This window comes from Aegilops tauschii, chromosome 6 (genome assembly GCF_002575655.3).
Source record: "Aegilops tauschii subsp. strangulata cultivar AL8/78 chromosome 6, Aet v6.0, whole genome shotgun sequence".
Taxonomy (NCBI): Eukaryota; Viridiplantae; Streptophyta; class Magnoliopsida; order Poales; family Poaceae; genus Aegilops; species Aegilops tauschii.
In genome coordinates this window covers 65,318,593-65,390,681 of record NC_053040.3, presented here as the reverse complement: position 1 = coordinate 65,390,681, position 72,089 = coordinate 65,318,593, and positions in this window count along the sequence as shown.

The window sequence follows — 72,089 nt, the reverse complement described above, 5'->3', positions numbered from 1 at the left end:
CGGGCGCCGGCGAGCTTTCAAACCTGACATGCGGGCCCCGCGTGTCAGCCTCTGTTTTATTTCCCCGAACTGTTTTCTGTTGGCGCCTTCGGGCAAAATACGTTTTCTCCTTGCGCTTGCGCATTCCCAGCCGAAGCGTTTTCTGTTTTCTCAGTTAAAACCCTGGAACTTTTCTGTTTCATTACAGATAAGTTCCTGGACAGAAACCTTTATAACTTTTTAATGAAAAGGTATTTTTGAGTGATTCTTTTTCTGTCAATCTCCAAATTTTGTCTAGTTTTTTATGGGATTTATTTGAAAAAATATTTGGCAAAGTTTCTGTGCATGTGTTGGTTTTCACGTTAGTACCCCGTTTCGTGATTGCCGTAGGTTCCGGGAGAGGGGACGGAGCCGCGAACTTCGCCGAGCTAGACTCCGACTTCTCCGAACCAGGCAAGCATGTTTGAACATTTGATATGGCAGATGTTTTGCATGTTCATGTGAAAGTTTGTGCGTGGCATGTGAGTGTCGATAAATATCTCGTTGCTCGTAAGGCAACGACCCGGTTGTTCCGAAGTTGCGATGACCTCTGATGAGAGGTGGCCTAATCATGTAGTGACATGAAGGGCAGCAAGGTGGTACTGTTGTAGCATGCCAGCCTTGCGTCATCCGACTCTTTTCGACGTTAACGTGGTTGGAGCCACGTTATCGATCTTTTCCCGCATGTTCCAAAGTTGCGATGACCTCTGATGGGAGGTGGCCTAATCATGTGGTGACATGAAGGGCAGCAAGGTGGTACTGTTGTAGCATGCCAGCCTTGTGTCATCCGACTTTTCCGACGTTAACATGGTTGGAGCCGTGTTATCGTCCCTTCCCCTTTCCGTGCTACCACATGTCTCATTGCCAGGATACGGTTTAGTAAGTTGGTAACCTCTTTCCGTGTACACACCAAGCAGAGAGGCCGGGATGATGGTACCTTGGCCCAGGATTAAAGCCAGTCATTCGGTCAGGGGGCATGGGTGTTTCCGGTTGGGACCGAGAGGGGGGGCACCCCCTTATAGCGCGCGTATAGAAATTTGATCCCATGCTACGCGAGGTTGTAGCCTCCCCGACTCAGGGTTTTTCCTGAATGTTGCCGAGGGTGATCCCTGGCTTCGGATGGTTAAATTGGGTGTGTACTGGTTCGACGTGTTCCTTCCAGAACACCGTAGACGGAACTAGTCCCCGTGACTACTGAAATCCATTGGCTGTGGTTAAGTACAAACTCTGTAGAGTCAATTCCTTCCAAATCATCGTATCCATGATCAGTAATGTAGACTTTACATCCAAATCTATCCGTGTGAAAACTTGCCCCCGGTGAACAAGCTCAAGTGGTAAATTCAATTTCATTGTTATCCCTGTGGATGGACTAACATTATATTTGTCTCGTGCTTGTGATAAATTATATTCCCGAACTATTGTATTGTTACAATATAAGCCCTTTATGAGACGTCGCGCAGACGTCCGACTGTGGCGTGTACTCGTTTCTCACTTTCGATATAAGCCCTTTATGTGATGTCGCTCAGACGTCCGACTGCGGCATGCACTATCTTTACTTTCTGTCATAAGCCCTTTATGTGGTGTCGCCCCGACGCCCGACTGTGGCATTATTATTCCGCATTTTCCGCTCGAGGAGTCTTTCAGACACTCGTTTGGCACCTGTATTATTATTCCGCATTTTCCTCTCGAGGAGTCTTTCAGACACTCGTTTGGCACCAGTATTACTATTCTGCTGTTTCCGCTCGAGGCGTCATTCAGACCCTCGCTTGGCACCCAGTATTTATTATCTCTGTCTGATCGCACTGGTTAACTTATTCATGTGCTTCATGTTTGCATTTGTTATACCTTATGTCCGAACTGTCTTGCGAGTACTTTCATAGTACTCACCTGGCTTGTTGATTTGGCCAGATGTTGACGAAGGCGATCTCTTGGATGAAGAGTTTGATAGCGCGTCCGACGCCTAGAGGAGTCCCAGTCAGTCCTGCGCGATCCCGGATATTGGTCACTTGTATCGTTTACGCTTCCGCCACCCGCAATAAGTCTCCTCGAGCCTCCCTCCGACGCTCGAAGAGTTGTAGTATTCTGGAATCAAGTCACTCGCTTCGCGATGATATTTCCACCACCGTTTTTATCGTGAGTTAGTAGTTTGCCACCCTATCCGCCGTATTGTTTTATCGGCGTGCATGTAATAAATTGTTGGGCCGTCTCTGCTCAACTTTGTATTATATTTAGTACTCCTGGTATTTTTCTTCTGTGACCAATGTATTGTCTATCAGTGAGAAGGAATTCTTCCTCGCTGGTCCGTAACAGGGATTGGTTTCTCAATAATTATTTTACTGAAAAACCGGTCGTGACAAGCTTGGTATCAGAGCCAGGCTGACTGTAGGAAGCCACTAGGTGCGATCGCTAATCGGTTATTAGCGTCTTTAATGCTTCTTCAGCATTTTGCAATTGTAGCTATTTTCTGTTGGTCATCATAAAATTTATGACATGGCTACTCAGAATTTTTGCCTACTTTTGTAGATGGCTGGCAGCGGCTGTGAGAATCGAGTGTTCGCCAACGTGCCCGAGGGGTTTGTCAAGCTCCTCGTCTCCATCACCAAGCTCGCGATCGGGCCAGCAGCTCGCCCGGAGTTCACACTCTATCAGCACAAGCTCAGTGACGACGTGTCTATGCACCAGGCTGTGGTGCAATTCAGGGGAGGACGATCTGCTGCTCGCCATTTCCGTTTTACGGGAAGGGCCATGCCTACGGAGAGGCATGCCATGCAGATGGCTGCCCGTGAGGCGATAGCTCGCCTTCGGGACATCCTTCCTACGATGAAGACTCGTCGCTACCGCTACCTCCCATGCCATGTGCCTTACACCAGCCACTATGCGTTCGCCTGCCATCGGGGAGAGCGAGATGAAGCCACCGAGATGGTTGTGGAGTATCTCAAGGCTCTGGAGGAGTCTTTCGACAACCTCATAGATGATCTTGTGGCTGCCCGCATGGACTTAGTCCGGGGCGGTCCTGCCAGCAGGAAGGAGCTTCTCCACACGGTGCCGCCTCTGACATTCGTCTCGTCTTCAGCCTCGTATGCACCGGCCATTTTGGCCACTGCTCGCCGTCTGCCTACCACTGAGGAGTTCAACCGAGTCATCGCTCCTACTCCAGTCAGAGCCGCACCGCCTGTCGCACGCGCTCTACCGCCAGTCGCCCCCGCACCATCACCGCAGCGCAGCGTCGCACCCCAGGAGCCAGCTAGAGAGGAGGAGGTTGATTCTCCTGGACCGCTGAGCCTTGCCCTCGGCAAGGGGAAGGAGATCTTCACCATCTCCGACTGAGAGCACCGAGTAGCCGCGTGTTATGCCTGCTTGTATGATGTGTTGTTTCTATCTGCACGCTAGTTTGTATTGGTGTGTTTGCTGCCTTCCGGAGTAGTACGCTAGTTTTTAATAACATGTCAGGATTGAGTACGCACAACCTGAGTGCTGTATCTTGTGTTTGCTTTCGCATGTAAGATTTGTGTTAAGCACTTCTTCTCCGTGAAAATCATTTGTGTTTCTTGAAAACCTTGAAGCCTTTTTGGATTATTGCCTTTGCAAGGGTTTTCCTGCGCCACACGGTTTTTCTCATGGGTTTTGCAAATGATACCCCAGACTGGAAAAATGTCTCGCCCTTGGACTCGCTCTATGCCCAATCAGCCAGAAGAGGTTTACGGAACACAGACCAGCAACAATTTCACTCGGGGTCAGTCCAGCCAACAGGACAGCGAAGCGGCACTATCTCAAGTATGCCGTCTCTTCGAGCAAAGCCAGCAACAGCACCAGGAGATGATGAACCATGTCATCAATATGGGAAACCACCGTGAACCCTATCAACCACATTCCAAGTTATCTGAGTTACAGAAGACTCGCCCCTCAACTTTTGCTCACACCGACAGGCCACTGGAAGCCGATGATTGGCTTCGCGAGATTGAAAGGAAACTGATTATCACTCAATGCTCAGATGATGAGAAGGTGCTTTATGCACCACACTACCTTACTGGAGCAGCCGCAGCATGGTGGGAGAACTTCCTACACATGCACCCCAGGGAACACAACATCACCTGGGAAGAATTCAAGGAAGGCTTCCGTGGGGCACACATTCCCAGGAGCATCCTAACGATCAAGAAGAGAGAGTTTGATGACCTGAAGCAAAGAGGCATGACCGTCACAGAATACAACGGCCAGTTTACCCAACTGTCTCGTTATGCCTACGACGAGCACATGACAGAAAACAAGAAGATAGAAAAATTCCTGGACGGCCTGGCACCAGCATTAAGATGCCAACTGATTGTACACACCTTTCCGGATTTTAAGACGCTGGTGGACAAGGCCATCACCCTGGAGAATGAGCGCCGTAGTCTGGAAGATATCCGCAAGCGGAAGAGGGACAAGACGACTCTTGCCCGCAGCAACCGAGGCAAGACTGAGGTCCCAAGGACAGACACGAGGAGATCCACGGCTATTGAGCCAAGACCCGTCGGACAATTTCATGCCAAAGACAAGGAGTTCACATACCGTCCAGGGGTCACCTGCTATGCTTGTGGTCAACAAGGGCATTATGCTAAACAGTGCCCGAAGCCAAGAGACTCGGCACCCAAGCCGAACAATGGTGGAAACAATCCAGCCCCCAAGCGCAACAACTTCAAATCCAGCAACAACCACAGGAAGGGTCACTTGAACCATGTGACCAGGGAAGAAGCGCAGAATGCCCCAGACATCGTGCTCGGTACGTTCCCTGTCAACACAGTACCTGCCACGGTTTTGTTTGATTCTGGAGCTTCCCATTCGTTCGTTTCGAAGAGTTTTGTTTCACAACATGGTTTTCCGATACTCCCCTTGGAAAAATCTATGATCATCAAGTCCCCCGGAAATAAGCAAATTGCTCAGGGTTACTGCCAGGGAGTGGTCATTGAGTTCGAAGGACTACCATTCCACGCGAATCTCATCGTGTTGGAAAGTAAAGGACTGGATGTCATTTTAGGAATGGACTGGTTGACCACCAACAAAGGATTCATCGACTGTTTCAATCGGACAGTGATTCTCACTCACCATCACGGCAAGACTATAAGAGTTTCCGCTCAGGAAAGGCCCCGATCACAGAAACCAAAACTGAACAAGATGGACATCGCAGAATTAAGAAAGGTGCCAGTGGTATGCGAGTTCCCTGATGTGTTCCCAGAAGAACTACCAGGTATGCCACCAGACCGAGAGATCGAATTCAGCATTGAATTAGCACCTGGCACCGCTCCCATTTATAAGAAGCCGTATAGAATGGCACCCTCAGAACTGGTGGAGTTGAAGAAACAGATAAAGGAATTACTGGACAAGGGGTTTATACGAGCCAGCTCCTCACCATGGGGTTCGCCCGTATTGTTCGCCAAGAAGAAGGATGGGACACTGAGACTATGCATAGACTATCGAGCCCTCAATATGGTCACCATCAAAAACAAATACCCGATGCCACGGATAAATGATTTGTTTGACCAGCTCGCACAAGCTAAAGTATTTTCAAAGATTGATTTGAGATCGGGATATCACCAATTGAAGGTACGGACGGAAGATATTCCCAAGACAGCTTTCACTTCCAGATATGGATTATACGAGTTTATGGTGATGCCGTTTGGACTAACAAACGCCCCCGCATACTTCGTCCACCTCATGAACAAAGTATTCATGAAATTCATGGACAAATTTGTGGTGGTATTCATTGACGATATTCTGGTTTACTCGAGGACACACGAAGAGCATGCTGAGCACCTCAGGATGGTTTTGGGAGAACTGAGGAAACATCAGTTGTACGCCAAATTTAGCAAATGCGAATTTTGGCTAAGACAAGTTGGTTTCTTGGGCCATATTTTGAACCAAGAAGGCGTAGCCGTAGACCCAGAACAGGTCAAGGCCATACTGGGCTGGAAACCGCCCGCCAATGTTACAGATGTGCGGAGTTTCCTAGGAATGGCCGGATATTACAGGAGATTTATTGAAGGATTATCCACTGTGGCAAAGCCTATGACCCAACTACTCAAGAAAGACAAGAAATTCGTATGGACGGAAGCATGTGAGCAGAGCTTCCAAGAACTCAAGAAAAAGCTGACAACCGCACCAGTCTTAACCGTACCAGACATACACAAGAGCTTTGAGGTGTTTTGTGACGCGTCCCGAAAAGGTCTCAGATGTGTACTAATGCAGGATGGCAAAGTTGTCGCATATGCCTCCAGGCAACTGCGAAAGCATGAGGAAAATTACCCAACACATGACTTGGAGCTAGCAGCAGTCATACATGCACTCAAGGAGTGGAGGCACTTTCTGTTGGGAAATCGTTGTGAAATATATACGGACCATAAGAGCCTCAAATATATTTTCACACAGCCAGAGCTGAATTTACGCCAACGACGCTGGTTGGAACTGGTCAAGGACTATGACGTCGGTATTCACTACCACCCAGGGAAAGCAAATGTAGTGGCCGATGCCCTTAGTCGAAACCCCAGCCCGGACAGTGACGGTCAGCAAAACTTGAGGCCTGAGTTTCAGCGAGAGTTCACTCGGCTCAACATGATGTTAGTCTCTGAGGGCACCATATCGAACCTGGAGATACAACCCACCCTAGTGGAACAAATCAAGAAGGCCCAACAGGGACATCCCAGTATCGAAGGCATAAAGAAGAAAATGAACCGTAGTAAGACTTCAGAATTCGTCACAGACAGTGAAGGAACATTATGGTACCGGGACAGACTTTGCGTACCTAACATTGAGGAACTCAAGCAACAGATCTTGACGGAGAGCCACACCGCTCCATATTCGATCCATCCTGGAGGAACCAAAATGTACAAGGACATTCAGGAAAGATTTTGGTGGCACGGTATGAAAAGAGATATAGCCACATTCGTTGCTTGTTGCGATTCATGTCAGCGCATCAAGGCCGAGCACCAAAAGCCAGCAGGGCTACTCCAGCCTAACAGTATACCGGAGTGGAAATGGGATGAAATCGGAATGGACTTCATTGTCGGATTACCCCGATCACAGCGTGGAAATGACGCCATCCGGGTCATCACAGACCGACTAACCAAGGTTGCTCACTTCATTCCCGTGAAGACTACCTACTCCACACAAAGACTGGCAAAACTCTATCTCTCCCGTATAGTTTGCTTGCACGGAGTCCCAAAGCCTATAATATCAGACCGAGGCACCCAATTCGTCTCCAAATTTTGGGATCACCTACAACAAGCTCTAGGCACGCAACTAGCTTTCAGTACAGCATACCACCCTCAGACAGATGGACAAACAGAACATGTAAACCAAATCCTAGAGGATATGCTAAGAGCCTGTGTGCTCACCTATGGATCCAGTTGGGAAGAGAGTTTGCCGTATGCCGAATTTGCGTACAACAACAGTTACCAAACCAGTTTGCAAATGGCACCCTTTGAAGCATTGTACGGACGGAGGTGTCGTACCCCATTGAATTGGTCAGAAACAGGTGACAGCCGTATCTTTGGCCCAGATATGCTTAAGGAGGCCGAGGAAAAAGTTAAACAAATCAGGGACAGACTCAAGACAGCACAATGCCAACAAAAGAGCTACTATGATCAGAAGCATCGTGAGGTCAGCTTTGAACCTGGTGATTCCGTATACCTCCGAGTATCTCCTATGAGGGGTTTGCAACGGTTCAAAATTAAGGGGAAGCTAGCCCCAAGATTTATTGGACCATTTTGTGTGAAGGCACGAAGAGGCACGGTAGCCTACCAGCTAGACCTACCCAAGGAGCTGTCAGACGTCCATGACGTATTCCACGTCTCGCAGTTGAGGAAATGTGTGAGTAACCCGGAGAAACATGTACCTCATGAGGACATTGATATGCAACCAGATCTCACTTACAGAGAAAGGTCAGTAAAGATTTTAGAAGAGTCTGAACGGAGGACCCATCAGAAAACGACGAAGTTTTTCAGGGTCCAGTGGAGCAACCACACTGAGGATGAAGCCACATGGGAAAGGGAAGATTTCCTCCGAGCAGAGTATCCATATCTATTTGAGGATCAGCAGAAATCTCGAGGACGAGATTTTTCCTAAGGGGGTAGGTGTTGTGACACCCAAGTTTCTTTTGGATTTTTCAAAAAAATTTATTTGACTTGAAGGGAGTGATTTAAATTTTTTTCTTGAAGAGAACTCTCACTCTCAAATATTTTTCTTTATGGCAAAAATTTTATTTGAATTCACCCAAGATCCTCCTTTGGTCTTAGAGGTTCTTGCTCTTCATTTGGGCTCAAGACAAAATGTTTTTCATTTGAGAGAATAACTTTTGAAAACCTTTTCTTGAATTTGCACTATGGCTTTTGGAAAGTACTTTGCCACTTTCAACTATTCCTTCTTGCCATGGCATTAGTGCAAATCCTCTCTCCTAACCCTTCACTCACCTTTGGATCATGATTTGCATCAAATCCAGCAAGTTGAACCTCCTCATGTGATCATTTCCATTCAAATTCTATTCAAAAAAATTTCTGTCTTCTCTTATAGCACTTGGAGATTTACAAAGGAACTCCATTTTCTGTTTGGACTTTTACCACCAAACTTCTTTCCCCTCCTAGTCCTTTGAACCCTCAACCTAGAACCATGAAGATCCACTGGTCTCCAGTTCAAAATTTTCAAACTACATCAGCTGCAAGTTTGGACCAGATTTGGCAAATTTGGTGAAATTCATTCAAAACTTTCTCCAAAAATTCCAAGTAAATTCATGCAGCCCCTGGGTGCTTTGAGTGATCATCTCACCAAGTTACAGCCCCAAAAAAATTTATCTCTTTACCAAAACCTACTGTCGAACACCTGTAGTGCATGGTCACTGTCAAGTTCAGTTAACTTCAGAGTTCAGTCAGTGCTCACTGTCGTTTTCTTCAGAGACGGGCATCGATCTCGCCAGTACCCTCGCGTCGCCTTGCACCTCGTCCTCGCCCTCTCGTTCCTGCACCGCACGAGTGCCTGGCATCTTGCGGGCGTCGGCGACGAGCAGCAGAAGGTGCGCCGCCCCGTGACCGACGCCGGCGGCGGCTTTGCGGACGCCAGCGGGAGACACGGCGCCGCCGACTCCACCCAGCGCCGCCCAAACCACCGGAGCCCGCCGCGTGGCCGTCCACTCCCCCGAATGCGCTGCCGCTCTCGTCGTGAACCCCAGGGCGCGGAGCGCGCTCTCTGCCGCCGTTGAGCCCGTGCGGTCACCTCACCGTGGGCAGACGCCATTACGCCAGGGCCAGCTCCGTTTAGCTGCAAAACGAGTCCCGTAACATCCACTGATGCTGCTCGACCGCTCAAACCCCCTGCCGACCCACTGCTCCGCCGTAATCGCTCGCCGGAGATTCTCCGTTCACGGCCACCCCGTCGATCTGCCTATAAATAGGGGCCCCGAGCTTCAACTCGAGCACACACCAGCCCTACACTTCCCCTAGAGCACGCCCAGCCACTGGAAGAGCCGCGAGGAGGTCTCCTTCCTCGACTCCGGCCACCGCGACCAGCCACGGGATCCAGCCCGATTCGCCCCCGTGTGTGCTCCACAGCCCCCATTCTCTTGCCAGCAGCTTCACCTTGCATCACCCGTTCTGACCCGCGCCTCAATTCGTACTTTGCAGCCCTCCACCGGAGTTCCCCAACCTCACCCGAACCGCCGTCCGCCGGAGATAGTGTCGCCGTCGACGTGGTGCTCCCCGTTGGACGAGTCCACCACCCACCGACGCGGAAGAAGACACTAAAGCTCTTGGTACCCTCCGTTTCTCCTAACTCGCCGTGGTTCGACGCCGGCGTCCATAGCCGTCTTCGGGCGCCGGCGAGCTTTCAAACCTGACATGCGGGCCCCGCGTGTCAGCCTCTGTTTTATTTCCCCGAACCGTTTTCTGTTGGCGCCTTCGGGCAAAATACGTTTTCTCCTTGCGCTTGCGCATTCCCAGCCGAAGCGTTTTCTGTTTTCTCAGTTAAAACCCTGGAACTTTTCTGTTTCATTACAGATAAGTCCCTGGACAGAAACCTTTATAACTTTTTAATGAAAAGGTATTTTTGAGTGATTCGTTTTCTGTCAATCTCCAAATTTTGTCTAGTTTTTTATGGGATTTATTTGAAAAAATATTTGGCAAAGTTTCTGTGCATGTGTTGGTTTTCACGTTAGTACCCCGTTTCGTGATTGCCGTAGGTTCCGGGAGAGGGGACGGAGCCGCGAACTTCGCCGAGCTAGACTCCGACTTCTCCGAACCAGGCAAGCATGTTTGAAAATTTGATATGGCAGATGTTTTGCATGTTCATGTGAAAGTTTGTGCGTGGCATGTGAGTGTCGATAAATATCTCGTTGCTCGTAAGGCAACGACCCGGTTGTTCCGAAGTTGCGATGACCTCTGATGAGAGGTGGCCTAATCATGTAGTGACATGAAGGGCAGCAAGGTGGTACTGTTGTAGCATGCCAGCCTTGCGTCATCCGACTCTTTTCGACGTTAACGTGGTTGGAGCCACGTTATCGATCTTTTCCCGCATGTTCCAAAGTTGCGATGACCTCTGATGGGAGGTGGCCTAATCATGTGGTGACATGAAGGGCAGCAAGGTGGTACTGTTGTAGCATGCCAGCCTTGTGTCATCCGACTTTTCCGACGTTAACATGGTTGGAGCCGTGTTATCGTCCCTTCCCCTTTCCGTGCTACCACATGTCTCATTGCCAGGATACGGTTTAGTAAGTTGGTAACCTCTTTCCGTGTACACACCAAGCAGAGAGGTCGGGATGATGGTACCTTGGCCCAGGATTAAAGCCACTCATTCGGTCAGGGGGCATGGGTGTTTCCGGTTGGGACCGAGAGGGGGGGCACCCCCTTATAGCGCGCGTATAGAAATTTGATCCCATGCTACGCGAGGTTGTAGCCTCCCCGACTCAGGGTTTTTCCTGAATGTTGCCGAGGGTGATCCCTGGCTTCGGATGGTTAAATTGGGTGTGTACTAGTTCGACGTGTTCCTTCCAGAACACCGTAGACGGAACTAGTCCCCGTGACTACTGAAATCCGTTGGCTGTGGTTAAGTACAAACTCTGCAGAGTCAATTCCTTCCAAATCATCGTATCCATGATCAGTAATGTAGACTTTACATCCAAATCTATCCGTGTGAAAACTTGCCCCCGGTGAACAAGCTCAAGTGGTAAATTCAATTTCATTGTTATCCCTGTGGATGGACTAACATTATATTTGTCTCGTGCTTGTGATAAATTATATTCCCGAACTATTGTATTGTTACAATATAAGCCCTTTATGAGACGTCGCGCAGACGTCTGACTGTGGCGTGTACTCGTTTCTCACTTTCGATATAAGCCCTTTATGTGATGTCGCTCAGACGTCCGACTGCGGCATGCACTATCTTTACTTTCTGTCATAAGCCCTTTATGTGGTGTCGCCCCGACGCCCGACTGTGGCATTATTATTCCGCATTTTCCGCTCGAGGAGTCTTTCAGACACTCGTTTGGCACCTGTATTATTATTCCGCATTTTCCTCTCGAGGAGTCTTTCAGACACTCGTTTGGCACCAGTATTACTATTCTGCAGTTTCCGCTCGAGGCGTCATTCAGACCCTCGCTTGGCACCCAGTATTTATTATCTCTGTCTGATCGCACTGGTTAACTTATTCATGTGCTTCATGTTTGCATTTGTTATACCTTATGTCCGAACTGTCTTGCGAGTACTTTCATAGTACTCACCTGGCTTGTTGATTTGGCCAGATGTTGACGAAGGCGATCTCTTGGATGAAGAGTTTGATAGCGCGTCCGACGCCTAGAGGAGTCCCAGTCAGTCCTGCGCGATCCCGGATATTGGTCACTTGTATCGTTTACGCTTCCGCCACCCGCAATAAGTCTCCTCGAGCCTCCCTCCGACGCTCGAAGAGTTGTAGTATTCTGGAATCAAGTCACTCGCTTCGCGATGATATTTCCACCACCGTTTTTATCGTGAGTTAGTAGTTTGCCACCCTATCCGCCATATTGTTTTATCGGCGTGCATGTAATAAATTGTTGGGCAGTCTCTGCTCAACTTTGTATTATATTTAGTACTCCTGGTATTTTTCTTCTGTGACCAATGTATTGTCTATCAGTGAGAAGGAATTCTTCCTCGCTGGTCCGTAACAGGGATTGGTTTCTCAATAATTATTTTATTGAAAAACCGGTCGTGACGCTCCCTCCGGCGGTCCCACCACTCCACCCCGTGTGAAAAAATCTGCATGCATGACTCTCCTCCTCCCACGCTCGTCCAATCCGTTGTGACCAGCAATATTTCCACCCCTTCGCTCCCCCGTAATTTACTCCAACAAATATGCCCACGTAGCTGTTACTTAACTGCAGGTGCATTAGGTCACTGACATATGGGCCCAACAGGAGTCTGGCCCACATGTCAGTGACGCAAGTGGACCTACAGTTAAGCCAGTGCAGCTCAGTCCATATCTTACGTAGGTGTGCCATTGCTCGCTATAAATACCGCGCCTCCCACGACATCGCTATCTCCTCCCCCTCACGTTCACGTTCTATCTCCTCCCCATCCCTCTCACGTCGACCACCATGGCATCGCCCTCCCAAGCCCTAGGAGCCCCTCGCTGCACCGCGCGGACGGTCACGCGTTGTCGTTCCGTTCCTCGCCGCCACTAGTCGAGGAGGACGCGTCGGTGTTCCGCTCCTCGCCGCTACGCGACGGGTCGCCGTTCCGTTCCGCACTGCCACTAGTCGAGGAGGACGCGTCGGTGTTCCGCTCCTCGCCGCGACGTGATGCGTCGCCGTTCTGTTCCTCGCCGCCACTAGTCGAGGAAGACGCGTCGGCATTCCGCTCCTCGCCGTGACGCGACGCGTCGCCGTTCCGTTCCTCGCCGCCACTAGTCGAGGAGGACGCGTCGGCGTTCCGCTCCTCGCCGCGACTCGGCGAGGTGGACGCGTCGGCGTTCCCAATCTCGCCAGCACGCGCGCTGGAGGACGCGTCGGCTCCCCGCTACGAGGAGAACGCCACGCCGCCCGCCGAGCCCCCCAGCCTTGAGGAACTTTGGAAAGAAATGGATGTCGCCTTGTGGGAGGCTTTGCCTCCAGCAGAGCGCGCCAAAATAGAGGCAGAGAAGAAGGACGAGGAAGAGAAGCGCACCACGGAACAAGCTGCCTGGGAGGCCTATGTCGCGTCCGAGAGAGTCAGGCAATTGGCTCTTTAGCAGAAGGATCGTGCGAGGGCCATGAGGGTGGTGGAGGACGCCCGTGCCGACGCCCTAAGTGCAGTCGGGCCCAAGCGCCTCATCTATGCTTGGCGGTACATGGACCGGGTGCACGCTTCCAGCGAGGAGGAGTACCTATTGGCGCCGGATCACCACACCGGTGAGATCGCGCTCGCCCGCCAGCAAGCCGCCAATCAGCACCTCGCGAGTTGCGAGGCTGAGGAAGAGGCGTTGTGTCGGCGCGCTGGGAAATGGCCGCGCACCAGGGCACTCGTGGCGCGCCGCAAGCGCTCCTGCGAGCGCCGTGGATTTTAGGAGGAGTATAATTTTTGTTTCGTAAGGCGATCTTATTAGTTTTGGGACGCAAATGATAAATCCCGAACGTTCAGGAAATTTTAGCGTCCTTAATTAAGTATGTAAAAGGGAAAGTTTAGAAACGTTGTGTATTCGTACGCATTTTGCAAGCACGTGCATATAACACAAACTTTACTATATACTATCGCACTACACGTCTTTCTCGATATATACTTGCAGACTGTGCTACTCCCTCCATCCAGGTCAATAAGTCATCTTTGGTTGTGCACCGTGACCAAGAAGGAGGGAAGATTATACACCTAGACGGAGGGAGTACTACTATTACTTATGTACGTGCAAATGCACGTTTTAACATTACGATGCGGTTTTTGTAAAAGTAGAAAAACAGCACTAGTCAAGCTTGGGAAATGATTCAATGCAAAACAAATGCAAAAATGCTCGTTTGATTGTTTACTTTTAGCTTCCTTCTCTGTGGTTATTTCTCTGTCGTACATTGTACGGAGTATCTCACTGGTTGGAAAGGCATGCAAATTCCCAAACCACTTCCTACAACCTGTATCGAATTTTTTGCCTAACAAGTTGTGCCGTGCAATTGGAATTCCAACTTGAGTACTACTACTAGTAGGAGTACCAGGGGCCAGTTCTTCTAGGCTTCTAGATTAGTAATCCCATAACTACTACCTCCATCCAGGTTTATTGGTCCCCATTGTAATCTGTGTCAAATTTTGGTCATAAATTTAACTAATGAAATGTTAGTGCATGTCACATGCACTAACATTTTATCAGTTAAATCTTTGGTCAAATTTTAGCACAAATTACAATGGTGAGGAATAAACCAGGACGGAGGTACTACTAGTAGTAGTTTAGAACCCCAAATAAATGGGTGAGGCACCTTAATGTTACTCTCCACTGTGACTAGTCTTATGGGAAAAGTTGGGGAAGCCGCCAAAAGAACTGGCCCTAGGAGTACTAGCTAGGGATACTAGGAGTAGTAGCTAGGGATCGAGTGTGTGAGATGAACCGGAGAAAGTAAATGCAGAGAGATGAAATGCAAAAAGACGGAGGGATGTGATGGTTGCTTCTCCGTTTATTTTACCAGGCCACTTATTACTGGCAGTGGTTGGGTTTTGTGATATGACGGCTTTACTGCCGCGCCACGAGCGGGGTGAGAGGTGAGACTCCCGTGCAGCGCCGCCCTCTACACTAGTACTACTACATCGGTCGTGGTTTATCCCCCATTGAATTTTGACAAAGGATGTGGGGGTCATCTCATGTGCAACGGGAATCGATAGGTTTGTTCCGATATTATTTCATCTCTAGAGCTCACAAACATCCGGGTGAAATAGATAAAAAAGTATCTTTTGCAAACAAAAGCGTTCAACTGTTCAACCTGCATCCAAAACTTGTGAAGAAATAACTCTTATTGTGCTTTGCAGGAAATGATCTTCAAGAATTAGTTTTTGAGTATCCATTGTTATACATGTTGGCTACAGATGACATGGCACTTTCTTATAGTCAACAGTTGGCTATACTATTTAAGTATTAACCATGACCTTATACACCTAGACGGAGGGATTAAATCAGGATGACTTGGAAGGGGGCAGAGGATATGTAAGAAATGGTTCATCATAAGTCTTTCACCAGTACTGTAGTAAAAATTCATACATGGAAGATTCTAGACTAAACCATAAATAGATACACTTTTATTCATGCGCGATACTCCAATAGAGCAAGATAATGCATGGAAGTCTCCACATGCTTAGACAGTGGATTACATTGAGCGAAGACTAATGATCAAGATTTAACTCGAATATGCAGATGTCCAGGTGAACCTCCTTGGAGTCCCCGTGCACATTGTTGGGGGTGATCAAATAACACCGTGCGTCTTCCATGTCCACATCGGCTGGAAAGTCCCAGCTCGGCAGAGTCCAAGTATGATTGGCGTAGCCAGTGTCGCCGCCCACGGACCTCCGAGGGGTAGTAATAGTGAGCACGCACCCGTACATCGGCCTCGTGTCAGTGTCAGCGTCAGCGGCGTCGCCCCTGACGCACACTACAGAGATGTGGCGGCGGCCTATGCGGGCCTCGCCGGTGGCCACGATCAAGAGGAAGACGCTGCCGTCCTCCTCCGAGACTAGCAGGCGGCGCTGATCCTCCAGCGACTCCGGCACGGTGAACGGGTAGCACGTCTCATACTTGATGTTCTTCGCCAAGGGCCAGTAGTGATTGTCGCACGCCTGCGTCAGGTGACGCACGATGTCCGCCGGCGAGCCCCAAAACGGCATGGGGCACTCATAGCAGTAGACGAAGGGCTCCTTGGAGGCATCGACCAGGCCGTCCATGAAGCGGGAGTGGCTGTAGGGGATGTTCTACCAGTTGAATATATGAGCAAGTTACTACGAGATTTAGTCCGAATGAGCACAAAATAAATCATGACGGCTATAACAGAGATTAAACTAATCATGTGGACTAGCGTAGTAGATGAACAGATCGAATCTAGGACACAGACTAGAAACATAAATTCTACCATGATTTCTAACAGGAAGGCAGAAACACATACGGTGCAACGGGAGCAGCACCATTGGCGTTGAGGTTGTCGCCCATGTCGTTGAGGAAGAGGTTGCTGAGGTCAGGGAAGAAGTCGCCGTCGGTGATGTTGTCGCTGCTAGCAGTCGCGAGAGTGCGCTCCCCAAATTTCAACAGCGCCCGCCAAATGGAGCGCAGGAGGGAGTGGCTGTAGGGGACGTTGCGGCCGCCGAATGGAGCGCAGGAGTAGCCCACGAAGCAGTAGATGGTGCTCCTCCCTAGTCTCTATTCTTATCTCTATCTCTACTACTCTTCTTTGTTTTTCATAATATACTAGTTGTAGTTGTCAAATCGAATAGTACTGCACCGTCCACTCCACGCCCGGCTGAACACGCCTCCTCGCCTCCATCAAACCCCTCCGTTAAACCCGCATGCAAACCGAGAAACCTACTCCGGCCCGCGGGAGGAAATTTGCCGGTTGCCGTTGGAGAATAATAGAGTCACGTCCAATCCATTTGAGTTAATTGCGTGTATGATTCTCCCTCTATAAAAAGTTAATTGCATCCTTAATCTTGTATTCTAAGTACTCTGTGGGTTCCACTGTCAGTACAGTGTACATGACTTGCAGGCTGGCTACAGATTCGTATAGAAAGTTAAAAAGAAACAAATGCATGACTTGCAGGATTGGAGTTAGCACCGACGGCGGTTCGTAGTCGTTCCATGCTCGGGCATTGAAGTTTGTAACTATTTTAGATTAGAACATACTACTCCTCCGGTGCTAGTAGTAGAGCAGAGTCCTACTCCACTACTACTCTACTCAAGCAAGCTAGGGCACAGTAGAAGGTACTGTAGGGAGTACCAGTACTGTGATCACTCAAGCAAGATGTCTGACTTCGATATGACCCTACACTTCTGGTATGTGTCTCGTAAGTCAAGCGGCGTGCTGTAGTCATCATCACCTGTCCACTTGCCGCAGCACATATTCGCTTCTCCATCTTTGTCCGCTCTTCCATCCCCGCTAAGACGCCTCCCCCCCCTCGTCCGAAACCCAAGAACTAACAATGGCGGAACCGAGCAGCGTCCGCCGAAAGAGTGGCTGGAATTCGCTCCCCACAGAGGTAATCAAGCTCGTTGTTTCGCATGTGGACAATCTCAGTACCATGCCGCTCGCCGCGTGCTCATCGGGGCTGTACCGTTTACTCTCAAAGCCCTTAGGCCGGAGCTTTTTAAGCCAGCTCCTTGCTTGCTGATGCCGCCTGATCTTCATAAACGGCATGTCACACAGCATAACGATCGTAGGGTGGCGAGCATCAACCCCCTTCACTGCGATCCGATCACCGTCACCCTCAACTACATTAACGGTATGTACTAGGTCGGCATGAACACGTCTTGGATGGTTCTCGTCAACGGTCGCGGCAGCTGGATGCTCGTGGAGGTCTACAGCCGGCGATTGATCCCCCTTCCTTCGATTAACACTGCACTGCTTTGGCACCGCGGCCCAGAATACTCGGAATCTTACAGTAGCCAACATGATACCAAGTTTGATTTGCTCAAGGTTGTAATCTGCCAAGTGCCCACAAGATCTGCGAATTATAAAGACTTCAGGCTAATTGCGTTCTTCAACCGTGGTCTCGCCTATCTGACAGGTCACTGCGGTAAGTGGATAAATCTGCACGTCCATCGCAGGATCATACATCCTCCATGGTTCTCTGATGCCATTGAACACAAGGGCTTCATTTACGCTGTCAACTCCTTCTATGGCTGGACGTATTGCTGGCCTACTCCAGTCATCGCTACAAACGGCTGTTACAGCAGTATGTTACTTTCCTATAATATCATGATGGCTTGCTTATATTACTGTCAACATTTGCCGAAAAAATATTCATGCTCATAACATGCTGTTCTTAAGATTGACTAAATGAAGAGCCCTTTTTTATTTGACTCAAACTTGATATGATGTTGTAGGCCGCCTGGTGTCCCTACCATTGCTAATCCCAGAACCTTTCAAAGAAAATCGGCATGGCAGTTGCAGGTGGTTCCTGGCTGGATCAGACGACGGCGAAAGATTGATGATCGGTCGCACGTACCGGACGTGTTGTTTCGTGGAATACAATCACAGTCACTGCAAGGTCTTTGAGCAGGATCCCAGCTTCTCTGGGCCTTCAGGAATTTTTGACTGGAGGCTGGTAAGTAGCCTTGGTACACGCTCTCTGTTTATCAGACTGAATTATCCGATTAACCAGGAGATGACCGACGGCAAGGATCATGATGGCAGCGCGGTTTCGTTCATCAGGCAAAACTGTGTGTACACAGCGTACCATGCATCTCTGCATGCACCATACCCTAATATGTGCCGCCACGCTCTGCAGCCCAAAGTAGGAGAGAGGGTCGCAAGTATCAGACTTCGACCTGCTGGCTGGAGTTTGCCCCGTCAGGCACCCATCTGGTTCAAGCCGTCAGCCAATCTCCATAGCTTAATAAATAGTAACGTCTAACTGAGCCAGTTAGTTAGATGCTTACACTTGGTGTAGTAGGATCTTTATTTAGTTTCATGCATACACTTGTTCTTTTTTGGTAGCCCTTTTGTAATGATGGCTGATGTTTGGTTTGGAAGAGAGAGCTGCGTCTTCACTCTTCTGGCCTGCTTACTGCTTCTGTTGCACCCCCAGCCCTGGTTGTTGCTGCTGCTGTTTTCAATGTACAATCAGTAGTATATTTCATCTGTTGGTTGAATAAATGTGTTGTTAGAACGACAAACACAATGTTTTGGAAGTGGTTGCACGGTTCAATCCTTTAGTGCCCCGTACCGTACGTAGCGCATACTATTTTTCATACGGAACACATTTTCCACTTGTTGATAACATGCAGCCCACTGATGAAGGCCCAATAGAGAAGCTGTAACACCCACGACGCGGCTATATCTCCCACATGTCGAGGCACGACTTAGAGGCATAACCGCATTGTGGTTTTGTCGCAAGAAGGGTCATCTTCACACAATCCCATGTAATGAACAAGAAAGGGATAAAGAGTTGGCTTACAATCGCCACATCACACAATACATAATTAAATCATACATCAATCAGAGTACACACATAGGTCCGACTACGGAACCAAAATAAAAGAAGAGGCAGCTCGTTCTCAGGGCACACCGGATGAGCAGTCCGTACAACTAAAACCAGACCTCAAGTTTCCCCGAGGTGGCGCTGCAAAGGGCTCTAGTTTGGACCAGCACTCAGAGGAACACTGGCCCGGGGGTTTAAATAAAGATGACCCTTGAGTCTGCAGAACCCAAGGGAAAAAGGCTTAGGTGGAAAATGTTAAAACCAAGGTTGGGCCTTGCTGGAGGAGTTTTATTCAAAGCGAACTGTCAAGGGGGTCCCATAAGTCACCCAACCGCGTAGGGAACACAAAATCAAGGAACATAACACCGGTATGACGGAAACTAGGGCGGCAAGAGTGGAACAAAACACCAGGCATAAGGCCGAGTCTTCCACCCTTTACCAAGTATATAGATGCATTAAATAAATAAGAGATATTGTGATATCCCAATATATCCATGTTCCAACATGGAACAAACTTCATCTTCACCTGCAACTAGCAACGCTATAAGAGGGGCTGAGCAAAAGCGGTAACATAGCCAAACAACGGTTTGCTAGGAAGGGTGACAAAGGTTAGAGGTTCATGGCAATTTGGGAGGCTTGATAAGCAAGTGGTAGGTAGCGCAGCATAGCAATAGAACGAACAACTAGCAAGCAAAGATAGAAGTGATTTCGAGGGTATGGTCATCTTGCCTGAAATCCCGCAAGGAAAAAGAACGAGTCCATGAAGAAGACAAACGGATGTAGTCGAACGAATCCTCACGACTCCGGAACGAAACCGAAGGTAACGAGAGAAGCAACCCGGAAAGAAACAAACAACATAGTAAACAACCACCACATACACATGGCACAATGCACAAACAAGTATGATGCATGTCCGGTTTAATGAGGCATGGCATGGCAAAATGCAACAAACAATACTACAAATTCAGTGGAGCTCAATATGCAACGAGTAGCATATTGACAAAACACCACATCAATTATTTAGTTCTCTCTCATTTATGTACCCAACAATATTAAAAGTAATTAAACATGGCAAAAGGTGAAGCATAAGTAAACTAACTATTTAGGCAAGTTTAAATGAGGCCGGAACAACAAATAACAATTCCGAAAAACCCCATGTCATTTAGCAATTTTAATGCAAACATCAATTTTAGACATTTTAAATGTTGTTATCATGATGCGGATGACATATACAAGTTTATGGAATTTTATGAAAATGTTGACATGAGCATGTTATGAAGCATTTGGTCACCATGGCGGAACGAAACGTGTGCCACGGCAACGAATCCGAAAATGATGTCACAGCAACATATCGGTTCCGATAGCTCACGGAGATACCGGCGCAAAAGAAGTAGGCGTGAGCGTGTCATGCCAGGATGGTGGGGTGCTTCCGGATTCTGGGTTCCCACGGGTTGACGCAAGGCAAATGAGGAGGACCGTGCAAGTGACAAATTCGAACACGGTGCAAATGTGGGCATCTCATGCATCGCAAACATTCGTTCTCGAAAGGTCATCTCGGCGGTAATACCTTCGAAGCATGACTTTTCGGAACGGATCAAGATCGTAGTGGAAGTAGTGGTTCACAAGTCGGAGAGGAAGTAGTCGTTCATGTTCCGTAGATGCTCGGGGTCACGACAAGGAACATGACCTCCACGGGGTCTTCGTGGGGCGACGGTAGTTGTACATGGCAATCGTGGACGAACTTGGAGGGTCATCGGTAGTCGTTCACGGTTCTTCAGCGCTGGTTGTGGTACATGATCTGTAGATGTTCGGGCGGCGGTAGTGGTACACAGTGCGAAGAGGAACTTGACGAATCCAGTGTCCGGGGTCGTCGCGGTACTTGGTATCTTTGTGCAACTTCACGGTTGGTCATCGTACTTGCGGTCTCGATCGGGGCGGCAAAACATAGTCGAACTTGGCGTGGTCTTGGACTTGGCGGACTTGATGAACTGAAGGGGCATCGAGGAACTTGCACGGCTCTGCCTCGGGAGGTCACCGGAGATGCATGGAGACAGCTCGAGCTGCCGATTGTTGGTGCGTGGCCGAGCCACGGCTAGAAGAAGTGGCTGGCGGAGCAGAGCAGAGCAGCAGCGTAGAAGCCGGCCGTGGGTGGAGATGGTAGTGGTGCGGGAGGCCGGGCGTGGCGCCATGGGGAGGCGACGATGCGGAGGAGGGGAGGCTACAGGGTAGTGCTGGTCGTCGACGAGGGCGACGGGGAGGTCCGGTGGCGCGGCACCAAGGGCGGCGAGGAGGAGGTCGGGCGCCACGCGGCCATGGCAGGGAGGCGGCGAGCTTGGCGCGCCAGAGGTGGGGACGGGGCGCTGCTGGAGGGGTCCGGCTGGGAACGGGCAAGGGTGGCGGAGGCCGGCCTTATCTGGTGGTGGAGGCGGCAGCAGGAGAGGGAGGCGCGCGGGATCGAGAGGGGAGATGGGGATCGAGCAGGAGGGTGAGGGGATCGGGGTCCTGGCGGCGCTGGAGGGAGATGGAAGCGAGAGAAGGGAGGCTAGGGTTAAGGGCGCCGGAGCTAGGCCTTGGGCCAAAAGGCTGCGGGGAAGCAGGCCGGCCTGGGCTGTCTCTCTCCTCTCTCTCTCTCGTACTGCCTTTAACAGAAAAGAAATAGAGAGAAGAAAAGAAAGAGAGGGGTTAGGGAAAGATTTTGCGCATGGGGTTAATTTTCCCGGGCTCATAAAAATGTGCTTGATCCAGGAAAAATAGAAGTGGCCTGATTGAAAGATATAAATTCAAATGCATTTTAATTTAATTCAAATGATTTGAATAGGAAGTGAGGGTTGGGAAGGTCCAAAAATGTTCAGATTTTTGGTGGAGCTCCAGAAAGTGAAGAAAGAATTTAGGGCAGAGTTTGGAGACCCAACTTGAAGCAGAAAAGGCACGGAATTATTATGCAAGTGTGTTATGGTTAGTTCCAAAGTTAATGGAATATTTTAATATAGATCCCTAATAATATTGGGAGATTTTATATGTTGTAAAGAGAAATCACCATGTGCATTTCCCTTGATTTAAGTGGATCGAAGATCCATGCAATTTACTTAGTTGAGTTTTAAATATTAAATGACATGATGGCCTGCTGACATGATGCAATGCAAAATAAATAGAGCAAGCAAAAGAAACACACGGCGATCACGAAATATATGGAAGGCGTCTGGAGCGTCGATCTCGGGGCATTACAGAAGCCCACAATTAACTGGAAGAATCCGGCCTAGGTACATGCTCATGGTCCCCTAAACATAAATAAGTAAATAAGTAAATAAATAAATAAACCTACATGCTCATGCACCAGTTCTTTGGGAAAATAGGCAGCCCAGTATTTCTTTTTAAAGAATACCCAAGCTACGCCTATTTGTTTTCTCCGAATTACTCGGCTGCAAATCTTTCAAGACGAGGAGGGATGCATTCCGGCCTGGCTTAAGAGTATGGTCAATGTATGTTAAAAGTAATATCAAAAGGGGTTGAAAATTCCAAAAAAAATTATAGCAAATGGGATATAAGTTTCGTTTTTTGTTTTTGCTCTTCACTGATATCTTATACATATTTCATTGGATTTAACATGACATAGTACTAATTTATTTTTAAATTTGTTTTAGTATGGCTATTAATTTTTGAATTAAGAATATTTCGTTCCCCAGCAAAAAATTGCGAATTTTCAAAATTTCCCACATATTTAGATAATTTTTTGACCCTGGTACTGACCAGAAAATGGCCAGCAATTCTAAAAATGGAAAACGGGCTGTACACGCCACAGATTTTGAGGCTGACTTGTTTACGCAAGGCTTTGTCAGTGAACACACGATTCTAGCAGTAGTGAATGTTGGATGTCCATCCAACGGACGACGTGCTTCTTCAATCTCTGATCTTCCTCCTCCAGCCGCCTAAACTAGCGCTGGCGGGACTGCCTGCTCCCTCCTCTTGTGGCCCGTTGTGATGCCACGCAGGCTTCCCCGGCCCACCCTACTCCCTCCGCTGGCCTGGCCGCACGCAATCAACTGCCTCCTTATGACGCGAAAAAAATGATTCCTCCCACTGACATCCGGGGCGCACCGGTTGGGAGGCTGGCCTGTGGGCCTACTAAGTTGTCACGTACACAGGGCTTGTCAACTTAGTCAACAAACGATTCTAGCAGCAGTAACCGTTGGATTTGAATCGAACGGTCCTGCTGCTTCTTCAATCGCTACTCTCCTTGCACCAGCCGCCCAAACCAGCGCCGGGGAGACCGCCTGCTCCTGCCTCCAGTGGCCGGCTATGCTGCCGTTGAGGCCTCATCGCCCCCTACTACTCCCACCGCTAGCCAGGCCCTGCAGCGACGGCAGCCTCACACCGCAGCCGAACTAGTGAACCCTCGTACTCCTCTCCACGTGGGCATCCACTGCCGCGTCTTCCCCAGCTCCGCGTCGTCCCCTTCCTAGGCCTCGTCGTCGTCCACCGCCCTAGTGCTCTCGGCGTGGCCTGGTCAACGTGGTCAACGACCGACATGCATCTGAGGTGGACTGTACGTGGAGAGACCGACAGCTGGGTCCACGGCCGCACGCAGGGAAATGCCTCCTTATTACGCGCAAAATAATGATTCCTCCACCTGACATCAGGGACCCACCAAAAGGGCCTCTGTATTTCGCAAAAAAAATGTTACCGCCGCTGACAGCTCGGACCCACCAGCTATATCTTCGCACGTAAGGAAGTGCCTCCTTATTACGCACAAAAAAATGAATACTCCCCTATTAGCTGGGACCCAGTATAGTGGCAGGCTGACTTGTGGGCCTACTAAGTTGACGGGGATGGAGGGCTTTGTCAACTTAGTCAATATGCACGATTCTAGCTCCAGTGACCGTACGATGTCCATCCAATGGTCGTAGTGCTTCTTCAACCTCTGGTCTTCTTGCCCCAGCTGCCCAAAGCAGCGCCGGTCGTGCCGCATGCTCCTGCCTCCTGTGGCCGGCTGTGCTGCCGTGGAGGCCTCACCGCCCCCTACTATTCCCACCGCTAGCCAGGCCCTGCGGCGACGGCAGCCTCACACCGCAGCTGAACCAGTGAACCCTCGTACTCCTCTCCGCGCGGGCTTCCACTGCCGCGTCTTCCCCGGCTCCCCGTCGTCCCCTTCCTAGGTCCCGCCGTCGTCCACCGCCCTGGTGCTCTCGGCGCGGCGTGGTCAACGTGGTCAAGGAACGACTTCCATCAGACGTGGACTGTACATGGAGAGGCCGACAGCTGGGTCCACAGCCGCAGCAAGGAAGTGCCTCCTTATTACGCGCAAAATAATTATTCCTCCACCTGACAGCGGGGACCCACCAGACGGGCCACTGTATTTCGCGAAAAAAACGTTTCCCCCTGACTGCGGGGACCCACCAGCTACATCTTCGCACGCAAGGAAGTGCGTCCGGGTAAAAAAAATGATTCGCCCCCTGATTGCTGGGACCCACCAGCTACATCTTCACAGGCAAGGAAGTGCCTGACAGTCAGGACCCACCTGGTCGAAGCGTACGTAGCATTGTCAGTCTGGTGGCGAACGTGTACGTACATACTGGTCGATGTAGAGGCGCGCATGTGTCGTAGTAGAGGCGCGCACGTAGCATGTACACGTACGTACAACGGCCAGTGTGCAAGAGAGAAAATACGGCCACGTACGTACATACGTGCAGGGTCTCGAACGCCTACTCGCGCATACGTACGGCCAGGGCTCGTGTACATGGCTGGGTCGAAACGGAGAAACAGCGTCGTCGTCGTGTTAATGGGGAGCCAACCGGCTGGGTCGGAACGGAATGCATCGTCGTGTTCATCGGGAGGGCTTGGACGGAACAGCCAATGGAAACGAGGCCTGGCGTAACGCAGAATGGAGGAAACGGCCTTGTGTTCGACCGGCCACGTTTGAAACGGGATCCCGTTCATCGGGAGGGGTCTAGCGTACCGCAAAACGGAGGAAACGGACGTCCTACGGTCGAAACAGGGGTCCTGTTGATCGGGAGGGGTGTGGCGTACCGCAAAACGGAGGAAACGGACTTGTGTTGGAGCGCTATGGTCAAAACGGGGGTCCTGTTCATCGGGAGGGGTGTGGCGTACCGCAAAACGGGACTCCACGGGATACTGTTCATCTCCACCGTCGACCCCCTCCAGCCTCCACGGGCTAGTGTTCATCCACCGTCGACCTCCTCCAGCCTCCACCTGCGACTGTTCATCCACGGGCTCCTGTTCATCCAGCCTCCACCACGCGCTACTCCACCGGCTACTATTCAACCAGCCCTCTCCACGGGCTCCTGTTCAACCACCCCTCCACGGGCTACTATTCATCCAGCCCTCCACCGTCTACTGTTCATTCTGCCCTCACTACTAGGAAAAGGGCTATAGATGAAATGGCCACTAATGGCGCACCAGACATGTGGTGCGCCACTACTATATAGTAGTGGCGCACCATGTGCTGGTGCGCCATTAGTGTGAAAGACACTAATGGCGCACCAGACACACGGTGCGCCACTAGTAACAATTTTTTTTATTTTTCCAAACATACTAATGGCGCACCAGGGCACAGTGCACCATTACTAGTTCTAACTAGTAATGGCGCACCAGCCTCATAGTGCGCCACTACTATAATATTTTTTTTGCAAAACTACTAATGGCGCACCACCAGGAGGTGCGTCATTAGTAACCAGGGTTACTAATGGCGCATTTGTAGGTGGTGCGCCATTAGTAACCTGGGACCAGCTAGATATTTTGGACAGCCACACCTACCCACTCACTTTCCCCACTTAGCTCTCTCCACCTCCTCCTCCAAGCTTGTCTCGGCTGCCTCCTCCTCCTCACCTCATTTGCACCATAAATTCATCCAAATTAAGTGGTTAAATTACCTTTTTTTATAGGTAAGTAAGGGGGAAGTTATCTTTATGTTGTTCTCCCTCCAACAACGTGCACATGCACTTTTTATGGCCTAGCTAGATCTATGTATGTTTGTGGTGTTGCATATGTTTGTGGTGTTGCATATGTTTGTGGTGTTGCATATATGTTTGTGTTTGCAGGTACCGGTATTTGAAATGGGATAGTTGCCAATATTTTGCCGGAATGTTGATTCATTTCCGTTTCGGCGAGAATTTTGGCACTATGCATTCTTTTGGTCCTATCTTTAGGGAAAGTCATGCCAAATTTTTTCTTGGTTCTAAAATATCGTTTTGCTCTACCCCGCAGGCGACCATGGTCCGCACGATGACCGAAGGCATCGTGAATAGGTTTTTGAGCTCCGTGAAGGCCGAGATGCTTGAAAAGAACGAGACGGAGATAAGATGTCCGTGTCGAAGATGCAAGCTGAAGAGCCTTATTGCGGACCCGGATTCCGAGCAGGTGCGGGACCACCTGCTCTTGCGTGGTTTCATGGATGGCTATCGGTGGCAAGGTGATGAAGATGACTATGAAGTCGTCCATGGGGGCCGGGCAAGAAATGAGGAAGGGCAGCAAGACAACCACCGCGGCTCGGGCGGGCGAGAAGACGAAGAATCTCCAGGTCATGATCACGACGGTGATGCTGTACACAGTCATCATGTAGAAGATGCCGGACATGATGATGAGGAAGATGCCGGAGCAGACAAAGGGCATGATCATGAAGATGAAGATGCCGGCGGAGCAGACGACGATGGACCATCGACTGGCTGGGTGCAGGACCCTCATATTCAAGAGCTGGTTCTCAAGCAGACGGATAACGCAAGAGCTGCCGCCCGAGAGAAAGCCAACCTGGATCAACTGGAGATAGACGTGGTTACTCCATTGTATGAAGGATGCAGGCCCGAGGATACCCGCCTGAAAGTAACGTTCATGGCTCTGGAGATGAAGGTAAAACACAAAATGACCGACGCATGCTTTGACGAGAACATGTCATTCTGGCACGAACGTCTTCCCAAGGGGAACAAGTGCCCGACCAGTTTTGAGGAGGCGACGAAAATCGTGTGTCCTCTGGATTTACCGCACGTGAAATACCATGTGTGCATGAAGAATTGCATCATTTATCGGGACGAGCACAGGGAGTCTACCATATGTCCGGTGTGCGGCGTCACTCGATACAAGAAGAGGAAGAAAGCTCCTCGAAAAGTGGTGTGGCACTTTCCGATCACTCCTCGTCTGCAGCGGTATTTCGTGGACCCTAAGGTAGCAAAGCTCCTACGTTGGCACGCGGATAGGGAGGAGAAGAAGCGAGAAGATGACACAAATGATCCGGACATAAATAAAAAAGACAAGATGCTGAGTCACCCTAAGGATGGGAGCCAGTGGCAAGAGATGAACTTGGAACACCCAGAATTTGGGAAGGATCCAAGGAACATCGTGCTGGCCGCGAGCACCGATGGAGTCAATCCGTTTGGCAGCCAGAGAAGCACACATAGCACCTGGCCTGTGTTTGTGTGGATGTACAACCTTCCCCCCTGGTTGTGCATGAAGAGGAAGTACATTCGCATGACTATGGCCGAAACAACCAGGGAACGACATCAATCTGTATCTGGGGCTGCTGAAATAGGAGCTAGACACGCTGTGGAAAACGCCAGCCAATACGTGGGACGCCGCAGAGAAAGAATATTTCCCTATGAGAGCCGCACTGCTCACGACGGTGCACGACTATCTCGGTTACAGATATCTCGCAGGGCAGGTGGTCCACGGATTTTCTGGATGCGTCAGGTGCATGGATGACACAACGTATCGCCAGCTAGATACAGATCCCGGGTCTTCGAAAACCGTGTTCATGGGACATCGAAGGTGGCTTCGCGACGATGACCCGTGGAGGAAACGCAAGGATCTGTTCGATGGTGAAACCGAACCCCGAAGACGCCCGCATACAAGGAGCGGTGAGGAAATAGACGAGCTATTGAAAAATTGGAAAGATTACCCACTGCCGGGAAAGAAGCAAAAGGCGCCAAAGTCAGGAAAGAAGCAAAAGGCGCCAGAGCCGCTGCTGAAGGTATGGAAAACGAGGTCTGTTTTCTGGGACTTGCCGTACAGGAAGATCCACCGTGTGCCTCACCGCCTTGATGTCATGCATATCACGAAGAACGTGTGCGAGAGTCTGCTTGGTACCCTGCTCAACATGCCAGAGAGGACCAAAGATGGGCCGAAAGCAAGGGCAGACTTGAAATCAATGGGCATCAGGGAGGAGCTTCACGCTAATGATGATGATGATGAGGCGAAGCAGGACACGGAAAGTCGTCGCAAAGGCAAAAAGGCCAAGAAGACCGGAAATGACTTCCCTCCCGCGTGCTTCACTCTAAGTCAGGAGGAGATCGATCAGTTTTTCACCTGCCTCGTAGGAGTACCTTACGGTTACGCAAGGAAGATAAGCAGATACCTAGACTTAGCGAAGCAGAAGTTCAGCGGGATGAAGTCTCACGACTGTCACGTGCTGATGACGCAGATACTTCCAGTTGCAATCCGTGGTATCATGGATGCGCACGTCCGTGAAACACTATTTGGCCTATGCAACTTTTTCGACGTCATCTCTCGGAAGTCGGTTGGCGTGAGGCAACTCAGAAGGCTATGGGAAGAGATCGTGGTGATACTATGCGAGCTTGAGATGTACTTCCCGCCCGCATTCTTCGACGTTATGGTGCATCTGATGGTCCATATCGTGGAGGATATCATCCAACTCGGGCCGACGTTCCAGCACAGCATGATGCCGTTCGAATGGATGAATGGTGTCATCAAAGGATACGTTCGCAACATGTCACGTCCAGAGGGAAGCACAGCCAGGGGCTTTCTGACCGAAGAGTGCATCTCCTACAGCACGAATTATCTAGGCATCGAGAACCCCGTTGATCTGCCCGTCAACAGGCACCTCAGCAGGCTTGCTGGATGGGGTCACCATGAGGGTCACCGCGAAATGCATGTCGACTTCGAGGGTCGACTCGCCGACTTTGAAAGAGCAAACCTAGTCGCGCTACAACACATAGACGTGGTCGATCCTTGGGTGGTAGAGCACAAAACCTTTATTGAGAAGACGTACAATGACCGAGGCCAAGAGAGGACGGACGGAGATATAATCAAAGAGCACAACTCATGTTTCACGCGTTGGTTCAAGGAGAAGCTTCTGTCGTACCCTTTACATGAGGATTCTTCCGCGGAAGAACAACTCATATTCGCCTTGTAACAGGGCGCCGAGCACAACCTGATGACGTATGAGGCGTACGATATCAACGGCTACACATTCTACACCGAGGACAAGGACATGAAGAGCGATGGTTATCAGAACTCCAGGGTAACGATGGAATCCTACACCGGTAACGACAAGGACAGATACTATGGAAGGATCGAGGAGATCTGGGAGCTAAGCTACGCTGGAGAGAAGGTCCCGATGTTCCGTGTCAGATGGGCCAAGAGCGTCATAAAATAAGACCGGTATTTCACCACCATGGTTATACCCGAAGCCAAATCCAAGATCGCGGGCGCGAACGTCACCGCGAAAAATGAGCCATGGGTACTGGCTTCCCAAGTGGACCAATGCTTCTTCATTACCGACCCGTCAAAGCCCAGTCGTGTTGTCGTGAGGAGAGGCAAAAGGAAGATCATCGGAATGGATGGAGTCGCCAATGAGCAAGACTTCGACAAGTACGGGGACCCGAAGATGGAACATGACGACGACGATGAAGTATCAGCATACACCACAAGAAGAAGCAGGACCACCCTACCTAAAGGACGTCCGTTCAAGAGAAGAACTCCATTTACGAAAAATAAGGGCAAGAAGATTGTGAACAGATAGCTAGCTAAGATCGATTGTATTTAAATTGTAGCCTTCATTTCTCGATTGTATTTCATGGGCACTTTTTGAACTCGTGAATATTTTTAAATTTCATGGACACTCGATCTCGATCCCCCTCCATCTCGATCGCTATCCCACCTCGCCAGATCCGGTCCCCCTCGCCGCCGAGTGCCCCCCGCACCCTCTACCCCGCTCCACCGGCCGCCGCCGCCGACCTCCCGCACCCTCCCCCGCTCCACCACCACCGACGACCCACCGCACCGTCCCCTGCTCCACCGCCGCGGACGACCCACCGCACCCTCCCCGGCCCGCTCCACCGCCGCCGACGACCCCCCGCACCCTCCCCGGCCCGCTCCACCGTCAGAAATGAATGCAACTAAAATTGCAAAAAAAAACAAATTTGATTATAGTTTCAAATAACAAATTTGATGATATTTTCAAATAATAAATTTGATGATATTTTTTCATATTCATAAATATGTTCAAATAACAAATTTGATGATATTTTTAAAAAAATTATTACTGTTTTTATAAAAAATTATTACTGTTTCATATTCATATTCATTTTCTAAAAAATTATTAGATGCAACAAAAAATAATAATAATAAAAATTACATATGGCGCACCTCTGGCTGGTGCGCCATTGCTATATAAAAAAAATTACTAATGGCGCACCTCTGGCTGGTGCGCCATTGCTATATAAAAAAAGATTACTAATGGCGCACCGGTCGTGGGTGCGCCATTGCTATCTAAAAAAACATTCTAATGGCGCACCACTTCGGGGTGCGCCATTAGTAAGTTTCCCCCTAGCTAATTCCTCCCTCTCCCTCGCCAGATCCCCTTCGTCCATCTCCCTCGCCAAATCCACCCGCGCGCTCACCTGACCCACGACGCCGCCGCCCCGACCCCCGCCGGACTCCACCCACGCCGTCCCCGCGCCCCCCAGCACTGCAGCTCCCCCGCGCCGCCGCCCCCGCGCCAACCCGCGAAGCACGTGGCCGCCGGCCTCCCCACGACCAACCGAGGCGCCCAGGAGGACTGCCGTCGTCTTCCTCTTCGACTACGAGGACCCGGATGAGCTCGGACGCCCTCGAGCCATCCCTTCGACACCGCAGCCGACCCCGACCCCGACCCCTCTGGTGACCGGCCGCGCCCGCCCAGGTACCTCTCCTCCTTCCTCCTTCCTCCTTCTTGTCCAGCGCCCACCGCCCCGACAGCATCTCCAGCAGCACCACCCCAGAGGCCATTGACCTGTTGCCCTGTTCTGTATCTCTTGTGTGCTGCATTGTTGCCCCAGAATAGTGTATCTCTCTAGGAGCGTGTATCTCTCTAGGATAGCTCTTTCTAATTGTGAAGATCAGAACCACCAAATCATATAACAAATGTATTGTACTACAATTTACCAGTTGTAGACACACTGTTCTGAGCTCTGACCATTAGTTCGAGACATGGATGGATCATTCTGTATGTGTGCATTGGTGAAAAGGGAAGGAAAAAGAATTAACAAGTTTAACATTTGGGCAATTAGAATCTGGCCAGGTAGTCAGGGACAGAAAGTTGTGCAATCTGAAATCATGTCTGAGTGGCACATATAGAAAGCCTAGATTTATTTTTCTCTGCCAAGAATATGCATGTCAAGGAGACTGATGGATTCAAGCATCTCACAGCAAGCTGCCCATGGATTATGATGGACATTTTAGAGAGGGTCGCGCCACCGTCAGGAGTATGAGCAGAACCTATATTGATTTTCTTTTATCATGTGTCTGGTTTGTCTGTCAGGCAGGGCATGGTTGCATCCTCCGCCTCGAAGCAGTAGCAGTCTTGTAGGCTTTGCGTTTGTCTACTTTGGATATTGCTTTTGGTGGTCCTGCGATAAAACTTGTAATAGACCTGCTCCTAGTCTTCATGTGTGCGGTTGGATGTTGCGGTGACAATTCCCCCCTTGTTGGGTTTTGCGCTTGCGGCTTGCGGGATTTGCTGCGTTGCCTGGTGCGGTTCCTAAGTAGCTTTTGGTTTTATCTTTGTAAGATAACTGGTTCTTGTAGTTTGCCGTTGGTTTCTCTTAATGGAAATCGGAGGGGTAAACCCTTCCTTGATAAAACTTAAAGTGTCTGGTTTGTCGATTGCAGAACTGAACTTCTCTTTGAGAATGTGTACTCTGTGCTCTTGACATTTGCGCTTAAAGTTTTGAGAAAATCCACATGGTCTTTCATTTCTGTTGCATTGTTTTGTTTCTCCCTTAGTTTTGGTAGTGAAATTTCCTGTAGAACCAAACGGTGGAAGGTTTACACGCTCTGACAACTGCCAAGAATGCAGGACTATTTTACTCTGCCTAAGAATATGCATGTCTTTTTTTCTGGTTATGGATATTGTATAGTACTACATATCTTGTTTTTTTGTAATATAATGCTTACCAAAGGTTTCAATATTTTGCTGTTACCATTGTTCTTTGAGCATAATTCTTTTTCATTTCCTACTATCCTTATTCTAATTCTCTTAAATTGCTATGTTGTGTGTAATAGAATTAGATCTTGGATCTGCTAGTGGACTTTGGGAGTTTGATTACCTGGCACCATTCAGTCAAGTAGCCATTCATGTGAACTTCTATTTTGTCCATATGAAAGCAGAGGACCATATGGTATGTGGCCTTTTTATCCATCATTTACACTGTAAATCCAACACCAGTGGTGCTGCTTTGTTTCTGTGATCACATTGTGGTGCCTGGCACATTTGCCCCATCACTTCATTACCCCTTTCTCCTGAAATGTTGATTAATTTCCGTTTCGGTTGAGATTGGGGGCCTCCTAGGTCAAGAAAATTAGCAAAGGTCATGCCCAATTTTCTTGACCTAGAAGGTGCCCGATTCTCAACCGAAAAAAAATTAATCAGCATGTATCTTGACATCAACCAATAGTAGTGATCTAGTGCTTTAGTGGTTGGATTAGGTTAGTCTTTTTTCACACACTCAGACACCCTTGCTTGCCATGTGTGTGAGAGAGATAGTGAGAGGAGACAAGAAGAAGGGGGTTAGGAAGATGTTGCCTGCTCATCAAAGCTAACCATCTCCCCCTTTTCACCCCTTTTCCTTTGTCTTTTGTTGGTTGCAAGGAAGCTACTGGTTCCATCCCACAACACCTAGCAACAACACACTAACAGGTTCCATCCCAAAACACCTAGGCAATATCACAAACATCTCTCAATTGTTCCTTGACAATAACCAACTTTTTGGCGACATTCCTCGAGAATTAGGTTATTTGGTCAACTTAGAGATCTTGTTCCTTGACAATAACCAACTTTTTGACCAAACTTTTTTCCTATTTAGAGCGAAACATGGCCCACAACGATGAGGCCGGCAGTTCGGGCGGCAAGCAATTCTGGGAGCTGTCCCAGGAGCTGGAGGAAGAACCTCACCGCTATGAGGACGACGCCGCGGAAGACACCGATCCTGACTACACAACCCCTAGTGGCGTCGGGGATGACACCACTGATGGTGCCGCCGAGGATGCCACCACTGATGATGGCGGCGCACGCACAGATGGCAGCCAACCGAAGAGGCAACGGAAGGACCGGCGCCCGAGCGTGCTCGGCACCGTCAAGGAGGAATTTACTGAAGTGAACTCCGACGGGCATCCAACGGCGCCCAAACAAGTAGTCAAGGGGTACTCGGTTCAGCTCAGGTGCATTCTCCGGAGCACCGTCTCGATCAACACCGAGAACCTAAGGCATAAGGACCGAGGGAATTTGCGCAGCCTCCTCTTCACGAAGCTGCAAGAACGATACAAGTTCCCCGCTGAGTTTGCAAACACACGCCTCTCAGGGAATAAAGTGAACAGTGCCGCCCTCACGAGGATGAGCACGGCCCTGTCTACATGGAGAAGCACGGTGAAGGCGATGATCGAAAAAGGTGGTAGTTATGAGAAGATCAGGGCGAAATATCCTTTGATGAGCGAAGATGACTACAAGGAGTTCAAGCTCAAGTACGAGAGCAGCGCAACCTCCGAATCAAGTCAGTGGGGGAAAGAAATGCGGCAGTTGAACTTAGGGGTCCACCAACTTGGTCCCAGCGGTTACAGAGTGGCGGAGCCTATATGGGACAAGGAGGACGTGGAGCGTGCCACGCAAGGCCTACCGCCCCGCTTCGAGAAATTCCGTGACAAGAAGACCAGGAACTTTGTCAGGGCCCGGTACAAGGAGGACCCGGTAACAAAGGAGCTTACCACAGATCCGAAGACCAGGGCGCTTGAGCTTGTTCTGGTAAGGAATACACCCCCGCGTAATTAGCCCCATATGGTTGCATTCTAATTAATGAAGTCAAATTTCTAAATGGTTCACATTCCTTCCGCAGGAGGCTGAAAGAAGTAGCACGGGGTCGTCTCAGAGCTCCCCTTTTGACACCCCTTTAAATAGGGCGTTGAACGTAATGAAAAACAAGGATAAGCTCAGTAAGCCGTCGTCAGCTGGTCGTGTGGCCGGCAAAGGCTTGTCCACAAAATGGTCGTCATACTATACCGCTGGTGGGCGAAAGGACAAAAAGACCAGCTCGGAAAGCCAGTCGCGCGAGGTTCAAGAACTCAAGGCACAAGTGGCATGGATTCCGGAGATTGTCCAAGAGCAAGTGCAACAACAACTGGGAACGACGCTCACCGCCATTGTGCCTACCTTGATTCAGGGGCTGACGAAGTGGATTGCGGGCGGCCAACAGGGGCCTCCCCTAGTTCCCAGCTTCACGGCCAGCAACTCGCACAACGCGTAGACGGCGCCATTGGTGTCTCCAGCGGAGGCGGTATTCGTGTCTCCGGCGCCGGCACGAGCATTGGAGCTTAATGCACCCGGGTGTACGCCGGCCGGCACCTCGCCAGCAAGCGGCCCCTCTGTCAGTTGCACGCCCGCCGTTGGCGGTGCCTCGACATTAGCCGAGCTCGACGGCATCACGGTAACTAAGCCTCTCGGCCGATGACTTCATCTCCTTGCCTTTGACTGGGCATCCCTGACGCCCTACATGTTTTCGCAGGGCGCCGCCGACGTTCCTTGCACTCTCCTGCACTTCGTGGGTAGCGAGTTGGTCGATGTCGCCAAGGGCAGAATTGCTCAACCGGGCAACCGCGTGTTCCACTGTAATCCGATGCCACCCACCTTGTATAGGGTTGAACTGGTTCGGGTGCTGCCAGGCTGCGACGAGTTGTTACCTCCGATTCAACCCACTGGGGCCGACGAAGATGATGTGATGACCCTCAGCGCCTGCGTAAGCTGGCCCCTGCTTTGGCCGAAGAGCCAGATTCGTTTGGGGGCGGGGGACACCACCCCACAGACAAGACCGCCAGTCGTGCCAGCGCCAAGCCGTGGCATGAACGCCGCAACGCTACCGGACATGCCAGACATCCCTATGGCACAGGATCCGGACATGTATATGGCACAGGATCTGGACGACGACGACAACGACGACGGTACATTTTCCAACGTTGATAAGTACTTTGCCGAACATGGGTATGGTGACGAGTTCTGCGGGCCTCCTTCTCAAGAACCCAACCCTGAAAAAGACGACCGCGATTTAGCTGGTACGGCGGAGAAACCCAATTGCAACAGGCGTCGTCTGGCGTTCAGTTCTCAGGAGACGCCTCCAGCTGCCGCCTTCACCGAGCCTCAGGTAGCTGAGGTCCGAAATATTATCAGCCCCAACACGCTCAAGAAGGAGGTCTGTGAGCAGAACTCGATCCCATTACAGCAGATCAGGAAGAAGGGACGGAAACGAAAGACTAACAAGGGCGCCGGTGCGAGCCAGCCGGCACCGAGTACGATCCATGCTCAGGACGGGCCACATTCACCTAAGGATATCTCGAGGAGGGTGCATGTGGCGGGTAGGGTGATGCTACCGACAAATATGCTCAATCCTGCAACCGGTGCTATGCGGAGTCTGCATGATAGTGTTCTTTCTTTGGAGAAGTGGCGTCTCAGAGAGAATGATGTGGCATACCCAATTTTCGTGGCCAAGGTGCCAGAGGGCAAGGGCTTTGTGGATAGCGCCGTCGGGGGTACGATCGTCCTGCGGTTTGATGACATCTTTGCTATGTTTAACCTTCATCCGCTGCACTAAACCTTCGTTCGGCTGTTTTCGCTGAGTATGGAGATGCGGATCATTAGAGACAAGACCCCGGACATTGTGATAGTCGACCCCTTCTACATGTGTGCCAAGATCTTGGGCAGCGCTGGGGACCGGCAAGTCGCGAGTTCACACCTCGAAGGCGTCATTCTGGCAAACCCAGATAAGGATAACTTCCTCGTGCCTTACTTTCCCGAGTAAGCCATCCCCTAACAGCCCCGTAACATATGATTTCTTAGATTTCGATCGTTATTTTTTTTTCTAACATTCCGTGTTCTGTGCAGTGACACACATTGCACACTCATCCTCTTAAGCCCGAAATATTCCATGGCCATGTATTTCGACCCGGACCGTGACTCCAAGATAGACTACACAAATATCAAGAAAGTTCTTGATGATGCTCTCCCCGGCTACGCCGCATCTGGAGGCACCTTTAAGAGGTCAGCTCGTAGGTACGGCAGGCACGTGTTCACCCACAATACGACGTTCCCCTGTGTCAAGCAGCCACCTGGCGGTCAGAAGGATGCCTACTACGCCCTCCATCACATGCGGGCGATCGTACAGGACCATAATCACCTTCTGCTACCAAATAATCTCAAAGATTGGGCCGCAAGCTTGGCGGCAATCCAGGACGCGGACATCCGACAAGAATTCTTTCGCATCCAATCGGAGTTTGCAGAAATCATCCATCAAGATGTCCTTCGTACCTTGGGGCAGTTCTACCTCAAATATCAACCGTCCAACAGTGAGATAGACACAATGCTACAAATGCAGGCTGACAACGCCCGCGACTTCATGACCATCACGACAGACCGCGGCTTCATCCACGCTCCGGTCCCATGAGTCTAGTCGAAAGTAGTCATGCTATGTGTCATTCTGAAACATCGATTAACTCATGTTGTAATTAAACTTTAATGAACTTGTATGTCCCTTTGGTTTGGACAGTCGTTCAACTTAGATGTAATCGATGCTATTTATTAGTAGGACCATGAATCGTGCTATTAATGTCTTGCTTTTCTCTTCCAATCCTTTTGTTGCATACTTATATATTGCTTATGTATTGTCTGTTGTTTGGCTAGTGCATAGAGATGCCGTCGTATGTCGTGTACATGGGTAAGGTTCCCGGAGTCTACGACGACTGTGAGGAGTGTCGGAGACAGGTTCACCGTTTCAGCGGTAATAGTTACAAAGGGTACACCACTAGGGCGGAGGCGGAATCTAGATACCCACGCTACCTAGCGGGAGAGAGGAGGGAGCGTTGGAGGAACCGGATGAAGACCAGTTTAATAGCGATGATGCTCATCGTGACGACCGCAACTCTCTTCTATGTGATGGTAGTTTAGATGATCGATATCGACTTGTAATGTGAAGACAAACTCGCTACTCGCGGTTTCGAGACTTGTAATGTTCTATCTTTGTTCGGTCTTTTGAATTCGGAGACTAATATGATGAATTGTATTCGGAGACTAATCTTCTATTGTATTCGATGAATCTGCTGTTGCTGTGTGGTGCTGTCTATATTCTGTCCAATAATATATTTTGTAATCTGTGCAAATATCAGAAAAGAAAAGAAAATCCCTAATATACATACTAATGGCGCATCACCCCAACGTGCCCCATTAGTATACCAAAGGATACAAATGGCACATCACCCCGCAGTGCGCCATTAGTATGGCAAAGCACATGTGTAAATATCACCCCCTGGGAGGCACACTAATGGCGCATGTTGGTCTATACTAATGGCGTACGGCGTGATGCGCCATTAGTATACCAGATAGTAATGGCGCACCAGTGGTGCGCCATTAGTATTTAATACTAGTGGTGTGGTACTAGTGGCGCACCACTAGTGCGCCATTAGTAGGCAAAACTGGTGCGCCACTAGTAGGCCTTTTCCTAGTAGTGCCTCCACGGGGTGGTCCTCTTCATCCTGGCCTCCACGGGGTCCTGTTCATCCAGCCCCAAGCGGCTCGATCGATCGGGGTCCTGTTCATCCAGAGGCAACACCACGGGGTCCTGTTCATCCACCCCCACCGGGAACTGTTCATCCAAACCCCACCCCCAGCAACACTCACTATTCATCTAGAGGCAGCATCGATCGGCTTCAGTTAGCAGCAGTAGCGAAGGAATCGCTCGATCTGGTTCAGTTAACAGCCATCGATCGGTCGCTCGGGTTCAGTAACGCGTAGCCTGCAGTGCAATTGCTCGGGTTCAGTTAGAGCCCAATGCCTCGCTCGGGTTCGGTTAGAGCCAACGGCTCGCACACATGCGCGTACGTGTACGAGAGAAATGCGCATCGCTCGGCCCCCGACCTCCCACCGTCACCGGGAACTCCCCGAAATTTTCCTCCCCCTCGCTTCTACCACGGTTTTTTCCGTCATGGACGGCCCAAAGAATGTCATGCACGTGCGTCTCCGGCCCGCCCAGGACGAAAAGCCCATTTTCTGTCATGAATTTTTGTCATAGAAGTAGGATCCCACCACATCTATGATGATACCGGGTTTTGTCACAATTATCGTCATAGAAGTATCATATGTATGACCGAATTTTTTTTTGTTCGGCCCAAAATGTCACAGATGTGTCTTATTTTTGTAGTGAGGGGTGCGTCGTAGCTTCCCTTCCAGCAGTTGTCGCTCCGTCGCTCCATCGTCTCCATGGCGGACGCTCGCCGTGCTCAGACTGAGCTTCGGGCTGCCCTCACCGCCCGTGTCGCTCAGATGGCTCCCGTCGGCGGGCCACTTCATCGTTCTCCATCACCCGCCGCCAACGCTGCCACCGGCCCGGCGGGGAACGAGCAGCAGGCATCCTCGCTGCATCCTTCGGTGCGGCAGGACGGCCGCACCGCCACTCCATCGCTGACCCCTGCCGGTTCTTCGTCTCATGCGCGCCGCACTCCCATGGAGGCACGGGACGCGCTCCTCGCGGCGAACGAACTCCTACGCTACCGCCCCGTTGATGACCTCTATGAGGAGTGGCTCGACCACGTCGCCGATCTCGTCCGCGCCGCAGGGGACTCCCCGGTGCCGTCCCTCTCTCTACCTCCCCCTCAACCAGCCACAGGCGACGAGGCTCATGGCGTGCCTCCACCACCTCTGCCCCAAGACGGTGCCTTGGCACCAAGGCACGCACCTCCGCGGCGTGATCCACCGCGCCCAGTGCCCGCGCGCGAAGAGAGAAGCTGCCAGGAAATTCCGCGGTTGCAAGAGGCTGCACCTGCGCTCCCCGCGCCACCTCGTCAAGACTGCGCACCGCCCACAGCGGCGCAGCGGACCTCGTCAAGACCAAGCTCCACCTCCGAAGCGGGCCCCAGCAACCACGGCTGGCTGCCGCGCCTTCACCACCGAGCTGCGTAGCGTCGCCTGGCCAGGAAAGTTCAAGCCGGACCTGCCTCCTCGCTACGACGGCACCGCCGATCCCGCGGAGTTCCTGCAGCTCTATGAGCTGAGCATTGAAGCGGCCAACGGCGATGAAAAAGTCATGGCGAATTGGTTTCCCATGGCTCTCAAGGATGGAGCCTGCTCCTGGCTCCTGAACCTGCAGCATGGCTCGATCTCCCCTTGGGACGAAATGCGCGACCGCTTCATCGCCAACTTCCAGGGCACTCGCGACCGCCCGCCGGCCGCGGGTGATCTACTCCGCATCAAGCGAAAACCAGGAGAGACCCTCCAGAAGTACATCCAGCGCTTCAACAACACCCGCCTCAAGATCCCTAAGGTCACGGACGAAGCCATCATCTCCGTGTTCTTAGACGGCGTCCGTGACATCAAGATGAAGGAAGAGCTCGCCATCCACGCGGAGCTTTGCACCTCTCAGGAGTTGTTCAACCTGGCGACCAAGTGCGCAAGAGCTGAGGAGGGGCGCCTCTCTCTCCTTGAGCTGCTAGCCGTGGGCGTGGAGGAGAAGAAAACCAAGGCCAAGGACGTGAACCGCAAGGAGGCAGCTGTGCTCGCAGCGGAGCCCGACACCAAGCGGGGCAGAGATCAGCCCGAGTCTTCCAAGAACAGCCGGCCGTTCTACGCCTTCCACAACCTGAACACCCACAACACCAGCGACTGTCAAGAGCTCAGAGCCATACGAGAAGGACGCTTCAGTCGACACCCCGAGCGCAGCGACCGGGGCTACGGCCGCGGAGGAGGACGTGGAGGCGGACGCTGGGACGACCGTGGCCCGCGCGAGGAGTGGCGCGACCGGCCTCGTGAGGACCGCTGGCAGGACCAACCTCGCAAGGGCGCCTGGAGAGACCCACCTCGTGAGGATCGCCCCGAAGGCAACACCGGTCTTCCTCCGCTGCCACCACCAAGAAGGAACGATGACCGCCACCAGGACGAGGGGGCTGGGGGCTTCCAGGAGCCGCGTGCAATCGCCTCCATCTTGGGCGGCGCCCAGGCCCCAGCTTCTCAGTGCATCTTCCAACAGTTCGCTCGCGAGGTGAACGCGGTGCTCCCCAAGCTCGAGGCCACGCGCCCGCTCAATTGGTCCCAATGCGCCATCACTTTCAACTAGGCAGATCAGCTCAAGTGCGCAGCCACCGCTGGCGCCCTCCCTATGCTGTTTTCCCTAGTCATCGGCAATGTGCAGGTTACCAGGACCCTCATCGACGGCGGCGCAGGGCTCAACGTCCTGTCCGTCGACACGTTCAACAACCTCCAAGTGCCATATGAACAGCTCCAGCCCCCCAAGCCTTTCTCAGGAGTGACCGACGGTTCCACCACACCGATAGGGCAAGTACGCCTACTTGTCACCTTCGGGGAGTGCAAGAACTACCACAACGAGCTCATCGACCTCGACGTCGCGCACATCCAGCCCTGGCCAAGTTCATGGTAGGCACCCATCACGGCTACAACGTCCTCAAGATGCCAGGAAGCGGAGGGATCATCACGGTCCCATGTGAAGAGAAGGATGTGGTGTGCTCCCTCGAGCGCGCCTTCCAAGCTACAGCAATCGACGACCCCGACAGCAGAAGCGAGGGCCTTCCGGAGGCCATCCCCAAGAAGAAGCAGCTGCGCCGCGCAGGACCTCAGGAGGATGGCATCGCGGCAGGAGTCTCATCAAGATCAGCACCCGTCCCAGGGGCGCCTCCCTCCGTCACATAGGAAAGCGCGCCGGCGCCGTCCTCGGGTAGGGCTCGGGGGCTCTCTTCTAGAGGGCCTCAGACCTTGCCAACCTCACGAGGGAGGCGCTTGGGCACCACATGGAGGCGTGCTTCGTGGCACATGTCCCTCAAGAGAGCACAGGGCAAGGAGTGCCCACCACCCAGGAATTCATCGCCAAGACCACACAGGAACTGCAAGACGCAAGAGCCATGCACGGCGACAGCCGCTCACAGGGCACAGCTCCCCATCCAGGCGAGGATGCTGGGCTGCGTGTCTGCGTCGATGTCCCAGGGCTCAACAGGGCCGCATGTCAGGAGTGTTTCTGGCCTTCGCGTGTGGGCCGCTGCGAGGGACCGCCACACAGCTACGTTTGCATGCCCTTCGGCTTGCCGAGCATGGCGTCGGCCTATCAGCGCAACATGCGGCATGTCCTGGCGGCTCAGGAGTCCAGGTACCATGCCGTCCTGGAGGAGATGGAGACGGTCTTCAGGGAACCTCCCGAGCCCCCAGAGCCTCCCGAGGCTCAGGGCTCCGGCGGCTCATGAGGGGCCATTTCTTCAACGCACGCCTTCAGCTGCACCAACTCTACTTCGTCTACAGAACCAGGTGACATCTTCCAAGCTCGTTTATCTGGGAGCGCCCCTCGGGCTGCATTATTCCCAGGCCGCATGGGTCCGTCCCTGTGGCATGTATCCCTTTTGCTTATGTCTTTAGCTTACCTTGCTGGGGGCGCCCCTCGGGCGGCATCATCTCCAAGCCGCTCGGGCCGGACCTGGTGGCATGTATTTTCCTGCATTTATCCAAGTTGAATTGCTCTCCATGCTTAACCTGCCAACGGCTATCGCCTGCTCGATCGCCGCCCACCACGGGTCTGCTCATCCTATGCAATTCGCTTGCGCGTTAAAAGGGGGGCTCCTGAGCATCGCGATTCAGGAGCTCTTACTGGCTCTCTAGCCCTCACCCCCTGGCCTTGACAACGGCATCGCGACCTGGCATACCAGCGGCGGCTGAGCTCGCTCGAGGGCCGGGACCTGAGGACGTAGAGTGCTTGCATCTAACCGCCTTGCAGGAACACAAAGTCACCACGACTCAAGACCAGGCACAACCCGCCTTCAGGTAGGGCCTCGTGAGTCCCGCGCTGGCTCACGAGTGCCCAGATACACCTCGCAGCCCTGCCATGCAAGCCACATGTTAGGGCGGGGCTGTACATGCCCTGGGGGCCCCCATCCCACGCACAAGTGGAAGCACCATGCTCCGCGCTGGCTGTCGACACTGCCGAGGAGCGGCTATGCCCGTGCACAAGCGTAAGCACTATGCTCCGCACTGGTGATAAACAACTGAGGGTGGCCCCATGGCCGTACCAACCTCAGGGAGCCCAGAGCTCCGCGTCCAGCCTCACCGCAACGCCTCCCCTCGGGAGATCCGCGCGAGGGGGCTGGGCACGGGGGCTGCGCTCGGGTCATGCCCGAGCGCTCGCCACCCAACCAGGTCTCTCGGTCCTGGGCGTCACGCGCCCCTCCCGAGGCCTCTGCGAGGGCAGGTATGGAAATTGTTTGCACGTCAAGGGGGACTCCTGAGCATCGCAACTCAGGAGCCTAACTGGTCACGTAGCCCCTCACTCATTGGCCCGTCCCGGTCTCCGGTTGGCCCAATGGCGGTTGAGGTATGCGCGGGGCCTGGCTCTGCCGACGTAGAACATTATTCCACCCTCGCGAACTCTCCCTATAAGTTGTTTGCGCGTCATGGGGGACTCCTGAGCATCGCGACTCAGGATCCTAACTGGTCACGTAGCCCCTCACTCCTTGGTCTGTCCTGGTCTTCGGTCGGCCCAATGGCGGTTGAGGTATGCGCGGGGCTGGCCTCTGCCGACGCAGAACGCAAAGCAAATACGAAGGAAATCGCAAAATCTCGAAGCGAATATTACAAGCATATTGTCCTCACAATACCAAATGAAAAGTCTAAACGCCTCCACGAGGCATGATACATGTCGCAGGAACGGAACGGGAAGAATAGCCGTGGGTCACCTCTAGACGTCGCCGTCGCCTGCGGAAGGTGCTCCCCCGTGAGCAATTTTGTCTTCACCTTCACCACTTGCTGCAGGATCAACGATATCACCGGACAGAGGAGCGGAGACAAAGCTGCGGAACTTCTTCAGCAAGGCCTCCACCTGACCTTGCACGGCCGCGGCGGCCGCGTCGCATTGATCTTTAGCTACAGGCTCCAGCAGCTCATCAAGGCAGGCGTTGGGGTCAGGAAGGTGCAGGTGGCTGAAGACGCAAGTCAGCGCGGCGGAAGACAGGACGCGAGCTTCTGCCTCCACCATGGGACCGAGGCCATCAACGACCTCCTCAAGCGCCTTCACCAAGACAGGAAGCGACCGGGCGGGGCCGTCCTCGTCGGTGGCCAGCGACTTTTCCAGGCCGTGCTCGTAGAGCGTCTTCGGCGCCTTGTGAGACCTCTTCTCGAGGTCGGCGAAGGATGCCCGATCTTCGGCCAGGACACGCACCTAGGCGTCAAGATCGCCCTCCCTCGCTTTCACCTTCCGCTCCAGCCCTTCCAACCGGCTCCGCTCGGTGGCCTGCGTCTTCTCCAACTCCGCTAGCTCAGCATCGCGGTTCTTCACGGCATCCTCCCGGGCCTTCACCTCCTCCTCCTTCGCTTGGCGGCAGCGTGCTTCTTCGGCGTGCTGGTCGCGCAGGCTTTGCAACTCGTCCTCAAGTGAACGGCAGCGGTCGCGGGCGGCCTTGGCGTCTTTCAGCGCCGTCTCGCGATCGGCTGCGGCGTTGGCGGCGCTCTGGTTCTCCTTCTCAGAAGCCGCGGTGGCCTGGCCCAGCGCCGCGCGAACAGCCAAGTCGGAGTGGAGCCAGCCTGAGGCCAGCTCCAGGCGCCCGGCCATGAGACGTGGGTCCGCGCTCAGGAGATCCGCCTGCAGCTGGGTCATCTCCGAAAGAGCACGCTCCAGAGCAACAGCAGCAGAAGGACCTGGGAGTGGACGTGCAGCAGCGGGAGGAGGCGACATCATCACCAGGGCCTGGGGGATCGCGGGCTCCGGAGCAGCTGAGACCTCATCAGCCACACAAGGCGCCGGCACCTCCAGAGCCAGCGGGACCCTGGGGGCTGACTCCATGCGACGATGCTCCTCTTGGCCTCGTGAGGACGACCGGGCCGGGGACACTCGGGCACTGCTGCCCCCTTTCTCTGCGGGAGGAGGCACGGCCGCTGCGTCTTCCTTCTTCTTCGCCGAAGATGTCGGCCTGATCGACCAAGGGCGAGCGTCAGGAAATGACAAGTACAAACAAGTACAAGGCGAAGAAGGTGCTCCCGTCAGGCTTCGGCTCATCGGAAGCAAGCCGGACTTCCGTCTTCCCCCACTCATTGCCCTCCCCCGCCGTCAGTAGACGCACGGAGGCGAGGCTCTTCTCTGTGATGGTGGGCGCTTCAAAAGCGGGCTCGTACCAAGCCGGTGCCGAGGAAGTCCTGACCTTGCGTGGCGCCATGGGCGGCAGATGCAGAGCAAGGCTGGAGCAGATCTGGAGGTAGCGGCGGCGAAGAGCGAGAAAGGGGATCTGGAGTGAGGCGTTGAAGAAGCAATGAAGGCAAGAACTGCCCGCGCCAGCCTTTTGTTAGGACAAGCAGTTGCCGAGGCAGTGTGGGGAAGCGGAGACGCCCACGTCCAATCAACCGCCACACGTCAACCAAGGTCGCAGGCTTTTGGGGCCCGCGGTGCTCCGAACTTGACCCTTGGCTTCACCGCGAAGCCAAGCCTGAGCGCACCTTGGGCCCGGGGGCTACTGTCAGCGTTCTGGGAACGGGGGTCCCCAGACTTGCCTGCCTGCGGCCCACGGCGTGGCTAAGCCAACAGGCCGTACGGCCCATCTTCATCAACAAGGCATTCAAGACCCTCGTGAGGGTCCAAGCCTCGCGAGGCGGACGACGCAAGACCTCCTTTAGAGTGGCCTAGCCAGGCAGGCTCACGAGGAGCGGAGATATCAAGGCAGGGCAAACCTCACGAGGCTCTCATGACGTGAGCCATGACGAACGACACCAGGTGGGCACCAGGCGGGCGCCAGCGCGCGCAGCGTCCTTATTTCCTCTTTGGTGCTAAGGAGGCCAGCGCAGGCGAAGAGTACCGAGGCATCAGGCAAAGGTTGCTATATTGGTGCAACGAGACCAAGACCAAGAGGACGGCAAGACGGAGGTCATTGTGGAGCCCAAGACGGTGTCACCACCAGAGCTTTTCGCAGGCGAAGACCGCTTTTGTCAGGATAGCATGTACTAGCTGCCCCCCTTCAAATTTGCCCGCCGTTGTTGGCTCCCTTCCCGCTCAACATTTGGGAAGAGGACCAGGGCCTATATAAGTAGAGCTAGCCACTATAGTAGAGGCATCTCATCTCATCTGATCTTAGCTTGATCCAACCAGATCGAGAGCCTACCCTAGCCACAAGAACAACTCAACCTCAGGAGGCTGTTCTTCCCTTGTACTGTTCATCATCAGCCCAAGAGGCAATCCACCACCACCACACTGGAGTAGGGTATTACACCACAACGATGGCCCGAACCAGTATAAACATCGTGTCTTTCTGTGTTGCGAGTTCTTCGAGTTCGTCCGCGAGATATTAGCGAGCTAGGGCGTAGATCGGTAGGAGGGAAAGACTTCGCGCGAACCCCAGTGTTCGAACCTTAAGGGTTTGCCGGAACCCCACATCCGACAAAATCCATACCTCTTCGACGAAGAGCCGACCTTGTCTTCGCCAACCTTCCTTTTTGAGGCCTTCCTCGGCACGGGAGCCGCTCTTCTTAGAGTCATCCCCGGCGTAGCATGACGCGCCGAACGCCTCCCCTTTGAAGCATGAGATAGTGCAGTGGGTGAGGCAGTGTGAGGAAACTCTTTCGAGGGGGGTTTCTCCTGATTACTTACGTGGGAAGCTGGAAGAAGACAAGGATAATCGGCGATGATGGCCACTTCGGTGCCGTCATAGCTCGCCTGGTAAAACACCCCTTCCGCGAGTACCACGAATATATCCGGGTCCACTTCGAACCCAGGATCAAGCTCCCGGTTGTGGCTCTCCGGCTATGGGGGAGGACTATTAAGCCCCTCGGTTACCTTCCGCCAGTGTTGTTTCAAAATAAGACAGATTGGGGATTCGTTAAAGATGGCCGAGAGAGCGGAGCGAATAAAAGCAAAGGGGATGGGACTTATCCATCTAGGAGGATTGTACATGGAGTACCCCTCTCTGCGATTGATGCGGAGAAATTCTTCTTCCTCCCCTTTAAACAGCTCGGCCAGTATCTTGGCTAGAGCGGCAAGGGTGTCCGGACCTTTCCGACCCCAATGGGAGGCATCATCCTCCCCATTATAGTGCCACATTGGGAGCCCTCTGTATTGAAGTGGCTGAACGCCTCGCACTATGGAGGTCGCCATTATCTCTACTATTGTAAAGCCGAACTGGGCAAGCATCCTTATCTTTCCCAGGAGCTGACGAACCTCCGCACTATCCTCTTCTTTAAGACATTGGGACGCCAGCTGTGGCGTTTCCTCAACGGAACACTTGCAAATTCTGGGAGACCCTTTCGAACTGGGTCGGGAAGCGCGACGTCCTCAATGTAGAACCATTCAGAAGGCCATTCTTCAGATGCCTTCCTTGGTGTGCCGGACAGATATCCGGTATCAGCGATGCGCCATACTTCGGCTCCGCCCACTTCAAATATTGACCCCTCATGGTTGCACGGGACAAGACAGAAAAACTTCCTCCACAGCTCAAAATGGGCCTCAATGCCCAGGAATAATTCGCATAAAGCGACATAACCCGCAATGTGCAGAATGGAGGCAGGGGTGAAGTTGTGCAGCTGGAGGCCATAGTATTCCAGCAACCCTCGGAGGAACGGATGGATTGGAAATCCGACACCTCTTAACAGATAGGGGACAAAACACACTCGCTCCCCCGGGATGGATTGGGGAAGTCCTCTGCCTGAGTCTCACCATTAAAGGAGGTCAGCCCCGCTCGAACAGGGACTAGATCTGCAGGGGAAAGAAATCCCTGCGTTTGCAGCTTCGTTAATTGACTATGGGACACAGAACACCTCTCCCACTTGCCTTTCTCTGGGCCGGAACGGGAGGAGGAGCTGGGAACGCTAGTTGCTACATCTTGAGCACTGCGTTGGTTTTCCCTTGAAGAGGAAAGGGTGATGCAATAAAGCAGCATAAGTATTTCCCTCGGTTTTTGAGAACCAAGGTATCAATCCAGTAGGAGGCCACGCACGAGTCCCTCGCACCTACACAAACAAATAAAATCCTCGCGACCAATGCAATAAAGGGGTTGTCAATCCCTTCACGGTCACTTACGAAAGTGAGATCTGATAGATATGACAAGATAATATTTTTGGTATTTTTATGATAAAGATGCAAAGTAAAGAAAGCAAAATAAAAACGGCGCCAGAAATAGCTTGTTGACGGGATATTAATATGATGGAAAATAGGCCCGGGGGCCATAGGTTTCACTAGTAGCTTCTCTCGAGAGCATGAGTATTATGGTGGGTAAACAAATTACTATTGAGCAATTGACAGAATTGAGCATAGTTATGAGAATATCTAGGTATGATCATGTATATAGGCATCACGTCCGCGACAAGTAGACCGACTCCTGCCTGCATCTACTACTGTTACTCCACACAGCGATCGCTATCTAGCATGCATCTGGAGTATTAAGTTCAAAAGAACAGAGTAACGCTTTAAGTAAGATGACATGATGTAGAGGGATAAACTCATGCAATATGATATAAACCCCATCTTGTTATCCTCGATGGCAACAATACAATACGTGCCTTGCTGCCCCTACTGTCACTGGGAAAGGACACCGCAAGATTGAACCCAAAGCTAAGCACTTCTCCCATTGCAATGAAAGATCAATCCAGTAGGCCAAACCAAACTTATAATTCAAAGAGACTTGCAAATATAACCAATCATGCATAAAAGAATTCAGAGAAGATTCAAACATTGTTCATAGATAAACTTGATCATAAACCCACAATCCATCGGTCTCAACAAACACACCGCAAAAGAAGATTACATCGAATAGATCTCCACGAGAATCATGGAGAACTTTGTATTGAGATCCAAAGAGAGAGAAGAAGGCATCTAGATAATAACTATGGACTCGAAGGTCTGAGGTAAACTACTCACACATCATCTGAGAGGCTATGGTGTTGATGTAGAAGCCCTCCGTGATCGATGCCCCCTCCGACGGAGCACCGGAAAAGGCCCCAAGATGGGATCTCACGGGTACAGAAGGTTGCGGTGGTGGAATTAGGTTTTTGGCCCGTATCTGGTAGTTTGGGGGTACATAGGTATATATAGGAGGAAGAAGTACGTCGCTGGAGCAACGTGTGAACCACGAGGGTGGAGGGCGCGCCTAGGGGGGGTGGGGGTAGGCACGCCCCCCGACCTCGTGCCTTCCTGGTAGTTTTCTTGACGTAGGGTCCAAGTCCTCTGGATCACGTTCGTTCCAAAAATCACGTTCCCGAAGGTTTCAGTCCGTTTGGACTCCGTTTGATATTCTTTTTCTGCGAAACTCTGAAATAGGCAAAAAACAGCAATTCTGGGCCGGGCCTCTAGTTAATAGGTTAGTCCCAAAATTAATATAAAAGTGTATAATAAAGCCCAATAATGTCGAAAACTGAATATAATATAGCATGGAACAATAAAAAATTATAGATACATTGGAGACGTATCAAGCATTTCCAAGCTTAATTCCTGCTCGTCCTCGAGTAGGTAAATATAAAAAAATTGATGTGGAATGCTACTTGGCATAATTTCAATGTAATTCTCTTAATTGTGGTATGAATATTCAGATCCGAAAGATTCAAGACAAGAGTTTAATATTGACATAAAAATAATAATACTTCAAGCATACTAACTAAGAAATTATGTCTTCTCAAAATAACATGGCCAAAGAAAGTTATCCCTACAAAATCATTTAGTCTGGCTATGCTCTATCTTCACCACACAAAGTATTTAAATCATGCACAACCCCGATGGCAAGCCAAGCAATTGTTTCATACTTTTGATGTTCTCAAACTTTTTCAATCTTCACGCAATACATGAGCGTGAGCCATGGACATAGCACTATATGTGGAATAGAATGGTGGTTGTGGAGAAGACAAAAAAGGAGAAGATCGTCTCACATCAACTAGGCGTATCAACGGGCTATGGAGATGCCCATTAATAGATATCAATGTGAGTGAGTAGGGATTGCCATGCAACGGATGCACTAGAGCTATAAGTATATGAAAGCTCAACAAAAGAAACTAAGTGGGTGTGCATCCAACTTTCTTGCTCACGAAGACCTAGGGCATTTTGAGGAAGCCCATCATTGGAATATACAAGCCAAGTTCTATAATGAAAATTTCCCACTAGTGTATCAAAGTGATATCATAGGAGACTCTCTATCATGAAGATCATGGTGCTACTTTGAAGCACAAGTGTGGTAAAAGGATAGTAACATTGTCCCTTCTCTCTTTTTCTCTCATTTTTTTGGGCCTTTTCTCCTTTTTTATGGCCTTTCTCTTTTTTTTGTCCAAAGTCTCATCCCAACTTGTGGGGGAATCATAGTCTCCATCATCCTTTCCTCACTTGGGACAATGCTCTAAAAATGATGATCATCACACTTTTATTTACATACAACTCAACAATTACAACTCAATACTTAGAACAAAATATGACTCTATGGGAATGCCTCCGGTGGTATACCGGGATATGCAATGAATCAAGAGTGACATGTATGAAAGAATTATGAACAGTGGCTTTGCCACAAATACAATGTCAACTACATGATCATGCAAAGCAATATGACAATGATGGAGCGTGTCATAATAAATGGAACGGTGGTAAGTTGCATGGCAATATATCTCGGAATGGCAACAGAAATGCCATGATAGGTAGGTATGGTGGCTGTTTTGAGGAAGGTATATGGTGGGTGTATGATACCGGCGAAAAGTGTGCGGTATTAGGGAGGCTAGCAATGGTGAAAGGAAGAAAGTGCGTATAATCCATGGACTCAGAATTAGTCATTAAGAACTGATATACTTATTGCAAAAATCTACAAGTTATCGAAGCAAAGTATTACATGCATGCTCATAGGGGGATAGATTGGTAGGAAAATACCATCGTTAGTCCCCGACTGCCACTCATAAGGAAGACAATCAATAAATAAATCGTGCTCCGACTTCATCACATAACGGTTCACCATACGTGCATGCTACGGGAATCACAAACTTTAACACAAGTATTTCTCAAATTCAAAACTACTTAACTAGAATGACTCTAATATCACCATCTTCATATCTCAAAACAATTATCAAGTATCAAACTTCTCATAGTATTCAACACACTCATAAGAATTTTTTTACTAATCTTGAATGCCTATCATAATTAAAGCAAATTACCACGCTGTTTGTAGGACTCTCAAAATAATCTAAGTGAAGCATGAGAGAACAATAGTTTCTATAAAACAAATCCACCACCGTGCTCTAAAAGATATAAGTGAAGCACAAGAGCAAAAACTATATAACTCAAAAGATATAAGTGAAGCACATAGAGTATTCTAACAATTTCCGAATCATGTGTGTCTCTCTCAAAAGGTGTGTACAGCAAGGATGATTGTGGCAAACTAACAAATAAAGACTCAAATAATACAAGACGCTCCAAGCAAAACACATATCATGTGGTGAATAAAAATATAGCTCCAAGTAAAGTTACCGATGGAAGTAGACGAAAAGAGGGGATGCCTTCTGGGGCATCCCCAACATTTGGATTTTAGGTGTCCTTGGATTATCTTGGGGTGCCATGGGCATCCCCAAGCTTAGGCTCTAGCCACTCCTTGTTCCATAATCCATCAAATGTTTTACCCAAAACATGAAAACTTCACAACACAAAACTTAACAGAAAATCTCGTGAGCTCCGTCAGCGAAAGAAAAACAAAACACCACTTCAAGGTACTGTAATGAACTCATTCTTTATTTAAATTGGTGTTAAACCTACTGTATTCCAACTTCTCTATGGTTTATAAACTATTTTACTAGCCATAGATTCATCAAAATAAGCAAACAACACACGAAAAACAGAATCTGTCAAAAACAGAACGCTATGTAGTAATCTGTAACTAACGCAAACTTCTGGACTCCAAAACTTCAGCCAAAATAGGACGACCTAGACAATTTGTTTATTGATCAGAAGCAATTGGAATCAATATTTTATCACGTTCTGGTGATTTTTAACAATTATTTTCGTGAACAGAAAGTTTCTCGAATTTTCAGCAAGATCAAATAACTATCATCCAAGGAGATCCTATAGGTTAAACTTGGCACAAACACTAATTAAAACATAAAAACACATCTAACCAGAGGCTAGAGCAAATATTTATTCCAAAACAGAAGCAAAAAGCAAAAAACTAAAAAAAATTGGGTTGCCTCCCAACAAGCGCTATCGTTTAACGCCCCTAGCTAGGCATAAGATTTCAATGATGCTCATATGAACGACAAGAATTGAAGCACAAAGAGAGCATAATAAAACACATGTCAAACAAATTTAAGTCTAACATACTTCATATGCATAGGCATCTTATAAGCAAACAAATTATCAAGGCAAGCAAAATCTAGCATATGCAAGGAAGCGGAAAGAAACAATAGCAATCTCAACATAACGAGGTAATTTAGGAACATGAAAATTTCTACAAACATATTTTCCTCTCGCATAATAACTAAATGTAGGATCATAAGCAAATTCAACAAAATAGCTATCACATAACATATTCTCAACACGATCCACATGCATCCAAAATAGTGGGATTAACATTAACTAAAGTCATGACCTCTCCAAACCCACTTTTATCAAAAATATCATAAGATTGAACATACTCCAAATATGTGGGATCTAAAGTTGACACTCTTCCAAACCCACTTTCAATAATATTGCAAACACTATTATCAATCTCATAGTCATCATGGGGCTTAAATAATTTTTCAAGATCATAAGAAGAATCACCCCAATCATGATCATTGCAACAAGTAGTAGACATAGCAAAACTAGCATCCCCAACCTTAGGGTTTTGCATATTATTAGCACAATTGACATCAAGAGAATTTATAGTAAAATCATTGCAATCATGCTTCTTTATCGAAGGAACTATCAAATATGGGTGCAATGGCAACGATCTCATGTTTAACATACGGACCTATAGCAAATGCAACTTCATAAATATTGGCATCATGGCCACAAGAATAGCAAGCATCGTGTTCATCAAGGGATATTTCAATCAAATCATCGGTATCACAATTATCTATAGATTCGTGCATATCATTATTTTCTTTAGAAGCAACGGTCATTCTTTCAATAAATTCTTTGACATAGACATTATGAGCATAGTTTTCATACCAATATTCAAGTATGTCAAAATTTTCAGATTCGTAAAGAGTAATATCATACTTTTCAATCAAAGAAGCAACTTGATAAGAACCCTTAAAAGCAACAAATTCTTCAATTTGTTCGATATCATAATAGCTATAAACACCCGTTGCATAAGAAGATAAGATTTCATTTTCATTAAACTCACATAGATAGGGGAGGTGTTTTTTAGGGTTCTTAGAGCAACAAATAATATCACAAATTTCAAAAAAAAAACCATAACACAGCAATTTGTTTATTTGATTCCATAAGAGTCTCCCTTTTTTAGACAAACGGTGACGCACAAAATGAGCATGCTCATCTAAAGATTTCCCATCAACTAGGCTAGTTGGGGTTTCAGCACGAGCGCATAAGGATCGAAGATGATCCAAGTAGAACACTTTAAGTGGATCCATATCAATAGGTTTTTAGCAAGCAAAGATGCAAGCAAATAGAAGGCACGTGGAAACACAAACAAAAAGGCATACGGGAAGAAGGCGAATAAAATGAAAAGGGTGAAGTGGAGGAGAGGAAAACGAGAGGCAAATGGCAAATAATGTAATGCGAGGGATAAGAGTTTGTGATGAGTACTTGGTATGTTGACTTTTGCGTAGACTCCCCAGTAACGGTGCCAGAAATCCTTCTTGCTACCTCTTTAGCACTGCGTTGGTTTTCCCTTCAAGAGGAAAGGATGATGCAGTAAAGCAGCGTAAGTATTTCCCTCAGTTTTTGAGAACCAAGGTATCAATCCAGTAGGAGGCCATGCACGAGTCCCTCGTACCTACACAAATAAATAAAATCCTCGCAACCAACGCAATAAAGAGGTTGTCAATCCCTCACGGTCACTTACGAAAGTGAGATCTGATAGATATGATAAGATAATATTTTTGGTATTTTTATGATAAAGATGCAAAGTAAAGAAAGCAAAATAAAAACGGCGCCAGAAATAGCTTGTTGACGGGATATTAATATGATGGAAAATAGACCTGGGGGGCATAGGTTTCACTAGTGGCTTCTCTCGAGAGCATAAGCATTACGGTGGGGTAAACAAATTACTATTGAGCAATTGACAGAATTGAGCATAGTTATGAGAATATCTAGGTATGATCATGTATATAGGCATCACGTCCGCGACAGGTAGACCGACTCCTGCCTGCATATACTACTATTACTCCACGCATCGACCACTATCCAGCATGCGTCTAGAGTATTAAGTTCAAAAGAACAGAGTAACACTTTAAGTAAGATGACATGATGTAGAGGGATAAACTCATGCAATATGATATAAACCCCATCTTGTTATCCTCGATGGCAACAATACAATACGTGTCTTGCTGCCCCTACTGTCACTGGGAAAGGATACCGCAAGATTGAACCTAAAGCTAAGCACTTGTCCCATTGCAAGAAAGATCAATCTAGTAGGCCAAACCAAACTGATAATTCGAAGAGACTTGCAAAGATAACCAATCATACATAAAAGAATTCAGAGAAGATTCAAATATTGTTCATAGATAAACTTGATCATAAACCCACAATTCATCGGTCTCAACAAACACACCGCAAAAGAAGATTACATTGAATAGATCTCCACGAGAATCGTGGAGAACTTTGTATTGAGATCCAAAGAGAGAGAAGAAGCCATCTAGCTAATAACTTTGGACTCGAAGGTCTGAGGCAAACTACTCACACATCATCGAAGAGGCTATGGTGTTGATGTAGAAGCCCTCCGTGATCGATGCCCCCTCCGTCGGAGCAGCGGAAAAGGCCCCAAGATGGGATCTCACGGGTACAGAAGGTTGCGGCGGTGGAATTAGGTTTTTGGCTCCGTATCTGGTAGTGTGGGGGTACGTAGGTATATATAGGAGGAAGAAGTACGTCGGTGGAGCGACGTGGGCCCCACGACGGTGGAGGGCGCGCCTGGGGGGGGTAGGCGCGCCCCCCTACCTCGTGCCTTCCTGGTAGCTTTCTTGACATAGGGTCCAAGTCCTCTGGATCACGTTCGCTCCAAAATTCATGTTCCCGAAGGTTTCATTCCGTTTGGACTCCGTTTGATATTTCTTTTTGTGCGAAACTTTGAAATAGGCAAAAAACAGCAATTCTCGGCTGGGCCTACGGTTAATAGGTTAGTCCCAAAAATAATATAAAAGTGTATAATAAAGCCCAATAATGTCCAAAATAGAATATAATATAGCATGGAACAATCAAAAATTATATATACGTTGGAGACGTATCACTAGCCATGTTGGAATGGTTTCTCCTAGCAGTCTCTAGGGATTTTTGTCTGCGTGGTACCGAATGGATCTAGGATCCAATCTCTTTAAATAGGCGCTCTTCCTTGCCTGGAAGGGGTGCTTTTTGCAAAAATACCCTGACCTTCCGCATTCGCTCGACACGTTGAAGACGAAGTTATTTGACGCGCAGAAGCCGAGGGGAGCGACATTGATCAACGACCTATACATTACTTGGAGGTCATCGGAGGAGGAACCCGCCTTGCAATGTCGAAGACAATTTGTGTGTCGAACACTTCGTTATTGAAGACTGGTTCGGGGGCTACTAAGGGAGTCCTGGACTAAGGGGTCCTCGGGCGTCCGGCCTGTTATCCATGGGCCGGACTGGTGGGTTGTGAAGACATGAAGGTCGAAGGCTCTACCCATGTCCGGATTGGACTCTCCTTGGCATGGAAGGCAAGCTTGGCGATCAACTATGAAGATTCCTTCCTATGTAACCGACTCTATGTAACCCTAGATCCCCCCGGTGTCTATATAAACTGGAGTGTGTAGTTCGGAAAGGATATACTCATTACTCATAGTCATATAGGCTAGACTTCTAGGGTTTAGCCATTACGATCTCGTGGTAGATCAACTCTTGTAGCACTCATATTCATCAAGATCAATCAAGCAGGAAGTAGGGTATTACCTCCATAGAGAGGGCCCGAACCTGGGTAAACATCGTGTCCCCTGTCTCCTGTAACCATCGACCTTAGACGCACAGTTTGGGATCCCCTACCCGAGATCTGCGGGTTTCGACACCGACAGGGGCAAATCCCTCCTATTCCTCGGTGGCAGACAGTCGCCCCGTGAGACGATGTGAACGGCGAGGGAGAGGATGGCGGGGAAGCATCACGGGCCAAATGTTTTTCTCCTCTTGCAGTTGGGTTCGGTCGACGAAGACTCCACCGGCTCGCTCTGGCACGACACCCTCACAAACGGCACCCTGTAGATGCTTGATCCTTCATTCTCTGGTGGATGCTCCATCTGGGATCGATACTCCCACCACGGCTCCCTCACGATCAGATTCGGTGAATCTGTTTGCTCCATGGCCCAGAGGAGCAGTTCTATGTACTCCCGCGCGACTCCCTCCGGGAGTATCGCCGCCTTTTGGCTCCGTTGCAGATATTTGGCCATGGATGTCGCCATCGCCGCTAGTTCGTCCTTGTTGTCAAACCAAGACTGTATCTCCAACATCCTAGCTAGCTTCACAGGGTCGCCGTCTGCGATCCTCACGTATAGGTTGTACTCCTCCATCGATCTACTTCTCCACAGCACCTTCACTCGCTGGCGGTGGTTTTTGAATGAAGAGGAGAGGAGTAGCGCTGGTTTTGGTTTAGAATGGGAGAGGGGCAACACTGGTTTTGGATTGGAACAGGAGAGGAGGGCAGTGGTTTTGAAATGGAAGAGGAGAGGAGCGGCGCTGGATTTAGATTGGAACACAAGAGGAGCGGCGGTGGTTTAAGAGGAGAAGAGCGGAAGAGCGGCGATGGTCTTGGAAGTATTTTTTTTGTTTTGCGTATTTTGGGTCAAAGTTTGACCACGTACTGTATTTGACAAGCAAAATGTGAATGCATGTCACCAAAAATTGTGACGTTTGGTTCGTATCTAAATGTACTTTCAAATTATATTATTTTTGCAACGTATAACATATATTTTATTTGGGAAAATCAATGTCAATTATGACCCAGGATAAAAGGGAGACTAGTTAATGTGGGGTCGCTTTCTTAATTGAAGGGTAAATTGATTTTGGTTTTGATCCAGCCACAGTGCGCCGGCCCTCTCGTCCAATCCTAAATCGCTGCCGCACGCTCCTCTCCCTCTTCTCCATTGCAAAACCACCTCCTCTCCTCTCCATCATCTCCATTCCAAAACCACCATCTCGCCTCTCCCTCTTCTCCATTGCAAAACCACCTCCTCTCTCCTCGGACGAGGATCCCCGGACGTAGCCCATCCTGCCATTGAGACACTCACACATGGGTCCCACCAAGCGCGGGGCCCACCTGTCAGTGACCGAAAGGCAGGGGAATCTCTCCTCTCCATCATCTCCATTAAAAACCACCATCTCGCCTCTCCCTCTTCACTATTGCAAGACCACCGTCTCTCCTCCCATCTTCCAAAGCTAGCACCGGACCACTCAGAACGACATCTATGGAGGGGATGCAGCAGCGAATCAGGCAGATCGCCGGCGGCGACCGGGCAAAGTGAGCCAGTTTGAAGGAGATCCTTACTTCGTTTGACAATGAGTGGGAGATTTCAAGGACGGTGAGGGCCATGTGGCAATGTCTGCGAAAGAACGAGACGACGACGATGACGGCAGCGATGTAGTCCTCGGCGGCAGTCACGCCGCAGTCCTTCGAGTTCATTGAGTATCTCCTCTAGGCGATGGAGCAGACAGATTCACCCGAGGCAAAAGTCAGGCGGAGGTGGTGGGCGTACAGGTCGAAGGTAAAGCACCCAGAGGATAATAAATCGATCTAGTACGGTGTGCCGTTCGTGAGGGTGCAGAGCCAGCCGGAGCCACAGGAGGCTGGATGGCGCGATGTCGCTTCCCCTCCGTTCTCCACGGTTCCCTCGACGCTCACCTCGTTTCAATGGCATCGTTAGGGTTTAAGGTAAGCTTCGCACTAACCAAATCTTCCATCTACTGATGCTTACAATCAGTGTGACAACTAATAAAAATCATGCTTACAATCAGTCTCCGAGTACTATGCCAATCACCCTAAAATAGCTCTGGACCTTTGGGTCAAAGTTGTGACAATGTGTACAAATAAACAAAAATATGTTGGTGCTTCTTTCAGAAAAGAGTACGCCCCTAGAAAACTTCCAATATAAGCTACTAGTATTTTTTTAAGTCTAAGCTACTAGTATTTGGTTAGAGAATTTGCTGCCGAGAAAGATTTGTCCACAGTGAGCGCCACACATCCCACTGATGGTGGTGGTTGCCAATGCTTAGATGGAGCAGGGTTGGTGTCAGTAATTTTTACTTGGCGCCTCGCACTCTGCATATATACCGGTTCCATCCGTACATTTGTGCAGTGCCACCAAAATGCAGCTGAATAACCCTGTTTCCACAGATAATGAAAAGGCGTGATTAGATTATAGTGGCACTAGTTGATGAAACATACACTAATAAATAGAAGAAATATTACATCATACTGGAAATTGACCCAAGTCTCCCCGATACACCTTCTGGCAGTGATGAACATCAGTGTACAGCGGTAGTACAAGGAGGGGCATTGAGACATTCAAATCTCTATTTTTGTGCAGATCAACTAAAATTAAGCACCCTAGTTTGCAGAAATGCTTAAACATTAACAATGGGACTAGTTGATGAAATGTACATTAACAAAGAGAAGCACTTTCTTTATCTACATTGGAAATGAAATGATAGAGAGGACCCTCGCTCAATTTTAACTGTATTATTACTTCATTTTATTAGTGACACTAGGGTCGAGCAGGTGGCAAACGAGGTGTACCGTGCGTCTCAAGGATGAAGGCCGGGGGTGCTTAGACTGGGATGCTGAAGCTGGCTCTTTCAGTCCCTATCTCCCCCCTGATGTTTCTGTGGTAGCATTTGGGTTGTAATCGAAACTTGGTCGAGCTCGTGCTGCGTCCCCCTACCTGCCTAGCTTATGTGGCGAACTTGTCTCCTGCTAGTACTCAGTCCCTTCTAGTAGTAGTTGCATAACTGCCCGTTTACACTGAGATGTTGTCGGATAATGGTTCTCTATGGTTGGGTTTCTTTAATGAAATCGGAGGGAACCCCCTCTTTTGATATATAAAAAAACAGTGGCACTAGCGGTGCCAAACCATTGCCTCAAATTAATAGTGCCACTAGATTAAGGTGCAAAATAATAACATTACTTCTTTATCATGGTAGTGCCAAAACAGTAGCACAAGAGCAGGATCAACATGCAGGATCTTTGGCAAACGGTCAGACCAAAGAGGAACATACCTCGTGATTGGAACCATATCTGCAGTCAACGCCATCATAGAAGGGATGACACTAGTCACCAACATGGATGATTCAATTCATGGGACCTTTTGGTGCAGTTCGCCTAAAATGAAGCAATGTCCCATGAGCTAGCAGCTTCTTCTTCTTTTTTTAAGAAAAGGGCTCCAGCCCCGGTTCCATTTCCATCAGAAAACGAAACACACAGACCTTCTTCATTAGTTGCAATAAAATTGAGCAACATCAAGGTTGGTCGTGAAGCTCCTGGAGAGTAGGCGGACCAGGACAGTTGCATCTCTAACGAAAAGAAGCTACTTATCTTAATGGTAAATTTAGCAGGACATGAAAAAAAGTGCCATTGATTCATATTACTGGAGGCATTACATTGAAAACAACATTGGTTTAACGTGTCCTTACTTTTAACAGTGCGACTGCTACATTTTACCAGTGGCATTACATAAGAGCGGCTCGGGGCAACAAACATCAGAAGAGGACATCTGGGTTGGTCCCATTTTTGTTCGGTATATAGCCACCTTATACTGTGTGAGGCTAGCAAATCTAGTGTTGGACTTACTTTGTTGACTTGTCCCCAGTCCCCACTTTCTTTCCTTTTTCAACCAATAGATCGGGTTTATATTGAGTTTGTACTGCATTCCCTTTATTTCCCTATTAGACCTAGAGACCAGTTCGATAGCCAGTCTCTGCTACTTTTCGCCCGCATTATTTCCTCTTTCGACCAAGTCCTAGATTCAGGTAACAAATCTTCCCCCACCCCCACCCCCTTTTCCCTTGTTTGAACCAAGTACTACTAGATTCGAGTGCATGAACTAGTTTTACCTGTTAACAGTAAAAAATTAGGTGGTTTTCGAACAGCCGATCGATCCTATCTACACGAGGGGGCCTGAGAAATAGTAAAAGATACAAATGCAGCGACGTCGGGAGCTCGGGAAGTAGAGCAAGGCCGGTTTCGACGGAATTTATACCTGAGGGTCGCCGGGACGTCGCTAGGTGGGCGGCGGGAGGCCGGATCTGCCCACACTACGGCAGCGAGGAAGAAGGGGTGGGAGGCCCTCCCTCGCCATCGATGCTTGGGAGAGAACGGCAAGGCACGCTGATCGGGACGCGCCGGCAGTGGGTAAGAGCCGTCGCCGAGGACGACCGCGTGAACGTTGCACCTTCTCACCTTCCCCGGCGGAGAGGATCCGGCTGGATCTGTGACCAGCGGTGAGTAGAGAGAGAGAGAGAGTGTGCGGCCACCGCTGTCGTGTTTAGATCCGGAGAGGACGAGACAGTGTGAAGAGAGCACCACTAGCAAGCAAGCGCGGAGGCTCCTGCCTATATATTGGAGTACTAGTTTTCTTTTGTCTACCGGCTGGAGCCGGCTTGACCTCGGCAATGACTGTCGAGAAGTCTTCATGCACGTGCCCCGGAGGCGCAGTTGTCGTCATTTTTATTCGAAGCACCGGATTATAACATATAACACGAAAAAATGCCACATGACAAGAAATCATAACCTCACCGCCCCAAGGAGACAAGATGAATCCAGACGGACAAACTAGACGAGGATCAAAGATCAAATTAAAGATAAACTCGTAGAAAAGGGTTTCGTCGATAGATGTCCTAATTAACATAGCCGGCTTGACCTAGATGGCAGCCGAGTAGTCTTCGTGCATGTGCCCCCAATGACTAGCCCAACTCAGTTGTCGCTGTTTAACCCTCGCAGTGATCCGAAGCACATGACACCTAATTTTGCGAGATGACAAGAAACCTTTTTTTAGATTTCTCACCAGAACTACAGCCCTGTACAACACAGCCTGCACGATATGTAGACGATAGCCAATCCAGGCGTGTCTGCTGGAGTCTGGTCACATGTATGGATAAAGTGATCTTCCGAGTCTTGCAGGGATCGTCTAGGTACCAAGGTGGAGTATGTACTTCTATTAACTCACCCGATTTGAGGGGCCGGGGAGCTATGGTCGGTTCTCAATTGCGGTCCCACATGTGTGTGCAAATGCAATATGATGCGCGTTCCATTCGGAGACCGGCGTGCCAGACCGACCGACCGTCTGGGGTGTGACGCGAACGCGACGGGCGTGCTGTATACTCTGTACATGTGTACCGCCGTTTTCTTGTGGCTTTGCTCCATGGCACAATCCATGGATACAAAATTAGTATACTATACTATTTAAAAGTCGAGGGCGGGGCTTTTCCCGCACGGTAGGCGGGGCAGTTCTGCCTAGTCGGTTCGACAGAGACGCGAGAAGATGAGGGAGTAGGCTGCTGCAAACGTAGGGCTGTGTGATTTGACAGTGAGTTACTGCTGGACAGATGGGGCCCGGTGATTTGACTTGCCATTATCATTTTAACTCCGGCGCTACGACCGGCTTGAGTCTGCCGATTCCTAACAACCTCCATACAGGTGCCTCTCCCGATGCTCCACCATGTAGAAGTTGGCTCTTGCTTGAGAGCCCACTCCTCCACTTTTCCTTGCCTCTTTCCCCCACATACGCAAAAATGCCATGTAAAGCGGGCTTATAGCCCACTATTGTACTTGATCCTACAGCTGCTAAGCCTGCCACATAGGCATAAAGTCTGATGTGGCAAGTTAATTAGGAAGAGAGAGACTAGTTTGGTGACCCCAGGAAGAAACGGTGCTAAGCGCGTGTACCTAGATGAAGCAAACTTAGCAACAAAAAACTAAGCACCTATGCATTGGGGACTTGAGTGGCTAAGCCATTTAATGCCCATAGCACCTCATCTAAGCACCATTTCCTTGGAAGAGGTCACTCCTTGGCAAATGCAATAAATACTACGAAGAAAGAGATAGAGAGAAGTAAACAAAAAAAATACACTTATAGCCAACCTTATAGCTAACCTTGTTGTATGAGTGACTAAGTGATGACTATGTGTGACATGCCAACATCAGATAGCCTAACACACCGTGTTAAATCTCCAAGGGCGCGACCGTGCGAGCGAGGCGACGGTCGTGGTAGGCGCGACCATGATACGGGCTGCTGGCAGCCCTTTGATCTGAGATCGAACCGTCGCATGCTAAGTTGCTAAAAATTTGCAGAATAACCCTCCAGGATAGGATATTCACCATAGGTCTAGAATCACGCCATGCTACCGTTCGATCTCAGATCCAAGGGCTCTTACAAGCCCGTATCATGGGAGAATGGAAAGCTTCGTATCACCTGTAATTTTCCCGACGCTTGACATGACATCGAAAGCCATTTAATTGGGCGTCGAGTAGACATGACATCTAATTGGGCCCTCATAGTACTGTGCATGAATCCATTTATCCACCAGGCAAGCCACTACCCTGCCATTCGCACGCCCCCCCACTTGACATTTTTACAATCGATAAACCGCTCCTAGTCGTCCTGTCCTTTCACATTACGGCAGTTCCACTAATCCTAACCCTCCTCCCAAATCCATGGCGTCCCGAATCTCCATGATCGGCGGTGAGTACAAGGTTAGAACCATCACGGGCGATGATTTCGACGTCATCTACACCCGCTCTTCCGCAACGGTGAAAGAATGCCTTGCTCGCTTAAAACGCATGTTCGAGAACTCAAACGATGAGTGGGTCACTAGGCTAGATGTTGAGTACACCATAGTCCTGGGAAGCGAGAAGAAACTAAAGAAGGCAGAGAAGAAGAAGCCCGCCGTGATCCAGGTTTGCGTGCATGACTTATGCTTGGTCTACCACATATGCCATGCCGACGTTGACTGCGAGGAATTTAAGAACTTCCTCAAGGGCGTCCGAGTCAAATTCGTTACTGTAGACATTAGAAACGACAAGGAAATCCTGGGTCGAATAGGCCTCGTTGTAGGCGACCCCTTCGACCTCTAGAAGGAAGGGATGGTGCCCTCCCTTGATCAGCCTTCAATGCTGACCCTGGCAGGAGCCATGGTTCATCCTTCGTACGGTAAACTAGAGAAACCTCCGTACACGTTTCATCGTCATGCATGGCAGTGGAATGTACTAGATATAGACCACATCCACTACGCTGCAATGGATGGCTACCTTTGTTTCAATATCTGCAAGGGTTGGATGAAGAGCAAGAGCCAAGTGTGCGGTTCAAGCAAAGAAGTATCGCCCAAGAGGAAGAGGGACAAGGACGAAGTCGAGGACGTGGACGAGGACTCCGAGTAAGGTGGCAGTGTCTATCGAATTAGTTGCTTAGTTCAATTTCTGGTGTGCTTAGTTTTATTTGAGGGGTGTGTTGTGCTGAGCCCCTAGTAGAACTATGTTATGTTTCTTCTCGTTATATTTCGTACATTTCATGTTTTAGTTGGTATAGTACTACCACTCGTTTCTTGACATTATATACGTACAATATATATGCCCAACATCATATAGCCAGTAGTTTAGTTGTCAAAGAATTTCAGGGTGCTTAGTTTTGTCAATGAATTCAAAGGTGCTTAGTTTTATTTGAGGGTTGTGTTGTGCTGGACACCATTAACTTATCATTGTGAGAATCGGCTTATTTTTGTCATGTAACATGGTCAACAGGGTTTGACGTGAAAATAACAATGTCTAATGGCATTTCTGAGCAAACATCTAACTTAACGATGGCATTTTTTACATATCTAATTGCATTTTGAGCAGGCATCTCGCGGATCGATGGCATTTTTTAGTAGTTGTAACTTCTAATAATAAAATTGAGTAGTTATACACAACTAGTGGCATAAATAATAAGAACCCAAGAATTAAATAGGGCTAATTTATTTACTTCTTTATTTCTTTATACCTGTGTGTGCGAAACAATATACGCTACCTCCCGCCAGATTTTCTTTACAGAGGCAACATAGAACTATATGAGTGCCCTGTTAAATTTTGGAATTATTCCGGGTTCATTTGGCCTTTTTTATACATTAATTGAGTTTCTGGTCATTTACTGTGCATAATTCAAATTTGAACTACAAGCACATGCTCCCGTGCACCAAAGTTGACTGAAAAATCACATGTGTGTCCTCGGGTGAATTTCTAGGCCCCATGCAAGAAATGGGAATGAAATGCAAACATCTGGGCATCGTGGTTCGGCCGAGAATATTGAGAAGCTTGGTTTTAAAATTCTTGTAAATCCAAAACACGCCTGAAAATCATGAAACTTGGCATGGTGTCATGTCATGGTACTACCATGCTGTGGTAAAAAAATTTGCAGAATAGGAACAAGTTTTGGCAAACCGGAGCTTCTCTCAAGAAGGCTCGTGGTTCTGAGAGGGAACGTGTCAGCTTTGTGTGCATAATTCAAATTTTAAATACAAGCACATGCTCCAGTGCACCAAAGCTGGTTGAAAAATCACATGTGTGTCCTGGGGTAAATTTCTAGGTCCCATGCCAGAAATGGGAATGAAATTCAAACATCTGGGCGTCATGGGTCGGCTGGAAACATTGAGAAACTTGGTTTTTTAATTCCTGTAAATCCAAAACACACATGAAAATCATGAAACTTGGCTTGGTGCCATGACATGGCACCAACATGCTATGGTAACTTTGTTGTCCGATTTGCGAAGCCGCACACATTAACAATCAACAAAGTCATTTTGGAAAAAGTGTTGTCACGTTACAATCGGAAACATGAGTATTATTGAAACCGTGGGCGTTCTATTTACCATTTACGTGCCGTCACGCGTCCCCTTTTTTTATTAGCTAGGAGGCGCCGTCCAGGGTAGCTATTTGAGTACGGGAGGCATACAATCAGATCCCTGCGTGTGCTTATCGGGAGGAGAGCCCTTTGACCTCCATCTGCCATCCACCTCTCTCCCAAGGTCTCCATTAATGGTGCCGGAGCCTCTGTTTAATGGTGTGGCAATGTCTCACTCGACTAAGATTTAAGAAAGAAAAAAGAAAATCTGAAAAGAAAATTTTGCACGGATCTTGATGTAAGATCCGACGGATCTATATAGCATCTACTGCAACTAATAGCAAGAATGATGAATATATATAAGGACAATGAGAGTGGGTAATAATTGTCTTACATAATTAGGAAGATAATTAAAAAAGCCACATGCGGCTACGCCCGAAATACACAAGGGCAAAAGAAGAAGGAAGACACATACAACAATCTGGCTCGCCGATCTCTACTTTCTCTATGCGCTGCAGGTTGCGGAGACTAGTTCTCGTGGCGGGCGATGATCTCTTTCATCAGTTTCATGTCCTTAATACGCTGCTTGGCAGCATCGATGGATTCCTCCACCAGCCTGTCGTGCTCGATGCGGAGCATGGCATTCTCGTCCATAAGTTTCTTGATGATGACGCCCGTCCTCTGCAACACAGCAGCGGTCTCCTCCTCCTGCTTCGCCCTTCCGGCGATCTTCGCCCTCAGCAGGTCGCGCTCGCCCCGGAGCTTCACATTGCCCTCCCCCAGTTGTCGGATGATGCCGGTAGCCTCGTCCTGCATCCTTGCCCAGCCGGAGATCTGATCCATCTGGCTATGGACTATCTCATGCATGCGCCTGTAAAAGTCCTCGCCTGCCCGCGAGAAATTTTCCCAGGCCACCGCGGCGCGGCGGGACCTCCCTGCTACTTCGGCGGCGCGGTGGGACATCTCTGCTGCTTCCGCGGCGTGGTCGGACCAGTCTGCTACATCGACGGCGCGGCGGGACTTCCGTGCTGCTTCGGCGGCGCGGCGGGACCTCGGTGCTGCTACTGCTACGCGGCTGGACATGTCGGCTGCTTTCGCGGCGAGGCGGGACATATCTCGTGCTTCCTCTTCCATGCTCACCTCTCCCTGGTGGAAATCTCTCGACCCATAACTCACGCTGGCTATGGCTTGATTGACTTGATTGTTTTTTGTGGATGAGGAGTTGAGGAGGAATGTGTAGTCATCTTAGCATAGTAGTATTTATAACCGAGTACTACTAATACACTCCTAAGTGGGAAACCGTTTAGGTTGTGATCGGTGTGAATAGGTTTGCAATTAAATATAGCGTGGTAGTAGTAGTAATTTGGACTGTGACGAGACGCTCTCAAAATTTATTGACGGTTCTAGTTTCGAAGTGCGGCACTATTCCCAGATGGCTTAACGTCGGCACGCTTTCTCGGCCGTGGTGTAGCATATGCCATGGTACTAGTTCTTTTTCTACTGCTATGTACGTGCAAAAACTGGCACCGTCGGATACATATCTTACGCTTGGCGTTCGAGAGGAATAGCCTCGTGGCGAGCTATAGACTAGTCTTTTTTTCAGACGCATTACACCTATCTCTGGGGACTTCTCGCACGCACCATCACTACTCCCTAGGTCGATGCCACCCACATACAGTTGTACTCTGAGAAGAGGTGCATGCACGCACTCGTCCTCTCTCACACACGCATCTGTATAGCTACGAATTGTAGTGTTCTCAACCATCCGATTGGCTCTATCATAGGTTTCACGTTGCTCCTTGGCCTTGAGATTGAGATATTTAAACATGGAGGCTAAGATGGAGGCGCGAGGTTTTCGTTAATGTGCGGGCCGCACACGGCACCAACACGACACGAGCTTCGTCTGCCTGGTGCGCATGCAGTCGGGTGAGTTGTCCAAGTATAGACACAACCAGGCCCTTGTTGGTATCCGCGCCTCGACTTTGGCTGGTCATAGTGGAGAGTAGCATAGACCAGTTACTAGTCTATGTTACTAGTACCTTCATAGTGGGTAGTGTCATATAGTATATGCATAGTTTTGCTCCATGGCGCAATCCATTGATACTACTACTGTACAAATGTATACATTTTTTAAAAGGCTAGAGGGCGGGGCAGTCTAGCTTAGTCCTTTTCACGAGATGCGAGGGCCGTTGTGATTTGACGGCTCATTACTGCTGGAAGGCGGGGCCTTGTGATTTGACTGCTAGTATAAATGTGCCGACGACCTGGGGAGGAGCAAAGAACCGTGCGGTATACTCATGTTTTCCACTGGAGTACGACGGAGGAGCACGAAACATGGCAGCCCAGTGCCATATCTTCTACTCTCTACTCTTATTATATATTACTAGCAAGAGGCCTTGTTCTATTGGCGATAAAGAATTATCTAATTTGCTAGTCAACTCATTTTAGCATTGTTCTATTCATGCCTCGCAGAGAAGGTGACACGTGCGGCAAAACACCCGAAGCAAAATAAGAAACACAGGAGCAAAAGAAGAAGGAGGATTATCACCCCAAAAAAAGAAGGAAGACGCACACACAAGTCTGGGGCACTGCTCTCACTACATGAAGGGGCTGGCCGCGGAGTCGTAAATGATTCTTCATCACCTCCGCGACCTCCATCTCCTTGCGCGTCTCCTCCACCATCTTCACCATTGTGTCCATGACACGGGATTTCTCCACGCGAGCCTTCATCATCTGTTCCACGGCTGCATTACGTACCTTGACAGCAGTTGGGTGCTCGATGCGGAGCTTCGCCAACTCCTCCTTCTGTTCCATGACGAGGGCCTGCAACATCTTCATCGAGGAACTACTATTCTCATGTAGCTTCTTCCAGCCGGCGTTCTCCTCCTTCAGCAGGTCGAGCTCGTGGCAGAGCTTCGCCTTGTCCTCCTGAAGTTGCAGGATTTTGCCGGTTGCCTTCTTCTCCGAGGCAATGCTCTTCTTTAGCAGCATAACCAAGCCGGCGGTCAACTCCCCCTGCTCATTGAGCTCAGCGGGCATGTCGTCGAGGCTCTCCTTCAGCAGCTCCACCAAGCCGTGGATGAACTCCTTCTGCTTATTGAGGTGCTTATTGAGCTGATTGGGCATGCCGTTGAGGGATAACGACTCCAGCGCCGCCAGCTCGGCATGTTCGCCTCCGCGTCTAGGGCGATCTTGGGAGCCATCGCCTGCCCGTGAGAGATCTTTCGAGGTCTCTGTGTGGCGGCGAGCCCTCTTTTTTTTCCGCAGCCTTGGTTGCCGCTCCCTTGTTACGAGTAGTTCTCGACCTAGAGCTCTGCACACCAGCCATGGCAAAGACGGACGAAGGAGGACTTATGAGGAGGAAGGTAGAGTAATTTTCGGTTAGGTAGTTCCCCTTTTTATAACCTAAGTACTAGCACTAGTACTAAAACCTGCATAGTGGGAACATGTTCAGGTTTGGTACGTACTGCTAGGTGTGAGCAGGCTAGCACTTAATTGTAGCACTAGTACTTTCGAATGTGACGGGAACAAGGTAAAGATTAATTAATGGTTTTTGGTTTCGAGGCCCGAAACGGCTCCCGGTGAGTTTAGTGGAACATAAATTTCAAGTAGACTACACTGCTCAGATGCGTAAATATAATGTTACTGTCAAAAATTGGCACAAGATACGAAGGAGACCAATGGAAGTACTACTAGAAACCCATGATTTAACTACTCGCATGCGCGCAGTGGAGTAGTAATGTCTTTCTTCCGCCCTCACGTCCGCTCAATTTGCATGCGCTGTATTAATTGACCATCAATGAAGTGAAGGACTTTACACGCGTCAAATTATCACATGGGGTGGATCTTGGTACGAAATTGCGTCCGCCCGTGTACCCGCGTGTGCGTGCGAGGGAATGAGTGTGTGTGTGGTGTGCGTGCACATCTTCGTTTCGTGCATGTACCGCCAGTGCGGCTCAGGGAGGACGAGTACATTCTTCTGGAACCAGCAGCACATCACTGTGATCAATCCACACAAGGATGTCACGACAACGCCACCACATGTGCCACGTGGCTTCATGAACTGTAAGAGAGACACTATGTAGCATGCCATTGTGTTTTGCACATACTCGAAGTACTAGTAAGGTACACGTGCATCACACGCGTCAGATTTTGCAACCAAATTACGAATAAATACCACACTGTAGCATGTAAGCTCTGAGTCATATATGCCTGATGTAGACCTTTGTTTAATTCTTATAGTTCATCTCATTCAAAATCAATTAGTTTTTATAAAAAACCTAGGGCCTCTTTGATTCATAGGATTTCCAAAACGCGGGAATAGGAAGAACATGGGATTAGAGTGGAATGTCGTCTTTAATCCTACAGGATGGTACGAGTGTTTGATTGTGCATAGAAAAAACGCAGAATTCTTTCAAAGAGGTTTGAGTGGATGGGATGTTTCCTATGAAATCGAGTGCAAATGAATTATATGGAAAAATTCCTATGGTTTACAATCCTACGAATCAAACAACCAAGATAGGAAAAATTCCTAAGGATTAGAATCCTCCAAAATTCCTTCGAGAATCCTTTGAATCAAAGAAGCCCTTAATCTATTTTATGATTCATGGAATTGTGCATCGTAAAGCATAATGTAAAAACAAATAATGGCAATTGAACTAGAAAAATGTTTGGGCAGTTATGATACGGAAATTTCTAGAACAAAGGAGAACCACTGTTGTTTTGAGATTTGTGCATTATGCTTAAGTTCAACCATGGAGTCTGCTAGATTGTACATGTGGCAAAATCCGGTGGGGGGCTAGAAGATGGTGCAAGGGGCTGAGTGGAGGGAGACTATGAAGGAGTGCACAACTGCGAGATCGATATTTAGAGAGAAGGGGCGGGAACGTGTGTTCTTGCGCGCAGTGGCGGAGCCATGAAAAATGTCCCATGAGCTAGGGGGCCAAGCATTACTAATCCTTTACGAGGAGGGCCAATTCATCAACTTAAACCATTTTTACCAGCAATTGTCTAATGATCACATTCATATTAGCCTTGATATATAGTGATGTTAGGGGGAGCAGGGCCCTTGCTGCCCCCTGTCTCTGCCATTGTGCGCGCGTCTGAGAGACGAAGCGGAAGGCATGGATGATGAAAGGGGGGCATTGGATATATAATTAATGTGGGTGTATTAGCTATATATGTAATCCTATGTAGAGAGGTATAGATTTATCGATGTGGACGTGGGAAAGAGGGTGAGACCTCACTAGATATATAGATTGATCGGTTTATGTGGAAAACTATGAAAGACCTAGCTATATACACACACACACATAGAGCAACATCGATCGTTGCGCATGCACGTGAGAGATAAAGAATGCCCGATATGATGGAGAGGGGGATGTGTGTGTGTGTGCCTTCATGGGAGACCGACCTGAAGAAAAAGATTGCATGTGTGCGATGGATAATGCCGACTGGTGGTGTGTGTGCATGCATGCATGAGAGAACGGTAGTGGTACAATTATAAAGAGAAGACCAATGTGTGGGTGTAATAGACTAGGTGACGTCATAATTAATGTAAAGTTGAATTCAAATATTTGAATAAGAGATCATGATGTTTGAGACCCATGCATGCATGAATATAACGGAGATCTGCGCGGTGTGGTTTGGAAACGAGCATGTTGCAATGTATACACACTGAACAAGGTCAGATTGGTTTGAATTTGAGATACTGATGGCAGACATCGTTTGGCCACATTGCATCCGTGCATGGACACACTATTCTAATTGGAGATGATGGGTGGCTTTCGCATCACATATCTATATCTATACTTCTATATATATATATATTATATTTTTTATTTTTTATATAGTGTGCGGCTAACTTTAACTTTGAAAGATGGTCGTTGGACGAGGCCAATCCGATGGTGCAGAGCTGGCAAATTTTAGCACTACTGGCCGTTGGATATCATCTAGATTCCACCAGATTTTGCCACATGTACAATCTAGAAGACTCTATGGTTGAACTTAAGCATAATGCACAAACCTCAAAACAAAAGCAGTTCTTCTTTGTTCTAAAATCTTCTGTATCAGAATTGCCCAAATGTTTTTCTACATGATTTGTTTTTACTTTATGCGTTACAACGCACAATTCCATGAATCTTAAAATATATTAGCTTTCTTATAAAAACAAGATGATTTTGAATGAAATGAACTATAAGAATTAAACGAACATCTACATCATGCACATATGACTCAAAGCTTACATGCTATAATGTGGTATTTATTTACAATTTCGTTGCCAAATCTCATGTGCGTGCAATGCACGTGTACCTTACTAGTCTAAATGGTGTCTGTGTGTGTTTTGCGTGTTAAGCACATTGTACGCAGTATATCATACTTGTCTAAATTGTCTTTTTTTTGGGTACACGTTAAGCTTGTTCTCCCGAAATTTCAAGTCGCGCCTTGTTATGCCGTAATTTCAAGCTAGCATCTCTGTCTATCGTGCTGCGAAACTCCCGCCTCTTCAACCCGCGCCTTGTTAGCCCGAAATATTTAAGATATATCTTTGTCTCGTTGCGCTCCGACAACTCTCTCCATCTCAACCCACGCCTTGCTATTCCAAAATTACAACGCGCGCGAAAACTCCCACCTCCTGTGAAATCCCGACACGCAAAATGCCCGTGATACCCCTGAACCGAAAGTACCGCCTCAAATCGGTGGGGGTACTTTCGTAACTTACCCCACATTTCGGACAAGCGCGTCCCTAAGCCATGGTTCCCCACTCCCATCCCATCCGCCCACCCATTCGTACACCGAGGACGGCAAAACCCGTGAAGCCCCACACCCTCCGCCGTCCGCCGCCCAGCCGGAGCCTCTTCCCCGACGACATCGTCCACAACAACACCTCGACGTCCCTCATCCACCGTACTGGATGAGGATCCATCGTCGATCTGGTCATCCCGCCGTTTTAGCCACCCCGTCCTCCACCTCCAAGGAGCTGCCCCGATGTTCCCCTCGTCTTTCGCGCCACCTCCATTCCCACACCGCCGTCTTCACCTGCACCACCGGAAGAGCATCATCGTCACCGTTTCCACGGATGAAGCTGCGGCCTAATCCGCGCCACCAAAGAGGTTGTACAATAATCGCCGCATTTTCTTCTTGATTCGATCTCACAGTGCTGTCGGCGCTCGGTCCTGAGCCGACACGGCGCGGCTCCATCCACGGCGGCGTCGCCGGCCACTTACTCCACAGCGTCGCTCCCCCGGCGGTGACGTCCAGATCAGTAGGAGCTGCTACTGCTTTAGCTCTCGCTCGCGCTGCTGCTCTGCTCTTGCTCTCGGTCCCCTGCCTAGTCTGCTCTTGCTCTTGCTCTTCCTGGCACTGCTGCTCTCACTCTTGCTCTTGCTTGCGATGCTGCTCCGATTTACCTACACTTTAGTCGACTGAATCGACTTTTGGATCAGTCGATTTTCAGGGGGTGGGGGGGCTCGCCGGGGTTAAGGAAGAACCAGCCGCATCGGGAAGGGGGGCTCGCCGGAGAGGTACCCCACTATCTATCTTAGGGATCAGGGTGGGGGCGGCGGCGGACCGGCGGTGGAGAGTGTTTTCGGGGCGGGCGGGGCGGCGCATCGCCGGCCGCGGGCGGCGGGGGGCGGTTGTTTGGCCGGTGGTGGCTGGTGGCTCCGGGGGGTGAAGGTGGCCCTTGATTTCGTATCCAACGGCTAAAAAATCGACTGACCAGGGATGAAAAAGTCAGTCGACTGACTTGT